The 72,089-nt window shown below is 37.2% G+C and overlaps 1 protein-coding gene and 2 long non-coding RNA genes across 4 annotated transcripts in view; 1 reads left to right on the forward strand and 2 right to left on the reverse strand.

Annotated features, from left to right (window-relative positions):
* Window positions 1-14,855: 14,855 nt before the first annotated feature.
* On the reverse strand, window positions 14,856-47,646 carry LOC125937937 (uncharacterized). The gene is made up of 3 exons (XR_007462555.1): window positions 47,545-47,646; window positions 15,449-15,570; window positions 14,856-14,994 (listed from the first exon to the last, which is right to left on the reverse strand). It is a non-coding gene; the product is annotated as an uncharacterized LOC125937937 (long non-coding RNA).
* Window positions 47,647-59,041: 11,395 nt separating this feature from the next.
* On the reverse strand, window positions 59,042-64,488 carry LOC125937938 (uncharacterized). Its single transcript, XR_007462556.1, has 3 exons — window positions 64,348-64,488; window positions 60,121-60,308; window positions 59,042-59,222 (listed from the first exon to the last, which is right to left on the reverse strand). It is a non-coding gene; the product is annotated as an uncharacterized LOC125937938 (long non-coding RNA).
* Window positions 64,489-70,946: 6,458 nt separating this feature from the next.
* The window catches only part of SENP6 (SUMO specific peptidase 6), a 115,082-nt gene continuing 113,939 nt past the window's right edge, over window positions 70,947-72,089 (forward strand). For both annotated transcript variants that reach the window (XM_049652893.1, XM_049652894.1), the window contains exon 1: window positions 70,947-71,099. In XM_049652893.1, coding sequence (XP_049508850.1) covers window positions 71,048-71,099 — 52 coding nt within the window. In that variant the 5' untranslated portion in view covers window positions 70,947-71,047. The remainder of the gene's footprint in view (window positions 71,100-72,089) is intronic.

Raw genomic sequence — 72,089 nt, forward strand, 5'->3', positions numbered from 1 at the left:
ACTGGTCAGAGTGGCTAAAATGAACAAATCAGGAGACTATAGATGCTGGAGAGGATGTGGAGAAACGGGAACCCTCTTGCACTGTTGGTGGGAATGCAAACTGGTGCAGCCGCTCTGGAAAACAGTGTGAAGTTTCCTCAAAAAATTAAAAATAGATCTACCCTATGACCCAGCAATAGCACTGCTAGGAATTTACCCAAGGGATACAGGAGTGCTGATGCATAGGGGCACTTGTACCCCAATGTTTATAGCAGCACTTTCAACAATAGCCAAATTTCAACAAGAGCCTAAATGTCCATCAACTGATGAAAGGATAAAGAAGATGTGGTTTATATACACAATGGAATACTACTTGGCAATGAGAAAGAATGAAATATGGCCTTTTGTAGCAATGTGGATGGAACTGGAGAGTGTGATTCTAAGTGAAATAAGTCATACAGAGAAAGACAGATACCATACGTTTTCACTCTTATGTGGATCCTGAGAAACTTAACAGAAGACCATGGGGGAGGAGAAGGAAAATAAAATAGAGGGAGGGAGCCAAAGCATAAGAGACTCTTAAAAACTGAGAATAAACTGAGGGTTGATGGGGGGATGGGAGAGAGGGGAAAGTGGGTGATGGGCATTAAGGAGGGCACCTGTTGGGATGAGCACTGGGTGTTGTATGGAAACCAATTTGACAATAAATTTCATATTAAAAATTTTTTCTAAATAAATAAAATGAAAAATTATCTTTTTTCGTGAAAAAATAAAAATAAAATAAAATAAAATAAAATAAAATAAAATAAAACAAAATAAAATAAAATCCCTCTGTAGGAAACATTCCTGCTTCAAACGTGTTAATCTCCCTCTTTAACCAGAAAAATGTAAACAATCTCTTACCAAACATTTTCTTGCATCTTACATTTTCTGGATCATAGCCTAATCCATCAAATGTATGGGTATGTAAGCTTGTTAAGAATGACATATCTGTGCTGCCAGCTTTGGGACTAGATCAACTCAAGGTCCCAAAGAAGTTCCCACTGAATATATTCCTTCTGCTAACTTAAACACGCAAGCTGCACCAAACTGCACTTCACTCCAATACCATGCTAATACCAGCATGGTTATATCTCATGTCTCAAAAGTTGACTTGTGCCCAGGTTTTTGTGTGTACTATCACAGGAACAGATGGCACTTTCCTCCTCCAACACTGCTAGATAATTCCTACTAAAGTCATTCCTTAGAATAAACTTCTACCAGCATAGAGCACAATTCCCGAACAATTAATTAAGACAAAAGAAACACTTTCTGGGTAAAGAGGATTGGGAGATATAGGCTTCCAGTTATGGAATGAATAAGTCATGGGAATAAAAGGTATAGCATAAGAAATACAGTCAATAATACTGTAATAGCATTATATGATAACAGATGGTAGCTACACTTGCAGAAAGCATAGCATGATGTATAAACTTATCAAATCACTATGCTGTACACCTGAAACTACTGTAACATGCATCAACTATGCTCAATAAAAAGAAAGAAAAAAAAAGATTTTCTAATTCATTGTCCCAGCACATTGTGACAAAGGTAAAATCATGACTCTTGTGCAAATATGTACAATAAATATGTATCAAATATTTCACTTAACATACTAATTAATGAGAGAATTATTAAGATGTTACAACCAGTTCAAAGGAGAAGCCAAAGAGCAGGCATCCATATAAGCAATCAAGAATGCTGAAATGGGGGCACCTGGCTGGCTCAGTTGGTGGAGCATGCGACTCTTGATCTCAGGGCTGTGGCTTCGAGCCCTATGTTGAATGTAGAGATTACTTAAAAATAAAGTCTTTTTTTAAAAAATGCTAAAATGAATTCACTAATAGATGCAAAATTGACCTCTACTAGAAAAAAAAAATTTTTTTAAGTTTATTTTAATCACCCAGTACTCACCACAAGTGCATTCCTTAATTCCTATCACCTATTTGACTTATCCCCTCACCCACCTTCCCTCTGATAATCATTAGTTTGTTCTCTTTAGTTAAGAGTCTGTTTCTTGGTTTTTCTCTCTCTCTGTCTCTTTTTCCCCTTTGCTCATTTGTTTTCTTTCTGAAATTCCACACCAGTGAAATCATATGATACTTGTCTTTAACTGACTTGTGTCAGCGTTATACTCTCTAGCTCCATCCATGTTGTTGAAAATGGCAAGATTTCATTCTTTTTTTATGGCTGAGTAATATCCCACTGTGTGTATAAACCACATCTTCTTTATGCATTCATCAGTTAACGGACACAGGGCCTGCTTCCATGTCTTGGCTATTGTAAATAATGCTGCTATAATGCTGCATCATAGGGATGCATGTATACCTTTAAATTAGTGTTACCCATCTTCTTTGGGTAAATACCCACTAGTGTGATTGCTGGATCATAGGGTAGTTCTATTTTTAACTTTTTGAGAAAACTCCATACAGTTTTCCAGAGTGCTTGCACCAGTGGGCATTCCCACCAACAGAGCAAGAGGGGTTTTTTTGTTTTGTTTTGTTTTTCTTCCACATCCTCACCAACATCTGTTGTTTCTTGTGTTTTTTATTTTAACCATTCTGACAGGGGTGAGGTGATAGCTCATTGTTGTTTTGATTTGCATTTCCCTGATGATAAGTGATGTTGAGCATCTTTTCATGTGTCAGCCATCTGTCATTTTTTTTAATTTTATTTTTTATTTTTTTAAATTTACATCCAAATTAGTTAGCATATAGTGCAACAATGATTTCAGGAGTAGATTCCTTGATGTCCCTTACCCATTTAGCCCATCCCCCCTCCCGCAACCCCTCCAGCAACCCTCAGTTTGTTCTCCATATTTATGAGTCTCTTCTGTTTTGTCCCCCTCCCTGTTTTTACATTATTTTTGTTTCCCTTCCCTTATGTTCATCTGTTTTGTCTCTTAAAGTCCTCATATGAGTGAAGTCATATGATTTGTGTCTTTCTCTGACTAATTTCACTTAGCATAATACCTTCCAGTTCCATCCACATAGTTGCAAATGGCAAGATTTCATTCTTTTTGATGGCCAAGTAATACTCCATTGTATATATATATACCACCACATCTTCCTTATCCATTCATCCATCAATGGACATTTGGGCTCTTTCCATATTTGGGCTATTGTTGATAGTGCTGCTATAAACATAGGGGTGCATGTGTCCCTTCAAAACAGCACACCTGTATCCCGTGGGTAAATGCCTAGTAGTGCAATTGCTGAGTTGTAGGGTAGTTCTATTTTTAGTTTTTTGAGGAACCTCCATACTGTTTTCCAGAGTGGCTGCACCAGCTTGCATTCCCACATCCGTATGTCTTCTTTGGAGAAACATCTGTTCATGTCTTCTTCCCATTTTTTAATTGGATTTTTTGGATTTTGGGTATTGGGTTTTATAAGTTCTTTATATTTTTTGGATACTAAACCCTTTATCGGATATGTCATTTAAAAATATCTTCTCCCATTCCACAGGTTGCTTTTTGGTTTTGTTGATCATTTCCTTCACTGTGCAAAAGCTTTTTATTTTGATGTAGTCCCAATAGTTTATTTTTGCTTTTGCTTCCCTTGTGTCAGGTGACTTATCTAGGAAAAAGTTGCTATGGCTAATGTCAGAGAAATTACTGCCTGTGCTCTTTTCTAGGATTTTCATGGTTTCAGGTCTCACAATTAGGTCTTTAATCCATTTTGAATTTATTTTTGTGTATGGTGTAATAAAGTGGTCCAGGTTCATTCTTTTGCATGTTGCAGTTTTCCAGACACCATTAGTTGAAGAGACTGTCTTTTTCCCATTGGATATTCTTTCCTGCTTTATCAAAGATTAATTGGCCATATAATTGTGAGTTTATTTCTGGGTTCTATACTCTGTTCTGTTGATCTATATGTCTATTTTCATGCCAATAGCATACTGTTTTGATTACTACAGCTTTGTAATATAACTTGAAGTCCAGAATTGTGATGCTTCCAGCTTTTTCTTTTTCAAAATTGCTTTGGCTATTCAGGATCTTTTGTGGTTCCATACAAATTTTAAGATTGTTTGTTCTGGTTGTGTGAAAAATGCTAGTGGTATGTTGGAAGGGATTGCATTAAATCTGTAGATTGCTTTGTGTAGTATAGACTTTTTAACAATATTTTTCTTCAAATCCATGAGCATGGGACATCTTGCTATGTCTTTGTATCATCTTCAGTTTCTTTCACCAGTGCTGTATAGTTTTCAGAATACAGGTCTTTCAACTCTTTAGTTAGGTTTATTCCTAAGTATCTTATTACTTTTGGTGCAATTGTAAATGGGATTATTTTCTTAATTTCTCTTTCTGATGCTTCATTATTGGTGTATAGAAATGCAACAGATTTTTTAACATTGATTTTGTATCCTGTGACTTTACTGAATTCATTTATCAATTCTAGCAGTTTTTGGGTAGAGTCTTTTGGGTTTGCTAGATATAGTACCATGACATCTGCAAAAAGTGAAAGTTTTACTTATTCCTTACCAATTTGGTTGCGTTTTGTTTCTTTTTATTGTCTGATTGCTGTGGCTAGGACTTCCAGTACTATGTTGAATAAAAGTGCTGAGAATGGACATCCTTGTCTTGTTCCTGACCTTAGGGGAAAGGGTCATGGTTTTTCCCTATTGAGGATGATGTTAGCTATAGGTTTTTCCTATATGGCCTTTGTTACATGGAGGGTTTTTATCAAGAATGGATGTTGTACTTTGTCAAATGCTTTTCTGAGTCTATTGAAATCATCATATGGTTCTTATCCTTTCTCTTATTGATGTAACATCTTGTTTGATTGACTTGAAACTATTGAACCACCTTTGCAACCCAGGAATAAATCCTACTTAATTGTGGTGAATAATTATTTTATTAATTATATTAAATTTTTAAATAGTTTTTTATTATTGGATTCAGTTTGCTAATATTTTGTGGAGGATTTTTGTTGTTTACATTCATCACAGATAATGGACTGTAGTTCCCTTTTTTTGTGGTGTCTTTATCTGGTTTTGGTATCGGGGTGATACTGGCCTCATAGGATGAATTTGGAAGTTTTCCTTCCCTTTCTACTATTTGGGATAGTATGAGGAGAATAGATATTAGCTCTTCTTTAAATGTTTTGTAGAATTCATATGTGAAGCCATCTGGTCCTGGGCTTTTGTTTGTTGGGAGTTTTTTGATTACTGATTCAATTTCTTTGCTGGTAATCAGTTTGTTCAAATTTTCTATTTCTTGCTGTCTCAGTTTTGGTAAGTTATACATTTCTAGGATTTTATCCATTTCTTCTAGTTGTCCAATTTGTTGGCATACAGGTTTTTTTGTAATATTCTCTTATAATTGTTTAGATTTCTGTGATGTTTGTTGTTACTTCTCCCCTCTTATTTGTGATTTAAAAAATATATTTGAATTGCTGTTTTCTACAATTGCAGAGTTGTGAAATCGCTCATTTAAAGAAAATAAAAGGTGGGGGTGCCTGGGTGGCTCAGTTGGTTAAGTATCCAACTCTTGATTTCAGCTCAGATCATGATCTCATGGTTTGTGGGTTCAAGCTATGCATGGGGCTCTGCACTGACAGCATGGAGCCTGCTTGGGATTCTCTCTCCCTCTCTCTCTCTCTCTCTCTCTCTGCCCCTCCCCTGTGCTCACTCTCTCCCTCTCTCTCAAAATAGATAAATAAACACTATTAAAAAAAGAAAAGGTGAAAAACCCTGTAGAAAAAGATAACTTGGGAAGGTACACTAGACAACACCTAGTATTTATTGAAAATAAACCCAGTAATCTCTTTTTTTTTTTGCCCAATTCAAAGATTTTCTCTAACGATCTCCCTTGCCCCCTTTATAATCATAATAATCTCAAAATTTATTTTTGTACACATAAAAAAGAGCTAGTCTCAGTAGTTTTGGCTTAATTATTTATAAAGATGCAACAAGTATTAATTAACCTTACAGGCCTCCTTGAGATTGCTTCACAAATCTGTAGTCATATGGTATTGAACAGTACTAAGACCACCACATTAACTTCTGCCTGGAAGTTTTCATAAGGAATCTTGAACTGAACTTCTAAAAGCCTCTCTTTTGCTATCCTGAAACTATGAAACAAAGCCCAGGAAATTTTTTTTTTACCACATTACACCTGCAGTATCTATGAGTTCGGTGAATCTCTTTCTTGAGGTCCCAAATATTATCTTAGGTTCCCGGCCTAAGTAACCTTCCTTATCAACTATGACTTAGGATACTATAAACTAGGCACAAAGCTAAGTTTCCTTGGAGGGTTTTGTAGGCATTTCTTCCATAAATAAAGTTAACTTATTTTCCTTAAAGTGGCTTATCATACTTGATTAAGTAAGCATCATTCTCAAAAATGACATTCTAGCTAGGGCCTTTGTTGCATAATTTGTCTAATTACATTCTGGTAAAGAAGAGGATGGGGGTGACTGGCTGGCTTATTTGGTAGAACATGTGGCTATTGAGCTCAGGGTCATAGGGTCAAGCCCCAAGTTGGGCATGCAGCCCACCTAAAAAAAAGAAAAAGAAGAGGATAGTCTTCTTCTTTTTTTTTCTAAGTATGGTCGTTTATTTATTTATTTATTTTTAAGTAATCTCTGTGCCCAATATGGGGCTCGAACTCATGACCCCAAGATCAAAAGTCACATATTCTACCAACTGAGCCAGCCATGCACTCCAAGAGAATAGATTCTTATCAAATACATGCAAACAATATTTTTCCATGAAAAGTAAGGAGATTCAGTAAAGTTTTTATTGCATTTTTTAACCTTATTTTATTTTTTTTGGGGGGGGGAGGATATAAGTCATATATATGCTATTTCAAAATATGCGATTCAGCAGCTCTGGATATTCACAAAGTTGTGCAACCATCACCACCATCTAATTCCATAATACTTTCATCACTCCAAAAAGAAACACCTTATCTATTAGTACTTGCTCTCCTTTTCCCTCACCTCCAGCCCCTGGCAACAACTAATCTGCTTCTGTTTCTAAATATTGCCTATTTTGTACATTTTATATAAATTGAATCATATAATATGTAGCTTGCTCTGTCTGACTTTACCACAATATTTACCATAATATTTTCAAAGTTCATCTTGTTGTAGCATGAATCCATATTTCCTTTTCATGTAGCTTTTCATGTACCATTGCATAGATATACTACATTTTGCTTATCCATTCATCAATTAATGGACATTTAGGCTGTTTCTACTTTTTCACTATTATGAATAACACTGTTATGAATACCTGTACCCAAGTGTTTGTATGTACAGTTGTCTTCATTTCTCTTGGGTATATACCTAGGGGTAGAATTTCTAGGTCATTTGATAACTCTATGTTTAGCTTTTCAAGGAATTTCCAAACTGTTTTCCAATGATGCACCATTTCACATTCCCACCAGCAGAGCATGATGGTTCCAATTCCTCTATATTATCACCAACACTTGTCATTATCTGTCTTTTTTATTATATCCAGTGAGTGTGAAGTGGTACCGTATAGTAAATCTGATTTGCATTTCCCCAATATTGATGTTGATCATATTGAACATCTTTAATAGCCATTTATATATCACATTTGGAGAAATATCTGTCTATTCAGATCTTTTGTCTATTTGTAATTGGGTTGACTTTTTATTGTTGAGTTGTAAGAAAATTTTTATACTCTGGATAATTAGACCTTTATCAGATGTATGATTTACAAATATTTTCTCCCTTTCTTTGGATTGTCTTTTCACTTTTTTGGGTCCTTGAAATCACAATCAGTTTTAATTTTGATAAACTCCAACTTAGGTATTTTTTCTTTTATTGCTTGTGTTTTTGATGTCATATCTAAGAAACCATTGCCTAATCCAAAGTCATAAAGATTTATACCTATGTTTTCTTCTACTAGTCTTATAGTTTTAGTTCTCACTAAGTTTTTAATTCAAATAGGGTGTCCATGAGGATCAGATATCATTTTTAAATATTTCATTTCATTTAACTCACAACAGCACAATCTAATAAATTATGAATTAGAGATAGGGCTAACCCTATCTTTAAGAAGAGAGATAAAGAGTTTCCTCCTATGTCCAATAAGTAGAACATGAAAACAATGATATTCTATTATTTCATTTAAAAATAAAATTTCTCGTTTGAGGGGAGGAAGATGGCGGCATAGGAGGACTCTGGGCTCACCGCATCCTGCTGACCACTTAGATTCCACCCACACCTGCCTAAATAACCCAGAAAACCACCAGAAGACTAGCAGAACAGATTCTCTGGAGCCAAGTGCAGATGAGAGGCCCACGGAAGAGGGTAGGAAGGGCGGAGACGTGGTGCGCGCTACACGGATTGGCGGGAGGGAGCCAGGGCAGAGGGGCAGCCCGCTGGCCAAGCAGAGACCCCGAGTCTGGCTGGCAAAAGTGGAGGGGTCGGACGGAGAGTGTTCGGACAGCAAGCGGGACTTAACATCTGGAAGGTTATAAGTTAACAGCTCTGCTCGGAGAGCAGGAGGTCTGGAGGACAACAGGAGGGAGAGCTGTTGAGCCCCGGATGACAGAGCTCAGCTTGGCGGGGAACAAAGGCGCTCGCCAGCGCCATCTCCCTTGCCCATCCCCCAGCCAAAATCCCAAAGGGAACCAGTTCCTGCCAGGGAACTTGCTTGCACCTCGCTAACACCCAACACCGTGCTTCTGCAGATCCATCCCTCCGGCAGGTCTGACTCACTCCCGGTGCCGCAGGGCCCCTCCTGAAGCGGATCACCAAAGGAAAAGCGAACTGAGCCTGCCCCTCCCGCCCCTGTGCACCTTGCCCATCCACCCCAGCTAATATGCCAGATCCTCAGCACCACAAGCCTAGCAGTGTGCAAGTAGCCCAGATGGGCCATGCCACCCCACAGTGAATCCCGCCCCTAGGAGAGGGGAAGAGAAGGCACACACCAGTCTGACTGTGGCTCCAGTGGTGGGCTGGGGGCAGACATCAGGTCTGACTGCGGCCCTGCACACCAACGCAAGTTATTCAAGAGGGCAGAGGGGAAGTGCCCTGCAGTTCTATCCAAAATGACGAAATGGGAGAATTCCCCTCAAAAGAATCTCCAGGAAATAACAACAGCTAACGAACTGATCAAAAAGGATTTAAACAATATAACAGAAAGTGAATTTAGAATAATAGTCATAAAATTAATTGCTAGGCTTGAAAACAGTATAGAGGACACCAGAGCATCTATTGCTACAGAGATCAAGGGACTAAGGAACAGTCAGGAGGAGCTAAAAAATGCTATAAATGAACTGCAAAATAAAATGGAGATGACCACAGCTCGGATTGAGAGGCAGAGGAGAAAATAGGTGAACTAGAAGATAAAATTATGGAAAAAGAGGAAGCTGAGAAAAAGAGAGAGAAAAAAATCCAGGAGTATGAGGGGAAAATTAGAGAACTAAGTGATGCACTAAAGAGAAATAATCTACGCATAATTGGTATTCCAGAGGAGGAAGAGAGAGGGAAAGGTGCTGAAGGTGTAGTTGAAGAAATAATAGCTGAGAACTTCCCTGATCTGGGGAAGGAAAAAGGCATTGAAATCCAAGAGGCACAGAGAACTCCCTTCAGACATAACTTGAATTGATCGTTTGCATGACATATCACAGTGAAACTGGCAAAATACAAGGATAAAGAGAAAATTCTGAAAGCAGCTAGGGATAAACGTGTTCTAACGTATAAAGGGAGACCTATAAGACTCGTGACCAATCTCTCTACTGAAACTTGGCAGGCCAGAAAGGAATGGCAGGAAATCTTCAATGTGGTGAACAGAAAAAATATGCAGCCGAGAATCCTTTATCCAGCAAGTCTGTCATTTAGAATAGAAGGAGAGATAAAGGTCTTCCCAAACAAACAAAAACTGAAGGAATTCGTCACCACTAAACCATCCCTATAGGAGATCCTAAGGGGGATCCTGTGAGACAAAGTACCAGAGACATCGCTACAAGCATGAAACCTACAGACATCACAATGACTCTAAACCCATATCTTTCTATAATAACACTGAATGTAAATGGACTAAATGTGCCAACCAAAAGACATAAGGTAACAGAATGGATAAAAAAACAAGACCCATCTATTTGCTGTCTACAAAAGACTCATTTTAGACCTGAGGACACCTTCAGATTGAAAGTGAGGGAATGGAGAACTATTTATCATGCTACTGGAAGTCAAAAGAAAGCTGGAGTAGCCATACTTATATCAGAAAAACTAGACTTTAAATTAAAGGCTGTAACAAGAGATGAAGAAGGGCATTATATAATAACTACAGGATCTATCCATCAAGAAGAACTAACAATTATAAATGTCTATGCACCAAATACAGGAGCAATTATAAATACATTATATATATATATATATATATATATATATATATATATATATAAAAAAATCAAACATATACAAACTTATTGATAAGAATGTGGTAATTGCAGGGGACTTTAACACTCCACTTAGAGAAATGGATAGATCATCTAAACACACGGTCAGTAAAGAAACAAGGGCCCTGAATGATACATTGGATCAGACGGACTTGACAGATATATTTAGAACTCTGCATCCCAAAGCAACAGAATATACTTTCTTCTCGAGTGTACATGGAACATTCTCCAAGATAGATCACATACTGGGTCACAAAACAGCCCTTCATAAGTATACAAGAATTGAGATCATACCATGCATACTTTCAGACCACAATGCTATGAAGCTTGAAATCAACCACAGGAAAAAGTCTGGAAAACCTCCAAAAGCATGGAAGTTAAAGAACACCCTACTAAAGAATTAATGGATCAACCAGGCAATTAGAGAAGATTAAAAAATATATGGAAACAAATGAAAATGAAAATACAACAATCCAAACGCTTTGGGATGCAGCGAAGGCAGTCCTGAGAGGAAAATACATCGCAATCCAGGCCTATCTCAAGAAACAAGAAAAATCCCAAATAGAAAATCTAACAGCACACCTAAAGGAAATAGAAGCAGAACAGCAAAGACACCCTAAACCCAGCAGAAGAGAAATAATAAAGATCAGAGCAGAAATAAACAATATAGAATCTATAAAAACTGTAGAGCATATCAATGAAACCAAGAGTTGGCTTTTTGAAAAAATAAACAAAATTGACAAACCTCTAGCCAGGCTTCTCAAAAAGAAAAGGGAGATGACCCAAATAGATAAAATCATGAATGAAAATGGAATTATTACAACCAATCCCTCAGAAATACAAGCAATTATCAGGGAATACTATGAAAAATTATATGCCAACAAATTGGACAACCTGGAAGAAACGGACAAATTCCTAAACACCCACACCCTTCCAAAACTCAATCAGGAGGAAATAGAAAGCTTGAACAGACCCATAACCAGTGAAGAAATTGAATCAGTTATCAAAAATCTCCCAACGAATAAGACTCCAGGACCAAATGGCTTCCCAGGGGAGTTCTACCAGACATTTAAAGCAGAGATAATACCTATCCTTCTCAAGCTATTCCAAAAAATAGAAAGGGAAGGAAAACTTCCAGACTCATTCTATGAAGCCAGTATTACTTTGATTCCTAAACCAGACAGAGACCCAGTAAAAAAAGAGAACTACAGGTCAAAAGCCCTGATGAATATGGATGCAAAAATTCTCAATAAGATACTAGCAAATTGAAGTCAACAGCATATAAAAAGAATTATTCACCATGATCAAGTGGGATTCATTCCTGGGATGCAGGGCTGGTTCAACATTTACAAATCAATCAACGTGATACATCACATTAATAAAAGAAAAGATAAGAACCATATGATCCTGTCAATCGATGCAGAAAAGGCATTTGACAAAATTCAGCAACTTTCTTAATAAAAACCCTTGAGAAAGTCGGGATAGAAGGAACATACTTAAACATCATAAAGCCATTTATGAAAAGCCCACAGCTAACATCATCCTCAGTGAGGAAAAACTGAGAGCTTTTTCCCTGAGATCAGGAACACGACAGGGATGCCCACTCTCACCGCTGTTGTTTAACATAGTGTTGGAAGTTCTAGCATCAGCAATCAGACAACAAAAGGAAATCAAAGGCATCAAAATTGGCAAAGATGACGTTAAGCTTTCACTTTTCGCAGATGGCATGATATTATACATGGAAAATCTGATAGACTCCACCAAAAGTCTGCTAGAACTGATACATGAATTCAGCAAAGTTGCAGGATACAAAATCAATGTACAGAAATCAGTTGCATTCTTATACACTAATAATGAAGCAACAGAAAGACAAATAAAGAAACTGATCCCATTCACAATTGCACCAAGAAGCATAAAATACCTAGGGATAAATCTAACCAAAGATGTAAAAGATCTGTATGCTGAAAACTATAGAAAGCTTATGAAGGAAATTGAAGAAGACATAAAGAAATGGAAAGACATTCCCTGCTCATGGATTGGAAGAATAAATATTGTTAAAATGTCAATACTACCCAAAGCTATCTACACATTCAATGCAATCCCAATCAAAATTGCACCAGCATTCTTCTCAAAACTAGAATAAGCAATCCTAAAATTCACATGGAACCACAAAAGGCCCCGAATAGCCAAAGTAATTTTGAAGAAGAAGACCAAAGCAGGAGGCATCACAATCCCCGACTTTAGCCTCTACTACAAAGCTGTAATCATCAAGACAGTATGGTATTGGCACAAAAACAGACACATAGATCAATGGAATAGAATAGAAACCCCAGAACTAGACCCACAAACGTATGGCCAACTCATCTTTGACAAAGCAGGAAAGAACATCCAATGGAAAAAAGACAGTCTCTTTAACAAATGGTGCTGGGAGAACTGGACAGCAACATGCAGAAGGTTGAAACTAGACCACTTTCTCACACCATTCACAAAAATAAACTCAAAATGGATAAAGGACCTGAATGTGAGACAGGAAACCATTAAACCCTAGAGGAGAAAGCAGGAAAAGACCTCTCTGACCTCAGTCATAGCAATTTCTTACTTGACACATCCCCAAAGGCAAGGGAATTAAAAGCAAAAATGAACTCCTGGGACCTTATGAAGATAAAAAGCTTCTGCACAGCAAAGGAAACAACCAACAAAACTAAAAGGCAACCGACAGAATGGGAGAAGATATTTGCAAATGACATATCAGACAATGGGCTAGTATCCAAAATCTATAAAGAACTCAGCAAACTCCACACCTGAAAAACAAATAATCCAGTGAAGAAATGGCCAGAACATGAATAGACACTTCTCTAAAGAAGACATCCAGATGGCCAACAGGCACACGAAAAGATGCTCAACGTCGCTCGTAATCAGGGAAATACAAATCAAAACCACACTGAAATACCACCTCACACCAGTCACAGTGGCTAAAATGAACAAATCAGGAGACTATAGATGCTGGAGAGGATGTGGAGAAACGGGAAACTTCTTGCACTGTTGGTGGGAATGCAAACTGGTGCAGCCGCTCTGGAAAACAGTGTGGAGGTGCCTCAAAAAATTAAAAATAGACCTACCCTATGACCCAGCAATAGCACTGCTAGGAATTTACCCAAGGGATACAGGAGTACTGATGCATAGGGGCACTTGTACCCCAATGTTTATAGCAGCACTTTCAATAATAGCAAGATTATGGAAAGAGCCTAAATGTCCATCAGCTGATGAATGGATAAAGAAATTGTGGTTTATATACACAATGGAGTACTACATGGCAATGGGAAAGAATGAAATATGGCCCTTTGTAGCAACGTGGATGGAACTGGAGAGTGTGATGCTAAGTGAAATAAGCCATATAGAGAAAGACAGATACCATATGGTTTCACTCTTATGTGGATCCTGAGAAACTTAACAGAAACCCATGGGGGAGGGGAAGGAAAAAAAAAAAAAAAGAGGTTAGAGTGGGAGAGAGCCAAAGCATAAGAGAGTGTTAAAAACTGAGAACAAACTGAGGGTTGATGGGGGGTGGGGGGGCAGGGAAAGTGGGTGATGGGTATTGAGGAGGGAACCTTTTGGGATGAGCACTGGGTGTTATATGGAAACCAATTTGAAAATAAATTTCATATATTGAAAAATAAATAAATAAATAAATAAATAAACATTTTAAAAAAATAATAATAAAATACAAATTTCTCATCAGTTCATTCAACCTATGTTCTTCTTCTGCTGAATCTTGAAGGTTAAAACATTTTATGGACAGCAAGGGCATTGAGAAATTATGTAACCCATGAGGTATGCTTATTTAGCAATGCAGTTTACCTGGCTTTGTAATTGGTCATCGCAGATCACCAAAACTGTTAAGGATTATTTTTTCAAAGGTAAACTTATGACTATTATACAAATAAAAATTAACACATATATCAAAGATTTAACTCAATGATTTATGAGGGAGCCATAAAGATGTTACAAATGGTTCAAAGAAGAATCTAAAGAACAGACATATATGTAGACCATCAAAAATGTTTAAACAATTTGTTAGTACATATAAAAATGGGCCTCTTGGGGCACCTGGGTGGCTTGGTCAGTTAAGCATCCAACTTTGGTTCAGGTCATGATCTCACAGTTTGCCAGTTCAAACCCCACATCAGCACAGAGCCTGCTTGGGATTCTCTCTCTCCCTCTCTCTCTACCTCTCCCCTGCTAGTATTTGCTCTCTCTCTCCCTCTCTCAAAATAAATAAATATAAACATTAAAAAAAAAGTTTGCTCATGTAAAAAAACCCCTCCATTTTCGTTAAAATTTCACAGCAAAACCCTTAAAACTAATAGTCAAATTTTAAGAATATCTTGATATCAAAAATAATAAATTTTATGTTATGTCTATGTTACCACAATTTTAGAAAAAGAAAAAAAATACCTGGAGTATTCTGAGCACCAAGATGATTATTTTCCCTGTAATAAGTCTGGACTGAGATTCTCTATAACAGGCAATTTTTTCCCTGTGTTTGTCAAATCCAGGATGTGTGAGGAACACTGGCATAGAAAGAAGCCAAGGGTGGGCTGGGAAGAGAAGTACATTATAACACATCAATAAATCTCTGTTGAATGAATTAATCAATTACTTCTGGTCATCATTTAGCACTGTCTTCATATTTTAAATGCTTGATTCTTTCATCCAGTATTTATCCCACCTCTCAGGGCAGCTGAGTGGCTCGGTCCATTAAGCGTCTACTCTTGATTTTGGCTCAAGTCATGATCTCACGGTTTGTGAAATCAAGCCCCATGTGAGGCATGCAGCCTGCTTGTGATTCTCTCTCTCTCTCTCTCTCTCTCTCTCTCTGCCCCCCCCTCAAAATAAATAAATAAACTTAAAAAAAATTATATCCTACTTCTCCCATCAATTAGAGATCTGTTTGTCATAAGCCTTGAGAGGTAAATGCTCTTGGATTCCACTAGGAAGGAGAAGTATTCAGCTTGTTCCTGTATAGCAGATTAATCTGAGAGACTAACTTACTCCCATCTCCTGGAAAGATTAGAAAAAGTTCCTTGAGCCTCCAGGACTTCTCTTAGAAAGTCTGTGTGCACTTCTCATGGCAGGAACCTTTTCTTCTGATTTGGTAGCAGATACAGTTTAACCTAAAAATATCAAAGAAAGACAAAGAGAAACATTTTCTCTCCCTCAGTGAATTCCAAAAACAAAAAACAAAAAAACAAAAAGCAAAAAACAAAAAAACAAAACACACACACACATATTTGTTTTTTAACAAATTCTTAAAAAAAACAGCAAAAAACTTAAAACACACAACTAAACCCCCAAAAGATTTCCAAATAAAACAATATGTTCAAGGGGTGCCCGGGTGGCTCAGTCGGTTGAGCATTCAACTTCAGCTCAGGTCATGATCTCACAGCTCATGAGTTCAAGCCCCATGTCCAGCTCCGTGCTGACAGCTCAGAGCCTGGAGCCTGCTTTGATTTCTGTGCCTCCCTCTCTCTATGTGTACCCCCCACCCCACCCATGCTCAGTCTCTCTCAGTCTCTCAAAAATAAACAAAACATTAAAAAAAAATTTTTTTAACAATATATTCAAATAGTACAACTCTGACACCAAGTGGTAAAATAAATAAATAAATAAATAAATAAATAAATAAATAAATAAAACAAACGCATAAGCTCTTTGACTAAAAAAATGCTGAGCTGGTACTTAGGGTATTTGGTAGACCAAATAATTTATATAATCATTGTTACGTTACTGCCTAAGATTCATTGTCAATACCATCTTCCATCTAATCATTTTTATTAAAAAAAAGAACATTAGCATTGCTCCCTAGAGTTGCTATGAGAAGTAAATAAGTTAATAAAAGAAAAAGCAGGAGCACTTGGGTGGCTCAGTCTGTTGGGCATCTGACTTTGACTTAGGTCATGATCTCACAGTTCGTAAGGCCCACATCAAGTTCTTTGCTGACAGCTCAGAGCCTGGAGCCTGCTTTGGATTCTGTGTTCCCCTCTCTCTGCACCTCCCCTGCTTGCACCCTGTCTCTGTCTCTCAAAAAAATAAAAAATAAATGTTAAAAAATTTTTTAAAATAATAAAAAGGGGGCACCTGAGTGACTCAGTCAGTTAGGCATCCGACTTCAGCCCAGGTCATGATCTCACCACTCCCGAGTTCAAGCCCCAGGTCAAGTTCTGTGCTAATAGCTCAAAGCCTGGAGCCTCAGAGCTGTGTCTCAGAGCTGCAGATTCTGTGTCTCCATCTCTCTCCCTCTGCCCCTCCCTGACTCGCGCTCTCTCTCTCTCTCTCTCTCTCAAAAATAAATATTTTAACAATTTTTTTAAAAATTAAAAGCATAGAAATGCTAAATAAATGTTAACTCTTGTTATTGCCTAATTTTATGTCTGCTAGATGACAAGGCCATTAAGCAAGCTGTCCTTGTGCACAAGGTGCAGAAGTGAAAAAGGAAAACGAAACAAACAAAAAAACTCAAAATGTTAACAGGTCTACAATAAATATGGTTAGTAGATATGGGGAAGGCACACAAAACAGAGACATCAATTCCTATTAAATGTTTTCTGTAAGAAATGCTCCTTCCCCAGATATAGACCTTTGACAACTGTATTAGTAGTCTATGACTCCAGTCACTCTGGGTGACACTCCGGGTCAATAATACATGACCCAGAGTTGGACACCTGTCTCAGGCAGGGCCCATCAACTCTTTTCTTCTAGAAATTTGCATTGGAAATTTTGATATATTCCTTAATCTGAGATGTCTACTTGAGCCAAGGATGTAAACTGTTGTGTGGCAAGGCGGCCATGCATACAGAGAAACAGGAAAAGCCTGCCTACAGAGGAAAAACAAAAACAAAAAAACAAGCAGAAAGAGGCAGAGATGAAAGAATCCATGTGTCTCCAGAGAAACAGAATTTTCTCTTGAGGAACAGGCTCCCCGGAGTCCTAATGGTTTTCCAACTCTTGGTTCAAGATATGAAAATGGTCAGAATTGTACCCTGCCCTTGACTTTTAAGTGCTATCTTTATAACAAATTTGCCCTCCTTGCTAAATCTTTCCCCAGCAAGTTTGATACTTTCCACTAAAATAATCTTAGGTTAGACACTGGGTAAAATCAAACATTAAATTCCCATCCAATATGTTATTGAATAATTCAAATTTTATTTGTTCAAATATTTGGGTGCTGCCGTTATATAATATAATTATACACTATAGGTCAGATTTTGTTTTTCACTAATGGAGTGGCTGTATTTTTGTAGGATTTAAAGTCTATCAATCTCGGTTCTTCGATTGTGAGGAAAATATTTATGTAAACGTACAGAGAAAAAAGTTTGTTTGAATTTAAAATTTTACAAACATTGTAATTATTTCCCAATATATACATGTATCAAATCATCACATTGTACACCTTAAACTAACACAACATTATATGTCAATTTTATCTTAATAAGCTGGAAAAAAATTTTCATGATAAAAAAACTAAAAATGATCAAACATAAATAAAATTTTGCAAATATTTAACTTGAACATTGGTTGATTAAATTAACATATAGGCAAAATATATGTTTCTGTCTCATAAGCACAAACATAGTAGGGTGAAACTGACAGGAAAAGAATTAATCTGGTGTAGAGTATAGGCCAAGTAAGGAATGTAATAACATTCCTGGTAACCAGCTCTCTACACTTTATGAATATGCATACCATGGTCATTAAATTTAAGAAGAAATATAAGCCAAATTTTGTAAGTAATCTTTAATATTTAGAATACACAGAAAGTTTTAAGAAATCATCTAATACCACCACCAACATTCTGCTCAAATATAATTTTTACACAGATCATAATAAATGTACAAGTTTTTACCTTTGCTCTTTTCCTAACAATTTGTGAACATTTTCCTCGTTAGTAAGCAAGCTCCAAAAATATCATTTTTGAGGACTGAAAGATGGAAAGTGGTAGGAAACAGAGAGAAGTTGACTATATAATCTGAGCCTTGTTCAACTGCCCCAAGCACCCCATTTTTAAGATGGTCTTATGCTGTCTAAAACCTTTTAGAGTCACAAGAATCTAGGCCAAGCATGATGTCTTTACGCGCGCGCGAACACACACACACACACGCACGCACGCATACACACGCACGCACGCACGCATACACACACACACGTTCTCATATGCCATGCATAAATAGGGAAAACATTTAAGGTCACAGTTCTGTTAACAGTTTGCTGGCTAAACAGGAGAAGAATGAAGGGAAACATATCAAACCTTTGTTCTGTTCTAAGCTTAGTTTACTTTTGAGTTCCTCAAATATAGGGCCATGTTTTTAATTATGTTTGCATCCCCCAAAAAACATCTATCCTAAAGTATGTGTGAATGGTAAAATAAATGCGTAGTCTCAATTCAGAATAAAAGGTATCTTCAAGATATCTACCCAGGTCCCTCAAACCCTTCACATCTAGGTATGATCAGCCCAAACCACTGTTCCACATTCTTTGTAAGCCCCTAACCTTCCTCAATTCTTCTATATATCTCTTAGGGGGAGTTTTGTTCATTTTCACCTCTACTTTGATGTTTGTTTCTGCACTGTTCCTGTCTTGCACCAAGAAGACTTGGGCATGAAACTCGGCCTTTTATCCAATTCAGAACTCAAACCACCACTTCCTACACCCAAACAGAGAAAAAGAGAGAGAAAACTTGCTTAGCAAACTTTTCCTGATTCCATTAGAGTTACTGAGGATTGAGAGATACATGTCTCAATAAGGATTTTCATAGTACAGTAGTCCCCCCTTATCCACAGAGGATACATTCCAAGACTCCCAGTGGATGCCTGAAACTACAGATAGTACTGAATTCTATATAAACTATGTTTTTTCCTATTCATACATACCTATAGTGAATTTTAACTTATAAATTATGCACAGTAAGAGATTAACAACTAATAATAAAATAGAACAATTATAATAATATACTATAATAAAAATCATGTGAATGTGGCCTCTCTCTCAAAATATTTTTTAAAGTTTTATTTATTTAAGTAATCTCTACACCTAACCTGGGGCTCAAACACATGACGCCACAGTCAATAGTCACATGCTCCTCCAACTGAGTCAGCCAAGCACCCCTCAAAATATCTTATTGTACTGAATTCATTGAGCTTCTTGCAATGATGTGAGATGATAAAATGCCTACATGATGAGACAAAGTGAGGTGAGTGTATTGTGATGCAATGTGATGTGGTCTCAGACTACTACTGACCTGGCTGTTCATCAGAAGCAGGATCACCTACTTCCAGACCAGAGCTGACCACAGAAAGCAAAACTGCAGATAAGAGGAAACTACTGTGCTAATACAAATTTAAATAGCATGGTCAGCATTAGTATTCATAAAAGTCCTTTTAAGGTTATACTGGAAACTTTTCACAGTTGTTTTATTCTTCTCATGCCCAGCCTCAAGCCATCCCCTTTCATATCTAATGTCCCAGTGATGTGAAGAAGAAAGGCAACAGAAATATAGAAAAAAAATAAATGTCCTTATAACGTACAGCTCATTGACACTTAAGTACTTGACAGGCATAGTGACCTCCCTCATGGAGCTTAGCTGCCCTCAAGGTTAATACTTTGCCAAAGGCAAAATGCAACCCTAGCTTGACTTTAGCCCACCCTCCAGGATCCTGTAAAAATCCCTTTGGAAAGTTCCTTTATCTCTATCCCCTTAAGATACATGTTAGCAATCACCCTCTAAACATGTGGCCCAATGATATACATCTGAAGGGTCTCATGATACTAGACAATAGTAAATGACCTTTTCCTAACAACAGCTAGCCCCTCAAGGTCCTGGAAACCTTGCTTCCAAATTCCTTAGAGACTTATGCTATCCCTAATCCCTTCTGAACTTGAAAGTATATAATCAGTCACTCCTCAAAACCCCAGGGCAGCTCTTCTTGCCCACAGGTCCTGTACCCATGCTTTAATAAAACCACCCTTTCTGCACCAAACACATCTCAAGAATTCTTTCTTGACCATTTGCTCCCAAACCTCAACATTTCACATCAACAAGAGCTCCAAGTTGTCTCCCTCTATTATGGACCATGAGTCAACAAATCCACAAAGGGATAAGCAGAATAGTAACACCTTTATTGTAACTGGATCTAAACTTCTGATTTAAAGAGCAAATAATAAAGTAGGTAATTCCCTCTTCTCTTCCCAGAAATCACTTTAAAAACCATGAAGAGGGGCGCCTGGGTGGCTCAGTCGGTTAAGCATCCGACTTCGGCTCAGGTCATGATCTCGCGGTCTGTGAGTTTGAGCCCCGTATCGGGCTCTGCTGACAGCTCAGAGCCTGGAGCCTGTTTCAGATTCTGTGTCTCTCTCTCTCTCTCTCTCTGACCCTCCCCCATTCATGCTCTGTCTCTCTCTGTCTCAAAAATAAATAAATGTTAAAAAAAAAATTTTTTTTTAAACCATGAAGATAACAGGAAAAGAAATGCATAACTCATCTTTGATGAGACACTGATATTCATACCACAATATAGTTGGAGAGGCTAAAAAGAGAAGATAAAATAAAGTCAAAAAGAAACAGAAAGAAGTTATCTATTGCTACAAATCTCAGAAATAACCAGCAATGTACATTTCTCATAGGTAGAGGACACTGTTTTAGAGTTCTCCACAGAAACAGAATCATTTGGATAGTATATAGTACATATATAATAAATATATTAATTATGACACATATATACTAAGAGATTTATTATAAGGAATTAACTCCTATAATTATGAAGACTGGCAAGTCTTTTTTTTCAGATTAATTTTTTAATTTAAATACAAGTTAGTATATAGTGCAACAATGATTTCAGGAGTAGATTCCTTAATGCCCCTTACCCATTTAGCCCCTTATCCCCCGCCCACAACCCCTCTAGCAACCCTCTGTTCTCTATATTTAAGAGTCTTTTATGTTTTGCCCCCCTCCCCGTTTTTACATTATTTTTGCTTCCCTTCCCTTATGTTCATCTGTTTTGTATATTAAAGTCCTTATATGAGTGAAGTCATATGATATTTGTCTTTCTCTAATTTTACTTAGCATGATACCCTCTAGTTCCATCCACATAGTTGTAAATGGCAAGATTTCATTCTTTTTGATTGCCGAGGAATACTCCATTGTATATATATACCACATCTTCTATATCCATTCATCCATTGGTGGACATCTGGGCTCTTTCCATACTTTGGCTATTGGCAATAGTGCTGCTATAAACATTGGGGTGCATGTGCCCTTTCGAAACAACACACCTGTATCCCTTGGATAAATACCTAGTAGTGCAATTGCTGGGTCATAGGGTAGTTCTATTTTTAATTTTTTGAGGAAGCTCCATATTGTTTTCCAGATTGGCTGCACCAGTTTGCATTCTCACCAGCAGTGCAAAAGAGATCCTCTTTCTCCGCATCCTCACCAACATCTGTTGTTGCCTGAATTGTTAGTGTTAGCCATTCTGACAGGTGTAAAGTAGGATCTCATTGTGGTTTTGATTTGTATCTCCCTGATGATGAGTGATGGTGAGCATTTTTTCATGTGTCAGCGGGCTGCATGGATGGTATAGTGGTGAGCACAGCTGCCTTCCATGTGTTTGTGGGCCATCTAATGTCTTCTTTGGAAATATGTCTATCATGTCTTTTGCCCATTTCTTCACTGGATTATTTGTTTTTTGGGTGTTGACTTTAATAAGTTCTTTATAGATTTTGGATACTAACACTCTATGTGATATGTCGTTTGCAAATATCTTCTCCCACTTCATCAGTTGCCTTTTAATTTTGCCGATTGTTTCCCTTGCCGTGCAGAAGCTTTTTGTTTTGATGAGGTGCCAATAGTTCATTTTTGCTTTTGTTTCCCTTGCTTCCGAGGATGTGTTCAGCAAGAAGTTGCTGTGGCCAAGGTCAAAGAGGTTTTTGCCTGCTTTCTCCTCTAGGATTTTGATGCCTACCTGTCTTATGTTTAGGTCTTTCATCCATTTTGAGTTTATTTTTGTGTATGGTATAAGAAAGTGGTCCAGGTTCATTTTTATGCATGTCACTGTCCAGTTTACCCAGCACCATTTGCTGAAGAGACTGTCTTTATTCCATTGGATATTCTTTCCCGCTTTGTCAAAGATTAGTTGGCCATACATTTGTGGGTCCATTTCTGGGTTCTCTATTCTGTTCCATTGATCTGAGTGTCTGTTTTTATGCCAGTACCATACTGTCTTGATGATTACAGCTTTGTAATACATCTTGAGGTCCGGGATTGTGATGCCTCCAGCTTTGGTTCTCTTTTTCAGGATTGCTTTGGCTATTTGGGGTCTTTTCTGGTTCCATACAAATTTTAGGACTGTTTCTTCTAGCTCTGTGGAGAATGCTGGCTTATTTTGATAGGGATTGCATCGAGTATGTAGAGTGTTTTGGGTAGTATTGACATTTTAACAATATTTGTTCTTCCTATCCAGGAGCAAGGAATATTTTTCCTTTTTTTTTTTTTTTTTTTTTTTTTTTTTTGTGAAGACTGGCAAGTCTTAAGACCTGCTGGGTGAATCGAGTTGGAGGCCCAAAGAGCTGGTGGTTTAGTCTCAGTCTAAGTCTAAAGACCCAAGAAACAGGAGAGGTGGTGTAATTGTTGCAGGATTTTTTACCACAATACCCAGGGTTTGTTGTCTTGCCGCTTTGAAGAATGAAGAGGTGGACACAGAATGAGCAGCAGGCAAAAGTTTTTATTAGAGTATAATATTAGAAAATAAGAATAGTAAGAAAGCTCTCTTTACAGAGAGGGGGCATTCAAAGGTGAATCCCCCAGGACTATAGGCAAGGGTCTTTGTTTTATAAGGTTCTGGTCAGTCCTCCCTCTTCTCTTCCCCCTTGTTCCTTCTCATGTTCTACCCTTATTGGCTGGATAGTTCTAGGTGCTGGGTTGTCCATTCCTGATTGGCTCATTTCCATTGTATGAGGGGTGATCTATGGCCATACTTAAGTCTTTTGTCAAATTCCAGAGGGGAAACCTGAAGGGGAATAGGTGGGGTCTGTTACATTCTTAAGAGGAACGTTACACCTGAGGGGGCTTGCTGTGGTCAGACATTCCAGCATTGTTCCAAAATAGGTGTTTTTCCCCACCCAGGCACCTCAGGCCCTAATCTTTCCCTCTCTGCCTACTGAATCCTATCTTTTCCTATCATATAATTCCTGTCCAAAGGCCTGCAGCCTCCAGACCCAAGAAAATGCTTTAGTTTGAGTCCAAAAGACAGTCAGACAGGAAAAATTCTCCTACTTGGATGGGGTCAGCCTTTTTGTTCAATTCAGATCTCCCACTGATTGGATGAGACCCACTTACAATAGGAAGGCAATCTACTTTAGGCAGAGTCTACCATTTAAATGTTAATTTCATCCAAAAAATATCCTCACAGAAACACCCAGAATAATGTTTGACCAAATATCTGGGCACCTCATGGCCCAGTCAAGTTGACACATAAAATTAACCATCATAGGTACACACTGAGGTATAAAACTGAAATCCTGTCAAAAACAAGAAACATAGCATGCATGGACTAGTAACAAGACCATTCCTCATGTTCCAAAAAGCAGAAAAGGAAGTGCTAAATGATGAGTATTACAGATAAACCAAATTTGTAGCAAGGAGTCTGCCCCTGTGCCAGTGGGACTAGGAAGAAGGCAGTGACGGGGTTTTGGGGTGTTATTGGTGGGGGTTTGGAGCTGACAGTCAAGAAAGAATTCTTGAAGAAGTCTTTGGTGCAAAAAGGTGAATTTATTAAAGCACAGGGACAGGACCTTTGGGCAGAAAGAGCTGCACTAGGGTTATGAAGAGTGACTGCTTATATACTGTGGTTGGGGGTGGTAAAGTCAAGAGGAAGTTTCTTAAAGGGATTTCCATATGCTAAAGAAGACTCACAGATTACTGGAGACCTAGCTATTGTCAAGCTAAGGTTGTTTTTCCCTCTAGCAAAGCATTATCTTTAAGTGAGTAGGGAGTTCCTGGAGATTAGGCTATTGATAAGATTGCCCTTTTCTTGTAATATTACTAAGATATTTGTAAACTGATGAGATTCTCTCAGTTTAACTGTTTGTTTTCTGTCCTTTCCTTTGTTCTTGGGCAGCCTGGAATGCATGAGAAATATCACACATAGCCGGGGGGGGGGGGGGGGGCGGGGGGGGGGGGGACACAGCTGTGCTAGCTTGTGCTTGGCCCTCAGCTTGCCTTATGGTCCCTCATCAGCAGGAAGGCAGGAAGGAAGGCAGGAAGAAAGGCAGGAAGGAAGGCAGGAAGGAAGGCAGGAAGGCAGGAAGGAAGGAAGGCAGGAAGGCAGGAAGGCAGGAAGGAAGGAAGGAAGGCAGGAAGGAAGGAAGAAAGAAAGATGCCTTTGATGCCTTTCCACACAGGCCTTGTTGTGGGCCATGTGTATGCTGCCCCAAGATGGGCCACTTTGGCATGAAGATTATTTTGAGTTAAAAAACAATCAAAACCCAGCAGGTTCAGTAAAAACTGTTGACCACCCCTACAACTGCCTAAAAGATTTTAGATAGAGGACTACTCCAGGAAGAGAGCTATCACCATAGATAAGTACAGTATGATATGAACTGGATAGGGTAGACAGAGAGGAACCTAGCAAGGCCTGTTTGATCAGTCTTCTCTTTGTCTCACTGTTTCTAAGTGGCACGGAAAACATTTGTTTACCAAACAGTTACTCTTTTTCATTTTCCCTGAATTTACCCAGAGCCCTAATGGCTTCTCCTTAGTTCATATAACATATATACCTCATTTTGCCTGTGTTTGGAACTTCTGTGTCTATATGGATTCCTCATAAATAGGTATTAAAATTTATTTTCTCCTGTTAATCTGTCTTATGTCACTTTGATTCTTAGTCCAGCTAGAAGGACCTTGAAGGGGATTGGAATTTTTGCTACCCAGCAGCCTCCAGAAAACCTTGACCTAGAAAATTTCATTTGTTTCACAGATGAAAAATCAAAAAAGAAGAACATAATTCATTCATGTGTATATCACAAAGAGAAATAGTGAGAAAATGAACAGTAAAGGGGGCAGATAAGGAGTGCCTGGGTGCCTGGGTGCCTGGGTGGCTCAGTCTGTTAAGTATCTGACTCTTTATTTCAGCTCAGGTCATGATCTGATGGTTCCTGAGATCATGCTGACAGCATGGGAGCCTGCTTGGGATTCTCTCTCTCCCTCTCTATCTGCCACCCCCCCATTTGTGTCTGCACAGGCTCACTCTCTCTCTAAATATATACATATTTTTTAGAAAAAAATAAATAAAATAAAAGGGGCAGATGAGGGGTATTTAGAAAACATTGCCAGGAGGGATATGAAAATTATGATAAAACATTTTACTAAAAATTTTATTTTATTTATTTTATTTTATTTTATTTTATTTTATTTTAAAGTAAGCTCTGTGCCCAATGTGAAGCTTGAACCCATGACCTTGAGATCAGGAGTCACATGATCTACCAAGAGCCAGTCAGGCACTCAGAAAGTGCAGATGAGGAATATTCAGAAAATATCCCATAAGGCATATGAAAATTATGATAAAATATTTTGCCCCAAATTTTAAAACATACTGAAATTTTTAGCTAGGATGCAACAGGAAGTTACTCAAATAAGAGGGCTGAAAACTGTCAGCAGAAGGAAGGAGGGGAAAGGACAAAAGCAAGGAAGGGTTTTATTTTGCAGAACCAACAGTTCCAACCAAGGACACACCCAACTAGGTGTTTTACCTAATAGTCCCTGTTAGATGTGTCTCACCTGATAGTCCCCTTCCAAGGGCCTGTTTAACCTGGATAAGAGCTAAGGACTTATGCAGAACCAACCCACCCCCAGTTGCCCTGAAGTTACCTTTAGTTCATTATAATACTGAGATCTCTTCCTATGGGTGGAATTTCCTGCCATTTTTTTGGACATATGATGTATGTGCTAGCACCTTAACATACTATACGTGTGCAATTGAACTAAGTCCCTGTGAAGCTCCCTGCCCCCTAATACACTGAATAAAAGCTTCCTGTACTAACCCCACAAGGAAACAATGCTTTGAGAGCCATATTCCTGTCTCCTTACTTTTAACAAGTAATTCTTTGCTTTCAACATTTCCTTGGGTTGTGTTCAATTTGATGCCTTTCCCCCCAAGCAACGAACCCTTTGAGTTGTTACAAAATAATTGCTTCTATTAGGCAAAAATACAAAATAAAGAAAAGAGAGCTCTAGAAAGAGATGAGATAATAATAAACCAAAAATTATTGACTAATAAACTATTGGCCAATTTAGTCAAGAAAAAAGATGGAAGAAAGCATAAATATAAAAAATATAATAGGAAAATATAATCACAGATAAAAAAGAAATTTAAGTAATCTTGAGACTAATTTGTTCATATCAAATGTTTTGAAAACTAGATAAAATGGATAATTTTCTAAGACAGTAAAATTTACCAAAACAGATTCCAGAAATTGCAGAAAATCTAAATAAACCAGTGATCATAGGGGGAAAAAATGAAAACTATTAAAGAGAACTCTCATCAAAAAGACAAAAATAAACACAAAAACAAACACAAAAAAAGCCCTGATGAATTCACAAGGAAATGTTACCAAATATTTAAAGAATAGATTATTCCAATACTATTAAATTGTTCCAGAGCTTATGTAACCAGGACAGAAGTGGACAAGAGCACCTGAGAGTTCCAAGTAGACCAGATTCAGCCACTTGCTGCTCACAAAATCCAAAGGCAGACAGTGGTGGCAAAACAAGAAAGGAACTTATTTCAGTGAGGCCAACAGCAGGAAGACAGCAGACTGACTCCAGAGTGCTGAAAATACTTCTGGGTTTATATAAAGGAAACGTGGGACAAAGGTGGGTGGGTGGACAGCTAGTTGGTAAAGGTCAGGTCCATCATTGTCTTGGGATCAATCAGGTGGGGTCTTTATTGCTTGAGGGGGTAGTTTCAGTTCCCATCAGGGATGATTTGCCCACAGGGTCTTTTGCCTAGGTTAAAAGATGAACTGGAAAGAACTTAATCAATTATAAATTACAGACTGAGGTCAGAATGGAGCTGAAGTCCTCTTTCACAGAGATATGGAAAACTTAACATTGTTTTTTATGAATCAAACACAATATTGGTATTAAAAGTTAACAAAGATCACACCAAAACGAAAACTAAAAGCCTGTATTATTTATGAATTCAATCCAAAAATGCTAAACATACAGTTAGCAAAGAGAACCCAGCAGCACATTAAAGGAAAAATACACTGCTATCAGGTGTGATTTACTCCAGGGATGTAAAGATAAATCAGTATTCCAGAAAGTCTTTCTAAACATGACACAAACCCAGAAACCAGAAAACAAAAGATTTATAAATTCAACCACTTTTTAAAAAATCTAAAGTATTGCACATTAAAGCCACCATAAACAAAGATACATTGGGGGGGAAATATTTGTAGTCCATATCACTGAAAAATGACTAACATATCTGAATTTGCATCTCTATTATAAGTCAGTAAGGAGCCTAACAGCCTTAGAGAAAAATAGGCAAATTGTATCAAGAAATATTCACTAAAACAAAAATACAAATCGTCCCTCTACTACTCTACCTCCCTCATGATAAGATAAAAGAATTCTCAGTTAATTTTTCACCTATAAATTGGCAAAGATAAAACAATTGATACACTTTGTTTCCCAGTGTAAATTGGCACAACCTCTATGGAAGGCTACTCAATATCTATCACAATTGTAAATGTATCTACTCTCTGGACTAGCAATTGCACTGTTGGAATTTATCCTCCAAATATATTTATTTATTTGCAGAATCATGGCTAAGGTTAATCACAGCAGTATTCCTAATGCTACTAAGAGATTTAAGGGCACCTAGGTGGCTCAGTGGGTTAAGCATCCAACTTCGGCTCAGGTCATGATCTCATGGCTTGCTTGTGAGTTCAAGCCCCTCATTGGACTCTGCGCCAACAGCTCAGAGCCTGAAGCCTGCTTTGGATTCTGTGTCTCCCTCTCTCTGTGCCCCTCCCCTACTAGTGTTTTGTCCCTCTAAAATGAATAAATGTTAAAATAATAATAATAATAAAAGGAAGTTTAAAATAACTTAAGTGCCCACTAACAGGTACTAGTTAATAGATTATGGTGCATCATACAAAGTAATGCTATGCAGCTGGAAAAATGTGGGATTCACCACAACACCAAGCAGAATACCTTGCATAAAACTGGTAAATGAATGAATCACTGAGTGAATGGAAGGAAGGAAAAACAAGTAAGGAAGGAAGGAAGGAAAGAGAGAAAGAAACAAGAGAGCTCTATGTACTGATATAAAGTAAATTTTAAGACATATTAAGTGAAAACACTTAGGTACAGAAAAGTATGTGTAGTATATTAAGAAGTGAAAAATGGTCAACATATTTATTAGGTGTACATCTTGGAAGGATACATAGGAAATATAAGAGTAATTGACTCCGAGGAGGGCACTCAAAAACTGGGAAAAAAGGGACACCTGGGTGGCTCAGCCAGTAAAGTGTCCAACTTCGGCTCAGGCCATGATCTCCCAGTTCTTGAGTTCAAGCCCCACGTCGAGCTCTGTGCTGACAGCTCAGAGCCTGGAGACTGCTTCAGATCCTGTGTCTCCTCTCTCTTTGCTCCCCCCCTGCTCTCTCTCTCTCTCTCTCTCAAAAATAAATAAGCATTAAAAAAATTAAAAATAAAAAAATAAAAATAAAAAGAATTGGGAAATAAAAGCAAACAAGACACCATTTTAATTTTGAACTTATAACCATAGAGTTGTATATCACTAAAAACCATAATCAAAAAATATTAAATAAGTTTTGAATATCCAAAAAATCGAGTTCATATTCATTGAAAAGTGGGTTTGGCTATAAATATATATTTAGCTGCAAAAGAAACTGCTAGGCAACTCCCCTTCACCCAGATCTAAGTCTAAGTCCATACAAAAGGAAATAGACAGATGCGATATTTCAGTTCTATTAAACTTTCCCACTACAGCCCCATCTTGGACGCTATCTGTGCCAGATACTTTTGCTTGCCCTTTCTGATCCATTCTCCATCTTTCCTTGGGTTCACCTGAAGACTTGAGGGAAAAATCACAGTGATATTTGGATATTATTTTCCTTGTTCCTATCCTTTCCAGTTACCCCAAGTACGGCTGTCTTTGTCTACCATAGGTCAAACCTCCTGTTATGGGCCCTTCTCCAACAGCTTCATTTGTGTTCCAGTGCCAGCCCCTTCATTCCCAGCTCACAATCCCATCACACTACACACATGACTACACAGGAATGGTAGCAGCCCCATGACACTCAGAACAAGATTACTGCTCTATTCTTTGTTGCTTCCTCATACCCCGACCACATCTTCATAAATAATTCCTCTTCAAAACTCTCCTCAAATTATGAATAGGTCATTTCACAGCAAATCCCAACTGGTAAATCATTTCAAGCCTTACCAGTAGTTCTCCAAATAATATTTACACTTTCTGTGTCTCAACTCCTCTCCTTTTTCTCTCAAGATGTAATTCAAGACTCATTTAACTTCACACTGATATTCTTCTTTCTTTATATTTCACAGAACAAAAATATGTGCAGAGCCCTTGTTTTCTTCACATCTCACTTCAGCATTCAAATCATTTTCAGTTTGGAGAATCATTTTTGAAAGAGGCTTTTCATCTCATCATAAGTCAGTCCAGATTTTCTAGCCCACAGTGATTGACAGCTTTGCCTGACTGAGTGACCAGGATGGAAAATTTAGGAGCCCTGTGCTAGGCAGCAGGGCCAGTTTTTATAGGCATGTGACCTGTGTAGTCAGACAGGAACCCATAGTTAGAAGGGCTCCATACTTGGTTTAATGCAGTGCTTACCATCTTGAAAATACCACATTTTTAATAATTAATTAATTAATTTTAGAAAAAGAGAGAGTGTACAAGCAGGGGAGGGGACAGAAGGAGAGGAAGAGAGAATCTTAAGCAGGCTCCACACTGAGTGTGGAGCCCAATGCAGGGCTTGATTTCATGATAATGAGATCGTGACCTGAGCCAAAATGGAGTCAGACACTTAACCGACTAAGCCACCCAAGTGCCCCAAAAATATCAAGTATTTTTTTTAACAAAGAGCTCTGCATCTTTATTTTTCACTGGGTCCCATGAATTAAGATGGCCCACAAAGATCCCTACTTTCTAGTAGAGATAGTCATACCCTGTGTTATCCCTTCCCTCTTAGCATGGGCTGGACCTAGTGCCTGACCTCCAACAAATAGAATACATAATAATAAATGTCACTTCCAAGATTCTTTTACAAAGACATTATGGCTTCCATTTTGTGATCTCCCTTTCTCTCGGTCTCTCTAACACGTTGACCCATATTAGTTCTCAAACCTAGATTCCAATATAGTTTTCCCAGGCTATTTTGGTGTGAATGGCTTAGCATGGTAAAGCAACCTATCCTTTTTTTAATTATTTTTTAATTTAAAAAAAAGTTTTTTTAATGTTTATTTATTTTTGACAGAGAGAGACAGACAGAGCATGAGTGGGGGAGGGGCAAAGAGAGAGGAGACACAGAATATGAAGCAGGCTCCAGGCTCTGAGTTGTCAGCACAGAGCCCCACACAGGGCTCCAACTCACAGACCGCAAGATCATGACCTGAGCCGAACTCAGACGCTCAACAACTGAGCCACCCAGGCGCCCCTTAATTTTTTTTTTTTTAATCTTTATTTATTTTGAGAGAGAGACCGAGTGTGAACAGGGGAGGAGCCAAGAGAGGGAGACACAGAATCCAAAGCAGGCTCCAGGCTCCGAGCTATTCAGCACAGAGCCCAACGTGGGGCTTGAGCCCACCAACCATGAGATCATGACCTGAGCCAAAGTCAGACGCTTAACCGACTGAGCCACACAGGCGCCCCTAATTTTTTTTTTAATGTTTATTTTTGAGAGAGAGCGAGAGAGCACGTGCGCGCGCATGAGTGGGGGAGGAGCAGAGAGAGAGGGAGACACAGAATCAGAAGTAGGCTCCAGGCTCTGAGCAGTCAGCATAGAGCCCCAGGAGGGACTCAAACTCACAAACTGAGGGATCATGATCTGAGCTGAAGTCAGATGCTTAACCCACTGAGCCACCCAGGCGCCCAGAGCAACCTATCCTTTTAAAAAATTTCAGCTAATTTGAAATATCAACACTGGCTAAATAAAGACAAACCATAAACACAAACATTATATCAAAAAATATACTTTATTCATCTTATTAACACTGGAGTATATTTTCAGCTTCTTGTTTTTAATCTCCTATAGCACCTAATTTAGTCCTAAAGGAAATACTTCTTTAGTGGTAAATAATTACAAGAGCAAAGAAGGTGAATGTGGGAGGATGGAAGAAAGATTTTATTGACTTGAAAGATAGGCATTATTCTTTTTTTTTTAAGTTCATTTATTTATTTTGAGAAAGAGTGACAGCATAGGCAGTGGAGGGGCCAAGAGAGAGGGAGAGAGAAACCCAAGCAGGCTCTGTGCGGTCAGTGCAGACCCCAATGTGGGGCTTGAACTCACGATCTGAGAGATCTTGACTTGAGCCAAAATCAAGAGTCTGATGCGCAATCAACTGAGCCACCTAGACGCCCCTAGATAGGCATTATTCTTAACATTTTGCTTACAATTTCCTAATAATTCTTATTATTTTATGCATTCTTGTTTAACCAGTTTTCATATGTCCAAAGGTTACTTAAAGCATAAACAGAAATTAGTAACATCTTTAAAGACATTATATAATTTTATGTGCTTGCATAGCAATGAGATTATTTGTACAAAATTATATATATTTGTGTGTATGTACACATATGTATATATACACATATATATCTTTTAATTTACATCCAAGTTAGTTAGCAATTAGTGCAATAATGATTTCAGGAGTAGAATCCAGTGAATCATCCCAGCAAGTGTCTTCCTTAATGCGCCTTGTCCATTTAGCCCAATCCTCCTTCCACAACCCCTCCAGCAACCCTGTTTGTTCTCTATATTTGGGTCTTTCATGTTTTGTCTCCCTCCATGTTTTTATATTATTTTTGCTTCCCTTCCCTTATGTTTATCTGTTTTGTATCTTAAATTCCACACATAAGTTAAGTCATATAATATTTGTCTTTCTCTGACTAATTTTGCTTAGCATAATACACTCTAGTTCCATCCATGTTGTTGCAAATGGCAAGATTTCATTCTTCTTGATTGCCTAGTAATACTCCATTGTGTATATATGTATATATGTATATATATATACATACATACACACACACCACATCTTCTTTATCCATTCATCGGTTGATGGACATTTGGGCTCTTTCCATACTTTGGCTATTGGTGATAGCACAGCTATAAACATCAGGGTGAATGTGCCTCTTTGAAACAGCACACCTGTATCCTTTGGATAAATACCTAGTAGTGCAATTGCTGGGTCATAGGGCAGTTCTATTTTTACTTTTTTGAGGATTTCTATACTGTTTTCCAGAGTGGCTGCACTAGTTTGCATTCCCCCCAGCAGTGCAAAAGAGTTTATCTTTCTCCACATCCTCATCAACATCTGTTGTTGCCTGAGTTATTAATTTTAGCCATTGTGACTGGTATGAAGTGGTATCTCATTGTGGTTTTGATTTGTATTTCCCTGATGATGAGTGATGTTGGGCATTTTTCATGTGTCTATTAGCCATCTTGATGTCTTCTTTGGAAACATGTCTATACATGTCCTTTGCCCATTTCTTCATTGGATTATTTGTTTTTTGGGTGTTGAGTTTGACAAGTTCTTTACAGATTTTGGATACTAATCCTTTATCTGATATGTTATTTGCAAATATTTTCTCCCATTCCATCGGTTGCCCTTTAGTTTTGCTTACTGTTTCCTTTGCCGTGCAGAAGGCTTTTATCTTGATGAGGTCCCAATAGTTCATTTTTACTTTTGTTTACCTTGCCTTCCCAGAGCAATCACTTCAAGATATGAAACATTTTATATCTTGTTGAGTAAATTGACGTGTTGAGTAAGAAGTTGCTGCCGCTGAGGCCAAAGAGGTTTTTGCCTGCTTTCTCCTCTAGGATTTTGATGCCTACCTGTCTTACATTTAGGTCTTTCATCCATTTTGAGTTTATTTTTGTGTATGGTCTAAGAAAGTGGTCCAAGTTCATTCTCCTGCATGTTGCTGTCCAGTTTTCTGAACACCATTTGCTGAAGAAACTGTCTTTTTTCCATTGAATATTCTTTCCCGTTTTGTCAGAGATTAGTTGGCCATAAACTTGTGGGTCCATTTCTGGGTTCTCTATTCTGTTCCATTGATCTGAGTGTCTGTTTTTATGCCAGTACCATACTGTCTTGATGATTACAGCTTTGTAATACATCTTGAAGTCCGGGATTGTGATGCCTCCAGCTTTGGTTCTCTTTTTCAGGATTGCTTTGGCTATTTGGGGTCTTTTCTGGTTCCATACAAATTTTAGGATTGTTTGTTCTAGCTCTGTGAAGAATGCTCATGTTATTTTGGTAGGGATTGCACTGAATATGTAGGTTGCTCTGGATAGTATTGACTACATAAAATTATTTTTTTAAAAAAAGATATGTAAGGTATTAATCCTAAAATAATTATTATTATTTACCATTCTCAAAACTGACCTTCCTAGTGACTTATACTCTGTGAAAGCAGTCTTAATGTTAACAATAAATAAAGCAAGAAATTCAGAAATCCATATTTCCTCTATTAAAATGTTTCATATCTTGAAGTGATTGCTCTGTGATATCAAAGAGTGTGTTTGTATATAAAAAAGAATTAATGCTTAGAACTTTGGGTCTGTGGATAGACTTTAAGGTGAGCCATGAGGCCTGTTTGTGTTTTTTAGTATCAAAAATATTTTCAGAGGCACCTGGATGGCTCAGTCAGTTAAATGTTGACTCTCGATTTTGGTTAAGGTCATGATCTCACAGTTCATGGGATTGGATCCCACATAGGGCTTGGCAGTGACACCAGGGAGCCTGCTCAGGATTCTCTCTCTCCTTCTCTCTTCTGTCTCTCCCCCACTCTCATTCTCTCTCTCTCTCTCTCAAAATAAATAACCTTAAAAAATCATATTTTCCTTATTTTTAAAATATCAACTCAAATTTAAGAAACCAATATTATATATATATATATTTTTTTTTTTTTCTTAAAGTAGGCTTCACGCCTAGCATGGAGCCCAGTGTGGGGCTTGAATTCATGATCCTGACATCAAGACCCAAGGTGAGATCAAGAGTTGGACACTTAATTAACTGAGCCACGCAGGCGCCCCATGAAATCAATGTTATATTTGATAAAAAGTCACAAAATCATCACAATATGGTAAAGTTTTGAAAAAAAAAAAAAAGACCTTGCTATAATGCAGATAGATTAAGGATTGAGTTGAGGCTGCCACAGAAATATTTAATCCTAACTGTGTGACATTTGTAGACTTAAAGTCTTGAATATAAGCATCCAATTAAATACAGCAGATTGAACATATACAATTTATTGTCTTTCCCTCCTGAAACCTCACTAAAATGACAGTAAGCAGATTTTTTTTTTTAACCATAAGGAGAGAGAGAGGATGTGTAAAAAAAAAAAAAATCATAGCAACAACATTTTGGAGGCTGGAAAGCAGATGGATGAATGATAATTAACTTCACAAACCTGAGAATACTAAAACCTAAGCCAACATAAGGGAAATATAGAAAGAGACTACAGGATCTCAGCAATGCTCAGAAAATTGACACATCAATAACATTTGAAAGTCAAAGTTGGTACAAATGGACCTTGAAAGATCAAAACACTATAGAAACCTCCTCATCCCCACCTCCAATACCTCTCTCAGCATCCAAGCTACTATCTTCTCCCCAACCCTGGAAGACAAACTGAAGATTTGCTCTCTGGAAAATTGAACCATAGAGACGATGAACTCAGGGACAAGACATTGAAACAAAATGATCAAGTGAAAGTTAACTTGATGAATAATGAGATCTTTGACCCCTATTACCAAGAGAATAGAGGATTTCTTCTAGCCCAAGAAAAATTAATTAAAGATCCTGATTATCAGGCCCTGCCAGATGATCCTGAAATAAAGTTCACCTGTTGACTAGTTCTCCATACATATCCAGAACTTCAAATAATCTTGCACTGCCTTATCACATAACATGAGCAGATGGCCAAAGATAAACAGATATTTAAAGAAAAGTCTCTAACATGAAGACAGTAATGAAAAAAGGAAAAAGAACTTGGGATAACAAGATATGCAGAAAGATATGCAGAAAGAAAAATATAGCATTCCATAATTTGTTTAATTTCTTAGAAATTAAAAATGCAAAAGCAACTTCCTCTTCTGCTCATAGCATTGTAACTGGTTCCAAACTAGCCCTCACAGCATTAAACAAACAAACAAACAAACAAAAAACTATGCAACTGGACAAAATGTACGAATTAGTTGTTGATATAAATCAGATGTTTGACAACTAGAGCACAGGATAGTGATCCCTAAGAAAAGAAAAACATACAAGGTGAATGAAACACACATTTGACTGACTTTCCCTTGGAAGCAAATCCCAGACTATGGCAGAGACAGATGGAGGCCAAGGTTGCACTGCTTCTGAGAAAACAGATTGGAGTTCATTCAAGTCTGCTGAGGCTGTAATTTGTGGAATAGGGTGCTAAAGAAGAAGGAGTTATGTAGAGAATGAGCCCTAGAAATATGCATCAAAGACTCATTAAGATTTGAGGCAAATACTAATAAAAGACGAGATAGTGCAAGGCCTGGCAGAAATCAACTACCAGAGAGCTGAGACCGGAATGGAAATTCTGGAGGCTTGCATGGTCAAGAGATGATAGAATTCCAACTGTCAGAGTGGAGAAACTTCACTAACAGCCTAGGCATTTAATTGTGATCACAACAAGTCCACACCTTACAAGTCCGGTTGCTTAAGGTGTAGAGCAAAGGCTACTCTGTATCTGCCCTAATCGCATTTAAAAATAAGATTCAAAAGTATCAAGTTTATTTGGCAAGTAAATTGAGTATAAAACCCAATGTTCTTGAAAGGAAGAAAATATCTCGGCTCACAATGATGTACAAGCCACAATGACTAATAAGAAATTTTAAATTCCTAGGCATACAAAGAAGCATGAAAATGTGATCATAGGCAGAAAACAAACAAACAAAAAACCAGAGACTGTAACAGACTCAGGAATGGCAAAATTTGGGTATCAGCAGACACGGATTTTAAAACAGCTTTTATAAATGTATTTATGGATTTAAAGGACAAGATGAGCTATGGGTGTAAAGACAGGGAAAATCTCAATAGAGAAATTGAAACTTTACAAAAAGAATAAAATTCGGGAAAAAATACAATATCTGTAACAAAAATTTTATTGGCTAGTTTTAGCAGCAGATTAGACATTGCAGAAGAAAAAAATCAGTGAACTTAAAAACAGGGCAAAGAACAGTAGAATATCCAAATTGAAGCACAGAAAGAAAAAATATTGAATATAATTATGAGCCCCTCTGTGACTTGTACGACAAATCAAAAGGTGTAAACATATTATAAGTGAATATGTTAACTATCTTGGATTTAAATAAAATGTAAAAAAAAATAAAATGTAAGTGAATTCCCAGAGGGGACAGAGATTGAAGCAGAAAACATATTTAAAGAAATAATGCCAAAAATACTTCCAAATTTAATAAAAACTGTCAACCTACAAATCCCAGAAGCTCAATATACTCTTAGCAATATAAGCTTTAAAAAAAACCAAAAAACCCACAACTATATATCCAAATGAAGTGAAATCACTATCTCAAAAAGGTATCTGTACTTCTATGTTCATTGCAGCATTATCCTTAATATCCTAGACATGGAAACAACCTAAATGCCCATTGATAAATGAATGGATAAAGAAAAATGTAATTATATACATATATATATATATATATATACATAAACACATAGGTATACATATTATGTATACATAAACACACATATATATAATATATATTCATTCAGTAATACTCTCATATATTAATATATTATATGAGTTATAATATATTATATATAATTATATTATGCTATTTGTGATATAATATATATGCATAAGCAAGAAATGGGATTTAATGGCCACACTTTGGGAGTACCCCAGGTCTGCCAGAATCCTATTTCCTGCTTACTGGAGGGAATGATGGGAAGATAATGTTATGGGATGTAAGCAGTAAAGTTAAAGAAAAAAGAAAAAAAAAAAAAAACCAGAAGAGGCCTGTAGGACATACCTACAGGAAAAAAACTGAAAGAGCAACTTATACCAAGCAGGGTGGAAACACTCATGCTCCAATAGGAGATGAAGAAGAACATGGTAAATTTTACCAAAGCTAAGTATTAAACATGGAGAAAAGGTGAATTGGCTCTTGAGTACAAAAATAAAGGGATACTAAAATACATTAGCAGCTGATCAAATTAGTTGTATATCTGTTTATTCCTTTAAGGATTTTTTTAATGTTTATTTATTTTTGAGAGAGAGAGAGAGAGAGAGAAAGAGGCAGACACAGAATTCAAAGCAGGCTCCAGGCTCCGAGCTGTCAGCAAGAGCCCAACGTGGGGCTTGAGCCCACAAACCGTTAGATTGTGACCTAAGCCAAAGTCAGACACTCAAATGACTGAGCCACCCAGGTGCCCCTATCCCTTTAAGGAATGTTGAATCCAATAAAAACATTTGAAAAATTGCATAGGTAAATAAATAAATAAATAAACAAACAAGATATGATTATATTATATATTATTACATATATTATATTCGTTCTTTAATATTCGCATGTATATGAATATTACTCAGCTATTAAAAAGAAGGAAATTCTTCCATTTGCAACAGCATGAATGGACCTTGGAGACATTATGCTAAGTGAGATAAGTTAGAAAAAGATAAATACTGTATGATCTCACTTATATGTAGAATCTAAAAAAGCTAAACTCAAAAAACAGAGAGTAGATGGTGGCTGCCATGGACTGACAGGGAGGAGAAATGGAGAGATGTTGGTCAAAGTATACAGACTTCCAGTTATAAGATGATCTGGGGATTTAATGTTCAGCATGGTGACTGTAGTTAACAATACTATAACATATACTTGAAAGTTGCTAAGAGAGTGGATATATATATTTTTAATACAACTTATTGTCAAGTTGGCTAACATACAGTGTATGCAGTGTGCTCTTGGTTTTGGGGGTAGATTCCTGTGGTTCATCGCTTACATACAACACCCAATGCTCATCCCAACAAGTGCCCTCCTCAATGCCCATCAGCCATTTTCCCCTCTCCTTGGACTGCCCGTCCCCCTCAATCAACCTTCAATTGATTTGTTCTCTGTATTTAAGAGTATCTTATGGTTTGCCTCCCTCCCTCTCTATTTGTAACTATTTTTCCCCTTTCCCTTCCCCCATGGTCTTCTGTTAAGTTTCTCAAGTTCCACATATGAGTGAAAACATATGATATCTCTCTTTCTTTGAGAGAGAAACTCATTTCTTATTTAAGACTTATTTAAGAGAATGGATCTTAAATATTCTCATCATCACAAACACAAAAAAAAGTAATTTTGTGAGGTGATGGAGGTGTTAACTAACCTTATTGTGATAATCATTTCACAATATATATGTATATCAAATCATTACATTATATATCTTAAATTTACAACAATGTTATATGTCAACTACATTTCAATAAAGCTGGAAAAAAATCTCAATAATAAAAAAGAGAACCACAGCAAAGCATAGTCAAATTATTGAAAACCAAGGATAAAACACAATCTTAAAAGCAGTCAGAGGAAAAAAAATACATTACATACAGGGGAAAAATGGCAACAATTATCATGACTTCTCATAAGGAACATTGCAAGCAGGAAGAAAATGAAATGACATCTTTAAATAGCTACAAGAAAAATAAAACTAGAATTGAGTCTACAATTCCATGTTCAGTAGACATAGAAAACATCCTTTAAAAATGATGGTAGCACTGAGTAGTGTATAGAATTGTTGAGTCATTATATTGTACACCTCAAATTAATATAACACTGTATGTTCATTATACTTGAATTTTTTTAATGGTATAAAAAAAGATGGTAGAATGGAGATATTTACAGATAAAACCTGAGTTTGCCACCAGAAAACCTATACTACAAGAAATGTTAAAGGAGGGGCGCCTGGGTGGCTCAGCTGGTTAAGCATCTGACTTTGGCTCAGGTCATGATCTCACATTTTTGTGAGTTGGAGCCCCACATCCAGCTCTGTGCTGGCAGCTCAGACCTGGAACCTGCTTCAGATTCTGTGTCTTCCTCTCTTTTTGCCTCTCCCCTGCTCGTGCTCTGTCTCTCTCTCAAAAATAAAATAAACATTAAAATAGAGAGTGAGAAATGTTAAAGGAAATTCTTCAGGCTGAAAGAAAATGATATCAAATGGAAACTCAGATCTGTATGAAGAAATGAAAAGGACCAAAAATAGTAAATGTATTGTAGAATAGCTGATACTTTCCCAGCTGCCTAAAATCTTACAGGACTTAACTGAGTTCATCACCCTCTCCCTATTTGTGTTAACAATTAGAAAAGCAACTTCATCCAGTGTTCAAACTCACGTAGCATGGTAGCCTTTGGTTTAACAGTAGTTATACGATTGGACTTGTAAAAAAAATAATAACAATGTAAATAATCTAATTAGAGCACTAAAGTCTATATATATCTGAAGCAGAAGTTTGATCTGTGCTATCCCAGATGGTAGGCATTTCCAAATTTGAGTAATGTTCATAGAATGATAAATAACTGTACCATCTTGACTACAGCCAATAAAAATATGCACCCTAGAATATTAATCCTATTCTGATCTATCTAATAAGGTTCTTATTGAAAGATTGTAGGGAAGGGAAAGATAGTAGACTTTTAAAATTCCATAGAAAAGTTGGAATATAAAGTTGAAGAAATCTACCAGAGCATGGAGGGAAAAAACAAGATGAGAAATCAAAAAGATTAAGAAAATTAGAGGATCAGTGCAGATGATTCAACAGCCTATGATTAAGAGTTTCAGAAAGAAAGAAAGAACAGAAAAAAAGAGAAAAGAATTTTTTCAAAGAAATAACTCCAGGAAACTTTACACAACTTTCTAAATTGAAAGAGGCTAATATATCCCATAGCATAATAAATGAAAAGATATGTCATCATAGAATTTCAGAACAGAGATTCTGAAGTGGGAGAAGAGAGGACATATAAAAAGAATGAAGAATCCAGATGACTGATAACTGTTCAGCTGCAAGTGTAACACTTCTGAAATTCTGTGGTAAATTCATTTCCACCCTAGAATTACATTCCCAGCCAAACTTCCAAATAGGTACAAGGATAAATCAAATACATTTTTACACCTTTAATATCTCAAAAAACTTATCTTCCATTCACCCTTTGTATTAGTTATCTATTGCCACATAGTAAATTCTCCTAAAGCATAACAGTTTAAAGTAACAAACATTTAATATCTCCCAATTTCTGTGGGTCAGCAATCTAGGAGTGGCTTAGCTGGAAGTTCTAGTTGAGGGTCTCTCCTATGATTGCAAGTCAACCTGTCAGCCAGAGATGCAGTTACCTTAAAGGCTCCACTTGGACTGAAGAATGTACTTCCAAGATTACTCATGTCATTGTTGGCAAATCTCAGTTCCTTGCTGGCTTTCGATGGGAGATTCTAGCTCTGCTGTACATGGACCTCTCTGTAAGACTGTTCAAAACAAAGCAGCTTATTTTCCACCAAGGAAATAATCTGAGACATAAAGGATAGTTTCCCAAGAGGGAAGATATAATCTTTTATAACCAATCTCAGAAGTCACTGGGGATCACTGAGAGCCGTTTTGGAGGCTAGCTACTACACTCTTTCCCTAGAAGCTACTGGAGGATGTATTCCACCAAACAAAAAAGTAAACCAAGAATGAGGAAGATTTGGGATCTAGGAAAAAAAGCAAGAAAAAGAAAGGGAATCCCTAAGAAAGAAGTGAAGTGAAAAACCCAGGTTGACAGTTGAGTCCAAGACCAGAAACAATCAATGGAGACTGGAACAGAAGATGGAGGTCTCCAGGAGGGCTGTTGCTAAGACCATGAACTAACAATTTGAGGACAGAGGTGGGGGGGAGGTATATGAATATATTACGCTGAGAATTCCACTTATAGCAAAATTATGGGTATATTTGTGAAAAACATATTAAAACTAAGCAACCCAAAACAATTGTTAAGTTAAACACACAAATTATAAAAGAAAGAAAGTATAATCCTGGCATTCCACATGAATAAAGTTACAGTAATTTAAACACTAAAAATTGAGCTAACAAAAATTACTGTATAATTAAAAATGGTGGGAGGGAAATAAAATATATTAAAGGGAAATAAATATCTGTCCGTGTGAGGGAGTATTTGGATAAAGGAGTTAATATCATCTTTTACAGTTGCAAGTCAACAGAAAATATCAACTTAAGTATTAATTTAAAAGCTTACATATGATTTTTAGATATAAGGAGGTAAATATCAGAGAAAAGACCTAGACAATTTGAAAGTACTTGCCTTCAGGCAGAGGAATTCTGACTGGAACTGATAAAACAGCAGGTGAGTATTGTTTCACCTCACAGAACTATTTGATTTTTTAAAACTACCATATACATCTCAGGGTGCCTGGGTGGCTCAGTCATTTAAGCATTCAATCCTTGATTTCAGCTTGGGTCACGATCTTTCACTTGGTGGGATCAAGCTCCTCATTGGGCTCTGCTGACAGCATGGAGTCTGCTTGGGATTCTCTCTCTCCCTCTCTCTCTCCCTTTCCCTCCCCTCCCCAGCTTGCAAGCACACATGCTCACTTTCTCTCTCTCTCAAAATAAATAAACTTAAATAAATAAATAAGTAAATAAACAAATAAAACTACCATATACATCTATAACTTAGATTTTTAAAATAATCTTATTTTTCTTCACTGAATATAATTTTAAACTCAACTTCAAATTCAGCACTAAGTTAGAAAAACATTTTTTCTGTTTACCCACAGTAAAATAAGTTTATTAAACTATATATATATATATATATTCTGAAAATAAAATTATACACATTGTAAAATATGGTAACAAATGGGAAATTATCTATGGAAACTGAATTATATTTTTTGTGGAAGTATCAAATGCAGTATTATTACATAGCACATACTATCTTTATTTTTAAAAAAAATTTTAGGGGTGCCTGGGTGGCTCAGTCAGTTAAGCGCCCAAATTCAACTCAGGTCATGATCTCACGGTTGCTGGGTTCGAGCCCCACATCAGTCTCTGCACTGACTGTGGGAGCCTGCTTGGGATTCTCTCTCTCTGTCTCTACACCTCCCCCACTCACACTGTCTCTCTCTCTCCCTCTCAAAAATAAATAAACATTAAAAATTTAAAAACATAAAACAAAAATTAAAAATTTTTTTAAATGTTTATTTATTTATTTTGAGAGAGAGAAAGACAGAGCATGAGTAGAGAGAGAGAGGGAGACACAGAATCCAAAGCAGGCTCCAAGCTCTGGAGTTGTCAGCACAGAGCCCAATGCAGGCCTCAAACTCACAAACCATGAAATCATGACCTGAGCTGAAGTCAGATGCTTAACCCACTGAGTCACCCAGGTGCCACTAGCACATGCTATCTTTATAGCTGGTGATTTTTTAAGGTGCCTGACTGGTTTATCTGGTAGAGCACACGACTCTTGATCTCAGGGTTTTAAGTTTGAGCCCCATGTGAGGTTTGGAGCCTACTTAAAAAAAAAAAAAAAGATTTTTCAAAATGCCATTACAAAAAAAAAGCAAAATGGGTATTGTTGTAGTTGTTTATATAGAAATTTAGACAAATGAATTTAGTTGACCCAAAAGAAGAATTATTCACTCTACTGTTAAATTGCAATTCAAGCTTTTCATAAAAAAACTCCTTCTCAAATGATAATTCACTAAAAAAACCCTGAAATATGTTTCCCTTTTTTATAATAGGTCAATTATATTGATTCTAATACTTTGGAATAGTCACACCTTTTGATCATCTTGTTGAATATAATCAAATCTTTTATTTATTTTGATATTTTAAAAATTTGTGTCAAGTAAGGTCTTTCTGCCTAAAAAACAAAAAAACAAATAAATGAAGAAAGGGAGGAAGGAAGGAAGGAAGGAAGGAAAGAAAGAAAGAAGAAAGGAAACAGGGAAGGAAGGAAGGAAGGAACATAGGAAGAAAAGGAAGAAAGGAGAGAGAAAGGAAGAGAAGGAAAACATTTCAGGGAGTACAAATTCTTGAGTGTAGTCAGTTCTTTGCAAAGCAGATTAGAGAGAAAAGACTGCCATCTCAGCTCAGCCTACTGTTCCCTTGCCTAACCTTAACAATAAAGCCTCAGTATATTAGAACTCAAGCAGAAACCACTAACCAAGAAGAACTAAAAGTGTGTTCCTTGCCCAAATGCAGCACTCAAACAACAAAATAAGGCTGTAAAAGACACAAAGTGTTACACAAGGTAAACTACAAGTACTGGAATTCCATTTATTGCCAGAACCTTTGGAGCGTTCGGGAGTTCTGTTTATTCATAGATCTAATTATAGCTTTCTTAAAAATCAAATGAAGACCTTGGGGCACCTGGGTGGCTCAGTCGGTTAACCGTCCAACTTTGGCTCAGGTCATGATCTCACATCATGCCCTGCATGGGTTCAAGCCCTGCATCAGGCTCTGTGTCAAAAGCTCAGAGCCTGGAGCCTGCTTTGGATTCTGTGTCTCTCCCTCACTCTGCTCCTCCCTCATTCATGCTCTGTCTCTCTCTGTCTCTCAAAAATAAGAAAAATTTAAAAAAATTAAAAAAAAATCAAATGAAGACCTTAAACTTTTCTCTTGACTTTCTCTTTCCCTTCTTTCTCACCCTATTTTCTTCCCTTCCTGTTTGCTTCCTTTCCGGTTCTTTTCCCTTCCCACTGCTTTCCTTTCTTTTCACTTCCCTTCTCCACACAGGGTAATGAATGATGAGGTTAAGGGGATGTTGTGCAGAGGCACATCAGCTGCCGGTGTCCAAGGAGACAGAGTGCAAAGCAGGAAGGTAAAGCCATGAGGAGGTTCATCAGTCATGTGTACACTTGCACCAAAAGATGCAGGATGGGGAGAGTGGGGGCTGCATGGAGATGGTAGCTGAAGGAGACAATGAGATTGGGAGAATGACACAATAGGAAAATAAATAAATCATTTGAGACAATCAATACTTATATTAAAAATAATGAAAGCCAGATTTCTCACTATTGGAGAAAGTACTTACATGGCAAGAGAGAAGACCGGAAAAAACCTTGATGTGTTCAATTGGAACTAGAGGTTTATCCAATCAGCATAAAGTCATAGTTTTAAGATTTTCTTATGTTCAGACTATTCCTTCCTAAGTGGGCAATGAGCCAGTTAGCACTGGCTGTAGAGATCTTAATCATGGTAGTAAAGGTGTTAAAAATATTTTTTTTCTTGCTTTGTCTTAAAGATCACTGACCAAAATCAAAGACTAAAATAATACCTTAATTAAAAACTTAATTAAAACTAAAAAAACATAATAAATAAATAAAATTAAAGGGAAAAAAACTTAATTAAAAAGAAAAACACAGGGCACCTGGGTAGGTCAGTTGGTTAAGCATTCCACTCTTGATTTCAATGCAGGTCATGATCTCACCATTCATGGGATCAAACCCCTCAATGGGCTCTGTGCTGACAACATGGGGACTGCTTGGGATTCTCTCTCCCCCTCTCTCTCTCTCTCTGTCCCTCTCCCACTCATGTGCTCCCTCCCTCTCATTCTCAAAATAAATAAGTAGACATTTTTTTAAATGATAAAACATTGTGTTTATTTACATTAACATTGTTCAGAGAATATATAATTTACTTAGTGTATATTATAATGCATGTAATAATTCAGTATATATGCCATATAAAATAAAATATCCTTCATTGTCATTTCACGCTGGCAAATACAATAGGAAGAACATACAAATTGAGTGCAAGGAAAAACCTCCAGGGGAAGTTGAAAACAACATTTTGGCTGGCAGTAAAACTGCACAGCTGGTGCCATTTGGGGAATAAAAAGGAAAAATATTTTTAAAGCTTAGTGATTTTTTTTTAAGAGGGCTCAAAAAAAAAAAAAAAAAAAAAAAAACCTCCAGTTTCTTAAAAACATTTTTTGTGAACTTAAAACCTTATGTTCTCTGTTTTCCCATAGTTTTAATAGTTCCAGTCAATATTCAAAAGATATTTTTCTTTCAGAACTTGAAAAAATATGATACTAAAAATCAGGTATTATGATTAGGTAAGAATAGAAAGCAATAGGGGGTGGTATAAGGATAGCCTTACCAATAATTCAAATATATTATAGAAAACAATAATCTTAAATGTATAGGAATAACATTGGAATAAAAGACCACTAATGGAATAAACAGGAGAGCACAGGAATAGACCTTGTTATAAGATCTAATATAAGGTGGAGCCTGACTGGTTTAGTCAATAGAGCATGTTACTCTCGATCTCAGGGTTGTGAATTCAAGCCCAAAGTTAGGCCTGGAGCTTACTTTAAAAAACAAACAAACAAACAAACAAACAAACAAACGGTTAATATAAGATATAGGAAGAATTACAAATCAATGAAAAAGGAGAAAAATATCAAAGAAATCATGGCAATTTGTGAATTTTGAAAAAAAAAAGTCAATTTGTGTTTACCTCACCCTGTATTCCCAAATAAAATTCAAAAAGATTAAATATTAGAGTCTTAAAAAAATCAATACCAAAGGAGAAAAAAAAAGAAGAGTAAGCATTTGTCAAATATCTGACATATAAACAACATAATATTGAAAATATAAAAACAATGTACCTAGGGGAACCTGGCTGGCTCAGTCAGTAGACCATGCAACTCAGGGTCATGAGTTTAAGTCCCACACTGGGTGTGGAGCCTACTCAAAAATAAATGCACCTAGAAAAGTAAACTGAAATATAAAAGAAAGTAACAAACTAGAAAAAAAAAATTTAATAGTAAAGATGACCAAAAAAGGGAGCTATTTCTTTACTTTGCAGGAAGTTCCTATAAATCAATAAGAAAACCACAAATGATATCAGCCAGTAATTGTCAAATGAAAAAAATAAAAATACCCAATTAAAAGGTAGAAAATGCCCTCATAACTAGTGAAAGAAATAATTTAAAAGCAACCTTTCTATATAAAAAACCAAGAAAGTATTTGTGATACACTCTTATCTTGGAAGCCCCCACTGAACATGACTGGCTATATTCATGCCCTTGTGGAGTCCTCTCCTCATTGACGCTGGCCTCAACCATATGACTTTCTTTGGCGAATGAGACATTAGCAAGAATGATACAAGCAAAGGTTTGATAAGGATTTGCATACTGGGACCACTCTTCTTGGAATACTCTTTCTTGGAGGTCATTTGCCATTCTGGAAACAAAATTGAGTTGGACCATTGAATGATTGGAGGCTGTATTGGGATCCTAAAGGATGAAAGGTCATCTTGGACATCCCATACTCTGCTGAGCTCCCAGATAAATAAAATCACATAAAGAATCTCAGCTATGCCATGTAAAACAGAACCTCACAGTCAACCCGTGGAATTATGAGAAATGAATCATTCTTGTTTTAAGTCACTAAGATTCATGGTAATTTGTTACAAAGCAGTAGATAATTGATATAATTTTTTCCCATATCACCAAAATAAAATTAACAAAAAGGTAACCATACATCAAACTAAAAACTTTTGCAAAATACAGGAAATCACCAACAAAATTAAAATGCAACCTACTGAATGAATGCAAATATTTGCAAATCCGAAATATATTTAAAAAACTCATATGATAGTAAAAAAACAAACAACTCAATTAAAACTGAGAAGATGATCTATATAGAAATTTTTTCAAAGACATACAGATAGACAACAGGTACATGAAAAGGTGCTCAGCACCACTAATCATTATGTAAATGCAAATTAAAACTATAGTGAAATACCACTTCACCCCTGTTAAAAAGGCTATCATCCAGGTACCTGGGTGGCTCAGTTGGTTAAGCATCTGACACATGATCTCAGCTCAGATCTTGATCTTGGGGGCTTGAGTTCAAGCCCTACACTGGGCTCCACGCTGGGCATAAAGCCTACTTAAAAAAAAAAAAAGGCTATCATCAAAAAGACAAGAAATAACAAGTGTTGGCAAAAATGAAAATAGGACCTTTATGCACTTTTGGTGGGAATATAAATTTGTTCAGCCACTGTGGAAAATAGCATGGAGTTTCCTCAAAAAAATTCAAAAAAAGAACTCTTATATGATCCAGCAATCCCACTTCTGGGTATTTACCAGAAAGAAACAAAAACACAGGAACTCAAAAAGATATCTGCACCCCCATGTTCACTGTAGCATTATTTACAATATCCACAACATAGAAAAACCCCAGTGTCCACCAACAGATGAACAGATAAAGAAGTTATAATATATATAATATTACTTAGCCATAAGAAAAGAAAATCCTGGATGGACCTTGAGGGTATTAGGCTAAGTGAAATAAATCAAACAGAAAAAGATAAATACCATATGATTCCACTTATATATGGTACCTAAAAAACAAATAAAACAAAACAAACAAGCTCATAGTTACAGAGAACATATTGATGGTTGTCTGGGTGGGGGGTGGGGGGGTGGGGAGGAGAAGGCAGTGGCAGTGGTGAGAAAATGAGTGAAAGGGAACAAAGGTACCAACTTTCAGTTATAAAATAAATAAGTTCTAAGGATGTAATTTACAGCATGGTGACTACAGTTGATACTGTATTGCATATTTCAAAGTTGCTAAAAGAGTATATCTTAAAAATTCTCATAAGGAAAAAAAAATTGTAATTATGTATAGTGACAAATGTTAACTAGACGTATGTGGTGATCATTTCACAATATATACATACATCGATTCATTATGTTGTACACCTGACCAACTAACATGGTGTTAGTACACCAACTAACACAATGTTATATGCCAATTATATCTCAATAAAAAGTGATGATAATAATACAGTAAATAGTGTACTTTTTTCCCATATAATTTGCTTGCCTATGATTTCCTATTTTGAGTCTGATTCTTAAAACAATGTAAATATACTAATAGTTTAAAAGATGTCAAATATGTATCATTAGTGTTCTAAATGTGTGTTTTGTTTTTTTTTAATATATCAAGGGCACTAGAGAATAACTTGGTAGTATAACACTGTCAGGAAATTATTCGGCAATAAATTTCAACAACTTAAAAAATGTTCATTGAGCACCCTGAACTCCCTAACTTTACTTCTAGAAATCTATTCAGAGGAAAAAACACTTGGTTACAAAAAAAAAAATTATAAATACGTTCATTGTATTATTATATATTGAGAAACAAAAACATCCATACCCACATGACTTTACTATTCAGTTGTCCTCACTAACATCACTTTATTATTCCACTGTCTTCATCAACATGACTTTACTATTCTAAGAAATTCTTGGAAGATAAGAATTGGAAATATCTTTATTGTTCATTTCTGGGATGTCCTGCAAGCACATTTACAGAAGCATCAGACTGTTCAACTTTTAAATAGGTGAGACCAAATAACTGTTTTCTCTTCCAGTCTCTAAAACTTTACCCTCAAAGTTTCACCTTGCCTATATTCTAATCAATCCTAAACTATCATATGATTCTTACCTTATCTTAGTCAAGCCCTTTTATTAAAGGATTCACTTTAAATCAGATCCCCAAAGGGCACCTCTTGATCTTGGCTCAGGTCATGATCTCACGGTTTGTGGGTTCGAGCCCCACATTGGGCTCTGCACTGATGGCATGGAGCTTCTTGGGACTCTGTCTCTCCTTCTCTCTCCCCACCCCCCTGCTTGTGCCCTCTCTCTCTCAAAATAAATAAATAAACTTTAAAAAAAAATCAGGTCCCCCCAAAGTCTTATAAATCTCCCAAACTGCTCTCATCTTTCTGAGATGCTAAGATTCTGTCAAGATAGTGGTCTCTTTCACTGAGTTAAGCAATAAATTCAAGTTTGCCTTATCACCAGATTATGTTGGTGCTGCTTTGGGGGAGCTGGCATTCAACATGAATGCAAAAGATGAAATAATATTCATACTAAATAATTAAAGGAAAGTTACTGTAGAGGTAGAAAACTTTTCCTTTTTTCCCTTCTATGGTTCTTTGGTCTAATAATTAAATTGTTGTTAAGATAGATTAACAGGAGAAAAACAAACAAAATTATGTATATATGGGAACCCCATAAAAATATGAAAACTCAAAGGGCAACTAGGTAATTGAGGTTTATACAACATCCTGCAAAAGGAAAGGGGTAGACAATTGGGGATACAAAGGGAAGGATGGTCATTCACAGCAAGGCAGAGGAGATGTTTAGAGAGCAAAGGTTGTCCTGTTATGCAGATAAGTTTCTTAGAGAAAAAGGTATCTGTGGAAATAGCTCTCTTAGTGGTATAGGACCCCTTTGCAATGTAAATTTAGGCAGTTGAGGGGGAAGTAAAAGCTTTTCCCTGAATCTGCTGGGTTTTGATTGCTGTTAGCTAAAATAATCCTCATATTTTGGGGAGGTAAATTCTGCTCCCCTTTATTACTAAATAAAATGAGGTATTTCTATTTTCTAATTTTTTTTTAACATTTACTTATTTTTGAGAGAGAGAGACAGAGTGCCAGTGGGGGAGAGGCACAGAGAAAGGAGGTCAGAGTATCTGAAGCGGGCTTCAGGCTCTGAGCTGATAGCTCAGAGCCTGATGCAGGGCTCGCACTCAGGAACCACAGGATCATGGCCTGAGACAAAGTCGGACGCTTAATCCCAGGTCCCCCAAATGAGGTATATCATTTCAAAGAAATAGAGAAATATGGAATAAGTGGAAAATGCTTAGGTTATAAGTTAAACATAACAAAATTATATTTATAGTATGATTCCAACTATGGGTTGTTTAGAAAGGAAAGGAAGGAAGGAAGGAAGGGTGAGAGAGAAAGAGGAAGGAAAGGAGAGTGAGTGGGAGAGAGCAGAACAGCTCAGTGTTTACCTTTGAGTGTTGAAATATAAATTTTTTCTGCATCTCTTATTTTCAAAATTCTTTAATGAAAAAAAATTGTAATAATGAAAATATTTTGAAAAAATATTAAGAAATAATTTTTAAACAATATTAAACATATAAACAAGATATAATTATCTTTCCCAGCCTTGTATCCAAAGGATACAATCATTATTATGGTATGTGAATGGGAGGGACGTAATTTGTGCAATGCTCTTTCTTCAGGCTATTGAAGCATACCAAGTTCCTCAGCAATCAAAATTAAAAGATACTGGTTAGAAGACCATTATCTAAGGAGAGACCCTAACTGGTAATTGAGGAAAATGATAGACTATTTAGTTCAGGCAGGTGCACTTCTATGAATATAAATAATCACATTACATATTCTAATATCAAGGTGGTTTCCATTATCCTCATAAATAAAGGGGGCTCTCTTATTGTCCTGTATATGACAAGATTAAAATTATTAACATAGGGAATACATAGCTTATTTCTTTCTTTTTCCCCCAACTGCTTCCACAAATCTTTCAGGTACTGCCTACTTAATTAAGCTTTGTACTTCCTTCTTTAAGAATGGAAAAGGCCTGAAAAGAACCACTGTTCTCAGGGTACTGCGTGTTTCTGGGAACACGTGGCATGGTGATCTAAAAGTAGGAAGGAAAGTAACAGTCAGAGACTGAAAACATTCTTTTAGAGTAGGAAGTGAGAGATTCCTAGGAATTTCAAAGCACTGAAAATAGGAGCGGACAACAAGAGATTTAATAAGTTTCCCTGAGCTAAGAAATTGGACCCCTTTAAACTTCTGAGAGAGACATGAATCAAGATTGGAATTTCCTTTGGAGCTGTGCTTTAAATGTAACCACTCCTACACTGAACCACATGGGTTTCCTATTGCTTCACTATTGTTATAAACATACATTAAATTCTGAATTAGTAAAGCAATGTCAGTGATTTTTTTTATTAGAATGCCTATCAAATATAGAAAGCAGAATTGAAAAGCAGCACTAGGGGTGCCTGGGTGGCTCCATTGGTTAAGTGTCCAGCTCTTGATTTCGGCTCAGGTCATGATCTCACAATTTGTGAGTTCAAGCCCCATGTCTGGCTCCACACTGACAGTGCAGAGAGACTGCCTGGGATCCTCTCTCTCTGCCCCTCCCTCACTCATGTTCTCTCTCAAAAATAAATAAATAAACTTTAAGGAGAAAAAAAAGAAAAAAAACCACAAAATTTTTACCTAGCAAAGGGAACTCTGTACATGGTAGATAAAAGTGCAGTGGCTGGAAAAGGTATGTTTGATAGTGAAGACAGGCTCCTTCAACTGTATTCACCACAGTGTGGATGAAAAATCTCTCCAAATCACCAAACTCCCTTTACTCTGCTCTCATACTTATCAAACAACATTGTGTGATTTCTTGGTTACTTGGGCCCAGCAAATGGATGCTAGATAACAGACACAAGTACTCCAGCTGATAGAAACACTGATGTTTTAAAAATAAAGTGATCTTTTAGTATGCACATATGTGTGTGCGCACACACACACACACACACACACACACAGAGAGAGAGAGAGAGAGACTGGTCTATTATATGCTTGACTAGAGTAAACCAGTTATTTTGAGAGCTGTGATTACTGAAGTTCAAGAACTCTAGAGAAGAGAGACCACCACATCCTAGTCTGCAGTAATTTATCAGAATTTAGTGCTAGTCAGTATGGGCCAAACATTGCTACAGAGGTATTGAAGCAAAGTATCACAAAGGAACAAATGTCTAATGCTGTTATGATCATCAAGAAATCACTGGATATTGATTTTAAATTCATAGATGTGGAATATTAGTCAATAATAATAACAGATCCCATTCACATGTTAGCAAATGGTAAGATTATTTCTTTAAAGAAATTTCATGTTTGGTGAGGTCATCCTGATGTCTCCCAACCAAAGCATATTCTTCATACATGGAAAGTTGATCATCTATTACTGTAATCAACCATAAATACATAAGAAAATGATCACAGTAACATTGATCACATTAACTACATTAGTAATAAACATCACACCAGTTACTATTAATAATCCAAACAGCCTTGTGTCTAAAGAATATTTGATGTTTGTTTATACATGTGTATGTGCATTGTGAATCATCTTAGCACGTGACACATTTCATCAGGGACTTAATCATATAAAGGCTTTAGTTTCAAGCCATCTAACTTTGGTATTTCAAAATACCAAAAGGCTTTGATTTACTACTACAAGCGTACCTCATTTTACTGCCCTTCACCTTATTGCACTTCACAGCTACTTCAGTTTTTTTACAATTTGAAGGTTTATGGCAACCCCCCATTAAGCAAATCTATTGGCAATGTTCTTATGATAGCATTTGCTCACTTCATGTCTCTGTGTCACATTTCAGTAATTCTCACAACATTTTGAACTTTGTCATTATTATTATATTTGTTATGGTGATCTGCGATCCATTATCTTTGATGTTACTATTTTAATTGATGGCAAGCCACAAACTGCAACCATATAAGACAGTGAGCTTAATTGATAACTGTATGTTCTGACTGCCCTACCAATTGGCTGTTCCCCCATCTCTCTCCCTATCCATGGGCCTCCCTATTCCCTGAGACACATATTGAAATTAGGTCAATTAATAACCCTACAATGGCCTCTAAGTGTTCAAGTGAAAGAAGAATCTCACATCTCTCACTTTAAGTCAAAAGCTAGAAATGATTACGCTTAGAGGGGAAGGCATGTCAAAAGCTAGGTCTCTTGTACCAATTAGCCAAGTAGTAAATGCAAAGGAAAAAATTCTTGAGGGAAATTAAAAGTGCTATTCCAGTGAACAAATGAATGATAAGAAAGCAAAACAGCAATATGACTGCTTATTGACAATGTACCTGGCCACCCAACAGCTCTAATGGAAAAGTACAGTGAGATTCATTTTGTTTTCATGCCTAACAAAACATCCACTCTGCAGCCCATGGATCAAGGAGTCATTCCAACTCTCAAGTTTTATTATTTAAGAAATACATTTCTTAAGACTGTAGCTACCATTGACAGTAATTCCTCTGATGGATATGGGCAAAGTAAACTGAAAAACTTCTGGATAAGATTCACCATTCTAAACCCCATTAAGAACCATTGTGAATACATTGAAGGAGGTCAAAGTATCAACAGTAACAGGGGTTTGGAAGAAGTTGATTCCAATCCTCATGGATGGCTTTGAGAGGTTAAAGACTTCAGTGGAGGAAGTAACTGTAGATGTGGTGGAAATAGTAAGAGAACTAGAATTTAATGTGGAGCCTGAGGATATGACTGAATTGCTGCAATCTCATGATCAAATTCAAATGGATGAGGAATTGCTTCATATGGATGAGCAAAGAAAGTAGATTCTTGAGATGGATGAAGGTTTGTCCAAAGAATTTAGAATATTACATAAACTTAGTTGATAAAGCAGCAGCAGGGTTTGAGAAGATTGACTCTAATTCTGAAAGAAATTCTACTGTGAGTAAAATGCTATCAAACAGCATTGCATGCTACAAAGAAAGTGTCCATGAAAGGAAAAGTTAATACATATGGCAAACTTTATTGATGTCTTATTTTAAGAAATCGCCACAGCTAACCCATTGTTCAACAATCAGCACCCTGATCATTCAGCAGCCATCAACATCAAGGCAAGACCCTCTACTAGCAAAAGATTGCAAGTAGCTCACTGAAAGCTCAGATGATGGTTAGCATTTTTTAGCTGTAAGGTATTTTTAATTAAGGTATGTATATATTGTTTTAGACATAATGCTGTTGCACATTTAATGGACTATATTATAAACATGACTTTTATATGTACTGGGAAACCAAAAATTTCATTTGACTTGCTTTATTGTAATGTTCACTTTACCATGGTGGTCTGGAACTAAAACCACAGTATCTCCAAGGTAAGCCTATATGTCATCTCTAATAGTCTGATATGGATAGAGGAAAGTTTCATAAGGGATTCTAGCATTTTTGTGTGTTTAAAGCTCATGAGTAGCACACATTAAGTAAGAAGTATGGCTGATTTAAAAAAAAAAACAACAACAAATATTGAATTATAATAAATACAACATAAACATAAATACAAATATACATACAAGAAGGCAGACAAACAAGGTAGTTAGTATTTGAAGTCAGAATAATATGCATCATGTTTTAGGATTCCTCTGAATTTGTTTCATGGACATACCACATATTTAAAATAATTTTGTGGAGGCACCTTGATAGCTCATGTGGTTGAGCATCTGACTCTTGATTTTAGCTCAGGTCATGAACCCAGGGTCATGGGGTTGAGCCCTGGTAGGGCTCCACGCTGAGCATGGAGCCTGCTTGAGATTCTCTCTCTCTCTTTTTCTCTCGCTATCTCTGCTCCTCTGCCCCACTTGTGTTCTCTCTCTCAGTCTCTCTCTGTTTAAATAAATAAATAAATAAATAAATAAATAAATACAAACAATTTTGTGATTAGGAGTTTAATTTTAGTGACTAAAGGTTAAAATTGCATTAAAAAGTTTAGAAATATCTGAAAAATATGACTATCTATTGAGTTGTTTGGGTCAGGCTGAGTAACAAAGGAAACATGATCTAAGTAGCTGCATATTAGATATAACTCTCATCTTTATTAACAGCAAGCTTAAAAGTAAAGTGGGTATTTAGAGTCTACTGGTATCTTAATGCTAGAATCTTTGGTTCATCAATTCAGATGAAAAAACTACTTATTAAATATCTTCTATGTTCAAGACACTACACTATGGGATACATAAAGAAATCTTTAAAAATATTTCATGTCCTTGAGGAATGTACTATTTGATCTAAAATTGCAGCAATTTGGTGTCAGTTGAGTATATCTCCTTTGCTTTTATTAAACTTTCAGAATAAAAGCTGGATTTTATTTTTTTTAAGTTTATTTATTTGTTTTGAGAGAGAGAGGGATAAAGAGCAAGTGGGGTAGGAGCAGAGAGAGAGAGAGAGAGAGAGAGAGAGAGAGAGAGAATTCCAAGCAGGCTCCATATTGCCAGTGCAAAGCCTGATGCGGGGCTTGAACTCACCAACCTGATCATGACCTGAGCCAAGATCACGAGTCAGATGCTTAACCAAACAAGCCATCCAGGTGCCCCTAAAAACTGGATTTTAAAATAGAATAGAATGTCTTTGCTTTAGCATCTACTGTGTCAATAGTTGAGATTGTGACAATCAAAAACTATTAAAGATAACTATTCTTGGAGATATTGTTCTACATATGGTAAAACTGACATATGAGATTTTTATTAAAATAGAGGTACATTAAAAAATTTTAATATAGACACAAATCTTTGGAATACAGTAAAAGCAGTACTAAGGGAAACTTATAGCAATATAGGCTTATTTTAAAAAATAAGAAAAATCTTAAACAATCTAACTTTACACCTAAAGGAACTAGAAGAAGAAGAACAAACAAAGCCCAAAGTTGGTAGAAGAAGGGAAATAATAAAGACCAAACCAGAAATAAATGAAATAGAGAGTAAAAAACAATAGAAGAGATCAATGAGGGGCACCTGGCTGGCTCAATTGGTAGGGCATGTGCTTCTTGATCTCAGAGCCATGAGTTCAAGCCCCACATTGGGCATGGAGCCTACTTTAAAAAATGAAATAAAATAAATATCAATGAAATCAAGAGCTGGTTCTTTGAAAAGATAAACAAAATTGGTAAACTTTTAGCCAGACTCATCAAGAAAAAAAGAGGGAACATAAAAAAAAAAGCAGAAGTGAACAAAAAGAAGTAACAACTGACCACAGAAATACAAAGGTTAGACTACCATGAAATGAATAAATTCCTAGAGATATACAATCTTCCAAGACTGAATCAGGAAAATAGAAAATATCTGAACTAACCAATTACTAGTAATAAAATTTAATCAGGTACCAAGAAACTCCCAACAAACAAAAGTCGAGGACCAGATGTATTCACAGATGAATTCTACCAAATATTTAAAGAAAAGTTAATGCCTATTCTCCTCAAACTATTCCAAAAAACACACACACACAAAAACCACAAACAACAAAGACAAAAACAAAGAGGGAAAGCTTCTAAACACAGTCTACAAGGCCAGCATTACCCCGATACCAAAACCAGACAAAAGCACTACAAAAAAGAAAACTATAGGCCAATATCTCTGGTGAACATAGATGCAAAAATCTGCAACAAAATATTAGCAAATCTCATTCAATAATACATTCATTACAAGGATTATTCACCATGATTAAGTGGGATTTTATGCAAGAACAGTTCAATATTCACAAATCAATCAATGTGATACATCACATCAACAAAATGAAGGACAAAAATATATGATTATCTCAATAGATGTAGAATAAGCATTTAACAAAATTCCACACCCATTTATGATAAAAAACGCTCAACAAAATGAATGTAGAGGATAAAAAATCTCAACATAATAAGGGGCATATATGACAAACTGATAGCTAACACCATAATCACTGGTGAAAAACTGAGAGCTTTTCCTCTAAGATCAGAAATAAGACAAAGATGTCCATTCTTGCCACTAATATTCAACATAGTACCAGAAATCCTGGCCACAGAAATCAGACAACAAAAAGAAATGAAAGGCATCCAAATTGGTAAGGAAGAAGTTAAACTGTCACTATTTGCAGATCACATGATACTATATATAGAAAACCCTAAAGATTCCATGAAAAAACTCTAAGAACAAACAAATTCAGTAAAGTTGCAGAGTACAAAATTAATACACAAAATTGATTGTGTTTTGATACACTAATAATGAAGTAGCAGAAAGAGAAATTAAGAAAACAATTCTAGGGGCGCCTGGGTGGCTTGGTCGGTTAAGCGTCCGACTTTGGCTCAGGTCATGATCTCACAGTCCGTGAGTTCGAGCCCTGCGTCAGGCTCTGTGCTGAACAGCTCAGAGCCTGGAGCCTGTTTCAGATTCTGTGTCTCCCTCTCTCTCTGCCCCTCCCCTGTTCATGCTCTGTCTCTCTCTGTCTCAAAAATAAATAAATGTTAAAAAAAAATAAAAAAAAAAAAAAAGAAAACAATTCTATTTACAATGGCACCAAAAAGAATAAAAGAGAGGAATAAACTTAACCAAGGAGATGAAAGACCTGTATTCTGAAAAGTATAAAATACTGCTGAAAGAAACTGAAGACTACACAAGCTATACTTTACATAAATGTTGAATTGTTGTGTTGTACACCTGAAATTCCTATAATATTGCATGTCAACTACACTTCAATTATAAAAATCCATATAAGTGAAATCATATGGTCTTTGTCTTTCTCTATTTCTAGGCATTATTAGCATAATGCACTCTAGGTCTATTCATGTTGCAAATGGCAAGATCTCATTTTTTTTATGGCTGAGTAATATTTCATTATATATAACATATACCTAATATATATATATATATATATATATATATATCACATTCTGTATCCATTCTTCTATCAATGGACACTTATGTTGCTTCCATGTCTTGACTATTATAAATAGTACTGCAATGAACATAGGGGTGAAGATATCTTTCCGAGTTAGTGTTTTTTCATATTCTTTGGATAAATATCCAGAGTGGAATTGCTGGATCATGTATTTCTATTATTGATTTTTTGAGGAACCTCCATACTATTTTCCACAGTGGTCATGACATTTTACATTCCCACCAACAATGCACAAGTGTTCCTTTGCTTCCACATCCTTGACAACACTTTTTATTTGTTGTCTTTTTGGTGATAGCCTTTCTAATAAGATTGAGGTGACATCTCATTATGCCATTGATTTGCATTTTCCTATTGATTAGTGATGTTGAGCGTATTTTCATGTGTCTGTTAGCCATCTGTATGTTTTTTTGTTTGTGTGTGTGTGTGTGTGTGTGTGTGTGCACGTGCATGTGTGTTTTGAGAAATGTTTATTCAGGTCCTCTGCCCATTTTAAAAAAAAATTTTTTTTTATTAATTTTTTTTTAACGTTTATTTATTTTTGAGACAGAGAGAAACACAGCATGAACGGGGGAGGGGCAGAGAGAGAGGGAGACACAGAATCGGAAGCAGGCTCCAGGCTCTGAGCCATCAGCCCAGAGCCCCGCATGGGGCTCGAACTCGCGAACCGCGAGATCGTGACCTGAACTGAAGTCGGACGCCCAACCGACTGAGCCACCCAGGCGCCCCTAAAAAAATTTTTAATGTTTATTTATTTCTGAGACAGAGAGACAGCATGAGTGGGGGAAGGGCAGAGAGAGAGGGAGATGCAGAATCAGAAGCAGGCTCCAGGCTCTGAGCTGTCAGCACAGAGCCTGACACAGAGCTCAAACTCACAAACCGTGAGATCAGACCTGAGCCGAAGTCAGTCGCTCAACTGACTGAGCCACCCAGGTGCCCTCTATGCACGTTCTTTAATTGGATTGTTTGGGTTGTTTTTATTGAGCTGTGTGAGTTCTTTATATATTTTGGATAGATAACCCTTATCAGTTATATCTTTTGCAAATATCTTCTTCCATTCAGCAAATTGCCTTTTTGTTTTGTTGATGGTTTTCTTCACTGTGCAAAAGCTTTTCAGTTTGATGTGGTCCCATTTTCTTATTTTTGCATTTGTTGCTCTTGCCTAGGAGGCAGATCCAAAAATATATATGTTAAGGCCACTACCCAAGTGCTTATTGCCTGTTTTCTTCAATTTTTTATGGTTTCTGGTCTGATATTTAAATCTTTAATGTATTTTAAGTTTATTTTTGTATATGGTATAAAAAAGTAGTCCAGTTTCATTATTTTGCACGTAGATGTTCAGTTTTCTCAGCACCATTTATTGAAGAGACTGTCTTTACCCCATTATATATTCTTGCTTCGTTTGTTGTAGATTAAATGACTATATAAGTGTCATTTTTTGGGACTATTACATTCCATTGATTTATGTGTCTATTTTTGCGCCAATACCATATTATCTTGATTACTACCACTTTATCATATATCTTAAAATCTGGGATTGTGATACCTCCAGCTTTGTTTTTCTTTCTCAAGACTCTTTGGCTATCTGGCGTCTTTTGTGGTACCCTACAACTTTTGGGATTATTTGCTCTAGTTCTGTGAAAAATGTTGTTGACATTTTACGATAGATTATATTAAATCTGTAGATTGCTTTGGTAGTATGGACATTTTAAAACATTAATTCTTCCAATCCATGAGCAAGGTATATCTTTCCACTTATTTGTGTCATCTTCAATTTCTTTTACCAATGTCTTACAGTTTTCAGAGTATAGGTTTTACACCTCTGTGATTAAATTTATTCTTCAGTGCTTTATTCTTTTTGGAAATGTTGTCTCAATTTCTATTTCTGATACTTTATTATTAGTACATAGAAATGCAACCATTTCTATATATTAATTTTGTACCTTGGAACTTAACTCAATTCATTTATTAGTTCTTAAGCTTTTTTGTGGAGTCCTTAGGGTGTTCCATATATAGTATCATGTCATCTACAAATAGTGATAGTTTAACTTCGTCCTTACCAATTTGGATGCCTTTCATTTCTTTTTGTTGTCTGATTGCTGTGGCGAAGGCTTCCAGTACTATGTTGAATAAAAGTGCATATTAGTAGTGAGAATGCATGTACTCTCCAGTACTCTTTGCTCACAGTTATGTCCCAGATCTGCCACTGGGGAGAAGCCAAGTCCATGTTCAAGGGCTGATCCTATTACTACAAGAGAAAAAAAAAAATTTTGCATCACAGTGCACTATTCCATACTAAAATTTCAGTCCAGTAGGTTTGGCTATACAAACCACCAAACCTATAAATATATCCAGACTCAAAAAGATAAAAAGTACATAAATTATAAAATACTTTAGCAAATATTTATTGAATACCTCTACAACACCATGCCAGATGCTGGAAAATGACAAATTTATTTTTGTATCTAACTTTTACATTTGGTTTGATTTCTCTGCCAGAGGTATACATATATACCCATTTTGAGGAAAGATTCCTATAATGTTTTATTTAAATGGGTCAACTATCTCAACAACATTAGAGAATTTATTTAATCAAGTACGCCAGGATTCTTTTTCTCCCATTATGGTATTGCAGAAGAGTTTACATTATCACAGCAATTAAAAAAAAAAAAGTCTTAGGAATGTTAGCCCGCATATTCTTAGTTGATTTAAGACCCTCATATTCCAGATAGTTTCTAAATCCATACTAAATGCTGCCTAACCTATATACATGACTTAAAGCAAATAGATCAGGTACTTAACGTTGTTTTCAAGTAGGCTAATTTAGTCATCACAGTAGGTAATAAGGAAATTGCATCAACTTCCTATTCCTCTTTTCTTTCATGCCTGGTCTCAGGATAGACTCTCACCCAGTCCAAATTGTCTCCCCTTCAGGTTAGATATGACTGGTAACTGACATGGTGTTAATGGCTCCCTAGGACCATGGCTTATTGGAAGTCATGCACAAAGTCCCCTCTGGGAAAAGGGACTGGAGGAGTAAGGTAGGGTCTCAGCACTAGTGTTTGCAGCTTTAGTTCTGATTTTACATAATGCTCCCTAGCCTATTCCTGTCTATCAGAAATGGGACTTGACCTACAGTGTCCAGTTTATTACATAAGAGGCAAGGGCCTTTGCACGGTGAAGACCCATTCATAGAACCAAATACCTAAATGGTTTATCTTGCTTAGGATTACAAAGTAATATGTAGAAAATAAAATACTTTCATGGGCATAAAATGCTGAACAATACAAAATGTTTTCTAATTCACTATATATTCTGATTTAAAACATTACTAAAGTATGACTTTTTCCCAAGAGGAAATAATCATAAACATTTTTTAAGTAATTCCTCATTAAAGGTCTGATATCTCTGGGGCACCTAGGTGGCTCAGTCGGTTAAGCCCAACTCTTGATTTTGGCTCAGGTCATGCTCTCATGGTTCATGAGATCAAGCCCTGCTTAGGATTCTCTCTCCCTCTCTCACTCTGCTGCTCCCCCCCTCTCAAAATAAATAAACTTTAAAGTCCTGACATCTCCTTCCATCTCCCCAAATGAGATGATTTCATAAGAACCTAAATCTGCGGGGCACCTGGGTGGTTCAGTTGGTTGGGCATCCGACTTTGGCTCAGGTCATGATCTCACGGTTTGTGAGTTCAGGCTCCGTGTCAGGTTCTGTACTGACAGAGCCTGCTTTGAATTCTGTGTGTGTCTCTCTCTCTGCCTCTCCCCACTCATGCTCTGTATCTCTCTCCTTCAGATATAAATGAACCTTAAAAACATTAAAAAAAAAGAACCTAAATCTCCAATTTATCACATTATGGATATTTGCTGGCATGTATTCTTAATAATATCATACTGTTTGCTCTTCTAATACATTGAAACCAAGGTTGTAGTACATGCCTGTATTATAGGTTTAATGTAGTCACCATGTAAACTATACCTTTAATAAACCAAGCTTTGTAATATTATGTTTTCATGTGTATATAATATAATATTAAGACAAATCTAAATTTTCCATAATTATTTTCTAGGTAAAGATATCATATGACTTAATTCAGGATAGCTATTGATTTTTAGGTAGAGCCATAAGAAAGTACCAACATCTAACCAATTATTTTTAAGTTTTTAAATTTATTTTGAGAGAGAGAGAAACAGAATGCACAAGTGGAGGAGAAGCAGAGAGAGAAGGAGAGACAGAGACAGAGAGAGAATCCCAAGCAGGCTCTGCACAGTCAGTGCACAGACTGATGTGGGGTTCAAATTCACAAACCATGAGATCATGACCTGAGCCAGATGCTTAACTGACTGAGCCACCCAAGTGCCCCAACATCTGACCATTTTTTACTTGAAAAATCCAGCAACTTCATTTGATTCCACCTAATTCCATGGTGGTTTCAAGACTAATGTATACAAACCAAATACTAGAAATAGAAAATAAAGGAATCAACTGTAATAATCTGGAACTGTCATAATTGATACATAAAATAGTCTTCCCACCTCCAAGATTATTGAATTTGTATTGTTTTCACACCTAAAATTTTAAACACTTTAAGGATGGGAAAAGGCCTGACAGATGAGGATAAATATACAAACTGGGAAAGTCCACCATGACCATATTTTTGTTTCAAGAAACAACATTTTAAAAAATGGTTAGATAATACTGTTAAACTTTTTTTTAATGTCTATTTATTTTTGAGAGAGAGAGAGAGAGCAAGTGGGGGAAGAGAAGAGAGAGAGGGAGACAGAGGATTTGAAGTGGGCTCTCTGCTATCAGATGGGGGACTTGAAATCAAGAACTGTGAGATCATGACCTGAGCTGAAGTCGAACTCTTAGCCAACTGAGTCACCCAAGTGCCCCAATACTGTTAAACTTTGAAGGTTCAAGAAATATCTAAAAAACATGGCTTTATTTATTAGCTTAAAATTATTTGAAAATACTGAAAAATGCTAAAAAAGTAAGTTACCTCATAATCCAAAACCTATAAAATTCCATAACAAAGAAGACAAAGTCCTCCACATCAATCCTCTAACCGCTTTCCTCTGAAATACCCCATGCTACACAGATTATTATATATATTCATAAATTTATTTTTATGAAAAGGAAATTGAACTATAATTTGCTTTTTCTTTTTAATTAATCATAGCTACTTTCCTGATCAGTACAAACAGATCTATTTCATGGGTTTAAATAGCTGCAAAGCATTTCATTAAATGAATGCTCCATGATGTATATGATCATTTCTTTATCCTTGTAATATATCTTTCAGTACTTATTATGTCTGTGTGATTGGTAAAAATCACTGTGCCCCTTTACACTAGGGTGGTGGGCAAAGGTTTGGTAAACTTTGAGGTCATCAAAGCATTTTCTTAAAAAATATAACTTAGAAAATAGCCTATATCTGTTTTAGACTGTGTTCTTGATGAATAAAAGAATCAGAGAAAGAAAAGCAGTAGGAAACACACACACACACACGCACACACACACGCACACACACACACACACACACACACACACAGATGTATAGACTGAGAAAGAGAAAGTGATTAGGTCATGTGTTTATAATGAGAGAATATTAAGAAAATGAATGAGGAAGCTACTTATAAAATGATATTTTTAACTTCATAAGGTGAAGGTGTTTAAATTTCAAACTCTGAGTGCAAGCTAACCCTTACTTTTTTGGTGCTTTAAGGATTTAAGTTTGTTGACTTGTTCAGCAGTTTAAATTGCAAAGTGAAGTTAATGAAAAATGAAAAATCCCAAACAACCTTAGTTGGAAGTTAGCATTACTGCACAGCACTTTCAGAAAGTTATGTTGCAAGCCATTACTATATTCCTTTTGCTGTTACTAACTGGAGATAAGAACTGAGGAATAGGGGCACCTGGATGGCTCAGTCAGTTGAGCGTCCGACTTCAGCTCAGGTCATGACCTCACGGTCCAAGAGTTTGAGCCCTGTGTCAGGCTCTGTGCTGACAGCTCAGAGCCTGGAGCCCACTTCGGATTCTGTGGCTCCCTCTCTCTCTCTGCCCCTCTGCCACTCGTGCTCTGTCTGTCTCTCTCAAAAACTAAATAAACATAAACAAAATTTTTTTTAAAGAACTGAGGAATAAAGAGCCGGAAAGAAGGCCATCAGCAAACTTTAATAAGGGCAAATACAACAGTGAAAGTCTAGATAAAGTCTAGTCTCTACCATTTTTATGCATTATTTCATGTTTAAGATTTTGCCTCTAGGCCAATGATTATATTTTACCTTTGAGATCACTGCCATATGATAATGAAAATAGGGGAGCATGAACGTTGGAGTCTAAATAGATGTGGGCTCAAGTTCCAGCTTTAGACTTTCCTAGCTGAGTCATCTTGGGAAAGTTTTCAAACTTTTGGGTCTGTTTCCACTTCTAAAACAAAAATAACGATATATGTTTTTGTTACTATGTGTCAAGAAATGCTGGTTAGGAGATGTAGATAATATACCTAGCAAATCATATTGAGAGCACTGCCTTTGTGTAAACGAAACATTTAGATACATACATTACTCCAAGCACTGGTTCCTGAAGTGTGGTTGTCAGATCAGCACACCCCCATTACCTTTGAGCTTATTAGAAATGCAAATTCATGGCCCCCACGGTGACCTACTGAATTAGATGGTTTGAGATGGGGCCCAGGAAACTGTTTTACAAGCTGTCCAGTTGATTTTTATGCATGTTAAAGTGTAAGCACCACTGCCTCAGAGTTCAGCTAGATATGATTTTCATGTGATAATTTCCAGTAATGAACATGAAAGGATCCAGCAGTCATCTACACAGCTGACATCCATTAGGCACAGGAAGCACAGTGCCTGTGGCCTATGATACTTTCAAAGCCTTGTGAAAAATGTTTTAATGTTCTTTTAAAATCAGAAGAAAGAATTAACATCATGATAACAAATATATAACAATCCAGCCTAGATTATCTCTTTAGACGAAAGCAGTTTTGGGGCAAAAAAAACCTACCTTAAACATTTTAATTGGAAATATAGTTTTGGGGTGCCTAAGTGGCTCAGTTGGTGGAGACTCTGACTCTTGATTTCTGCTCAGGTTATGATCTCATAATTCATGGGATCAAGACACACATTGGGCTCTGTGCCATTAGCACAGAGCCTGCTTGGGACTCTCTCTCTCCCCCTATTTCTCTCAGCCCCTCCCCCCTCAAATAAATAAATAAACTTAAAAAATTTTAAAAACATAGCTTCATATATAGTACTATAAACCTAGCCTAAATTTTTTTTAACGTGATTCTTGTGGAAGGGACCCACGAAAGCAAAAGTGCCAAGGGTCTAGGAAAGTCACTTGAAAACTTCACTGTCCATTTATAAATGTTGACACTAAAGATATCTGGTAGGAACCATTACAAGAAATTTGTGTTATTCTAAGGATATATTTATTGACATTTAAAAAAAATATTAGTTTCAGCTTCACTTAAGCCATGAAGCATGGTAGGATTATACAAGAGCAAAAATAAGACAATCAACAAGTTGAAAGTGAAGTGGAATATTATATTGTAGAAATTATGTTAAAAACAGAAACTTGCATCCTTATAACAAAAAATTATACATGACTTTCATTTCATTATATTCATTTTATCTGACACAAATGCACTTAGACCTTCAAAAACTATCAACCGGACATAATTTTCAGAACCTGCTATTGTCTTCTGAAACTTATATTTAGTCAAGGACTAACTATATGCTGTGCTTTTTTTAATGTTTATTTATTTTTGAAAGAGAGAGAGTGGGTGAGCAAATGAGGGGCAGAGAGAGAAGGTGACAGAGGATCCGAAGGAGCTCTGCACTGACAGCAAAGAGCCTGACTTGGGCTCCAACTCATGAACCGTAAGATCATGACTTGAGCCAAAGTTGGAGGCTTAACCAACTGAGCTACTCAGGCACCCCTATGCTGTACTTTGAAGTATAGTGTTTAAAAGAACAAGATTGATAATTGCGTTTTCAAAGAAATATATGTATTTAAACTGCATTATTTTATTAATAATTATTAAGCTCTACCAGCATAAAATATGAATCAGTTTATTCAAATACAGTTGACCCTTGAACAAGTCAGGGGTCCTTGGTCCCAAGGCACCAATCCCTCATGCAATAGGAAATCTGCATATAACTTTTAATTCCCCTAAAACTTATCTGTTGACCAAAGTCTTGCTGACAACATTGTCAATTAACACATATTTTGTATGTTATATGCATTACATACAATATTCTTATAATAAAATAAGCCAGAGACAAGGAAATGTTATTTATAAATCATAAAGAAGAGAAAATACATTTACAGTTCTATGTATTGAAAAAATTCCATGCATAAGTGGAAGCATGCAATTCAAACCCATGTTGGTCAAGGGTCAACTATAGTTTTATACGAGGAATTTTAAATCTGGCTAAAATGGAGGATACAACGGTGATACAAAAGAAGATTTTGTAGCCAAATACAGAGAGGAAGCTTTGTTATTATGTATCTATTACCAACACAAGTCCTCCTTCAGTCAGTTCCTGGCCTCCTGGAAAGAGCTCAAGTTGCTTCAGCATTGTAATCTTCAAACCCAGGCCCCAGGTTCACATCTGGATTGCTGATCCGTTTTAGGGCCTTTATCATAGCTTTTTACCACAATGTTACTTTGGGCAAAGACATTTTCTGGACTTCTGAGAAGACTGAATTAGATGGTAACTAAGGAATCCAGGTTCTAGAATTCTACAATTCTGAATTTTCCTTGACAAAGATTATTTTAAATATGTTGTTTTATTCAGCAGATATGTATTACCCTACTGGTGCAAGTCCCTATTTAGACAAAAAATGCATTGCAGATGGAGGATAAAACGTGTCCAAAGTCTTTAAAGTAGAAAAGAAGATGAAGCATTTGTGGAACTGAAAGAACAAAATGGTTGGAGCTTAACCGAGAGGGTGAAAATGCTGTTAAAGATGAGGCTGGTGAAGTAGGTAGGGAGGGCCCAGTAGACCGATTAAGGATTTAGGAGTTTATCCTAAGAGCAACAGGAAACCTTTGAATGGTTTTAGTGGGAAGGTGCTTTGATCTGATTTTTTTTATTTTTTAAGATCATTATAGCTTTTGTGTGAGAAATGGATTAGAGGGTGGGCAGAGAGACCATGGAATGGCCTGTTTGAAGCTGTTATTACAGTAGTATGGCTGAGCCACCCTGGCTAAGACTAGGATGGGCTCATTGGAATTGGAAAAAATGTGAATAGATTCAAGATATGTTCAAGGACATGGGGTGCCTGGGTGGCTCAGTCGGTTAAGTGTCCAGCTCTTGGTTTTGGCTCAGGTCATGATCTCATCGTTTCGTGGGTTCGAGCCGCACGTCAGGCTTCGTACTGGCAGTGCTGAGCCTGCTTGGGATTCTCTCTCTCTCCCTCTCTCTGTCCCTCCCCCCACTTGCACTGTCTGTCTCTCTCAAAATAAACAAATAAACTTAAAAAAATAAGCTAAAGATATATTCAAGGATGTAGATTTAATTAAAAAAAGCAAGTAAAAGATGATTCCTAGGTTTCTAGTTTGTGAAACTGGGTGGATGCCAATACTATGTACTGAGTAAAGAATCTCGGCAGAAGAGTAGCTTTGGAGAGGGTCTCATGCTCTTGGATCCTCCAAAAGATCCTGTCATCAGTCTCCACCCTGTTTTCCTCTGAATTCTGTTTGCATAGGATGATTGTGTTGCCTTGCAGACATGGGTCCTTTGGTCAATACCACTGACCATTGTGGTTGGAGATGAGATGTTTGCATTGTTGAGTATGGAAGACCAGGTTTAGAATTTAAACTTGGTACTGGATGACCAGACTAAGTAAGTAAAATGCTATTAGAAAAGAGAGGGCTTTAGAATTAGAATTAAAATTTTGGGTGGCAGATCTCTGCTTTGTTTTTCCTTTTTTCCCAAAAATTTTTAATGGAATAATTAGAAAAATAAAGTAGCTTTTTTTATCTACTGTAATTACACATCCATTCAAGCTTTAGTCTAACTTTTCTATTTATCTTTTATGCCAGAATTAAATTGTGTTAAATGTGACAGGTTAGCTTACATCTTAATAGAATTTGCTAAATTTAAGCAATAAAGACATGCTAAACTTGTAATAAAAATTGATTGTATAACTCAGAGAATTGGTTTTGTAATTCTAACATTTTGTATTTCTACCATTCAAAAGCATTCTTAGTACCACCCCTGGGTATCATTCAAAATGTACATATAAAAAAAGGCTACATTTGTAAATATATTAAACATATACATATATATATATATGCATATATAATAAATATAGCTATATTTCAAGGACATATCCTCAATCTTTTTCTAGGCCGGAGTACCTTAAGAGTCACATGATACTATCCGTTTTTAAATGATAATGTTCACAAGGAGGAGTAGTGATTTCTGAAATATCTTTAATCTTATACTTTAACATGGAAACTGATCATTTCACTTGTAATTGCAGACTCATGGAATTAAACTGAAAGGAAATTTAGAGATTGTTTAATGTAGTGGTTTTCATAATGTGGTCCCCTAATCAGCAGCATGTTGTAACACCTTGGGAACTTATTAAAAATGCAAATTTTCAGGTGTACTCCAGACCCGCTGAATCAGAAACTCTAGGGGTGGGGTAGAGCAACCTGTTTTAACAAGCCTTTCCAGGTGATTTTGATGCCACATTTTTAAAGTTGGAATTATGTGTTCCCATAGACATTAGCTGAAATTCGTAACACAAAACAATGGACTTTGTCTTAAAGATCCTACCTCAGGCTGCTCAAAAGACGTCTTTTATGTAACTCCACCTTGTTTCCCATTCCATGTATATTAGTTCTCTGCGGCTGCTGCAACAAAGGACCACTAATTTAGCAACTTAGCAAAAATTTATTATCTTACAGTTCTGTAAGGTCAGTGGTCCGGACGTTCTGTCTCACTGAGTTAAAATCAAGGTGTTGGCTTTGCTTTCTGGAAGCTCTAACAGAATCCATTTCCTTGCCTTTTCTGAAAGCTGGCTTCCAGAGGCCACCCACATTCCTTGACTTCCCACACCTTTTTCCATTTTCAAAGCCAGTATGCATCTATTTTTAAATGAGAGATTATTTTTTAAAACTGTATTTTGGAGTCTGTACAAATGAGTCCAGTCACCCACATCTGCCTGTTATTTACACACCTCAGTATTATACTGTCACTGGCACAGACTATGTCATAGAGCATCACAACTGGATCATTCAACATCCTCAAGCAACAAATTATAATAAATTACATTCATTATGTTACTTATACTAAATCAGGAAAGGTTATTCATGTTAGGATAAGATTTTAAAAGAAGTTTTAAAGGGAAAGATTTTCTGCCTATGCCTTGGCTAACAGGACAAACTAGAGCAGTTCATTCCTCAAAGACTGCACTTTAATCATACCTTTTCTGCATCAATTTAGTGGCTGTTGGATTTTCAATGAGATACATAGCAGAAATTTTCGTTTTTTAAAGAGGAATAGTGAGCGATTTAAGAAAAATGTTCGCTTAGAGGACTACACACCTAAAAGAATTGAGTTTTGGTGGTGGAGCCAGGCATCACTTCCCTTTCCTGTATTCCAGATTTTCGTTAATGAATGCCTTACTTTTGTAATTGTAAAAAGCCAAAGAAAAAAGGAAAAGAGAAAATAAACACGATATAATAAGCTGCAATTAATTATAAGGCCTGATTTGTAAGGCAGGGTATGGATTTTGAAGTCTCAGGCACGTATGACAGGATTTTTTTTTTTTTACACTGTCATCCAAAATGTACTGTAGACTCTTCCTTGATAAATTATTTTGAAAGCTTCTTTTAAAAATGAAGACCACAAATCATTTTCTTAACATGTGGTTGCCCTACTTCACTCTACCTACGCTCTTCAGTTGACTATGGTTTAAATTCTAAGGCCTGGTCAAAGAAAGGAACTTCTAACATTTTTTTTTAGGCAACTGTGGTGCCACAGAACCCAAGCTCATCACCAGCCTGGCTTAGAAGCGCTCACACACCAGGTCTGCCATGGGGCCCTCGGCGGTGGAGACTTTTTTCGGACGAAACGCGTCCAGGCCGAGTCGGCGCCGCGCAGGGCCCGCTCCACCGAGAGCCACGGCGTCTGGAGCCTCAAGTCGGTCTTCCGTGCGGCGCCGCAGACCGTTCTGCCCGCGAGCCGAGCCCGGGCTCCTGAGGGGGAGCGGCGCTGGGGGCGGCGGCGTCGCGGTGGGGGCGGGAGCCGGGCGGCAGCTCCAGCGCCCGTGGGGGAGGAGCGGCAGCGGCGGCGGCTGGAGCTGCTGTGGCGACGGACGCGAGGCGGTGGCAGAGGAGACCCACCCCTGTCCACATGGACAGTCGCAAAGGCCTCCGCTGATGCATTCACGCCTGGGCGGGGTGGGCGGACGGCCGTAGCGGCGGCGGCGGCGGCGGCGGCGGCAGAGGGAGCGAAGGGCCTGGGGGCGCCTGACGGTCGCCGAGACCTCGCCGCCCCGGCGCGGCGGCTGCGGCCATTTTACGGCCCGGGACGAAGGGAGGTGTGTTTGTGTGCTCGCCTTCAGCCTCTCTTCCTGGGTCCCGCGGCTGGGGAAAGCGTCTCAGGCGGCCTGGGTAGGCGGTGGATGGGGAGTCGTGGGCCGAGAGGAACCGGGCCCGGGAAGCGCCGTCGCCGTCGCCGCCGCTCGCGTTCCCCCGGAGGGGCCTGAGGAGAAGTCCAGGCCGCGGGCCTTGCCACCCGCCAGCCCGCGGATAGGCCCGGGAGCGCCTGGCCTGCTTTTGTGTAGGCCCATCTGGCCGTGGGAGCGCCGCCCCCCTGACGGCCGAGTTCTAGGCCCGCAACCCTGCGGCGGCTACCCTCCTGCGGCGCGGCCCCTCATCCCGGCAAGCGCGGCGGTGGTGTGGGCCATGGATTAAGAAGGAGGCGGCGTGGGAGGAGGAAGATGGCGGCTGGCAAGAGCGGCGGCAGCGCAGGGGAGATTACTTTTCTGGAAGGTATACCTATTTCTGCCCTTGCAGGGGATAGGGTGGGGGAAATACAGGGAAGTGTGGCCCTGGTCTCCGGATATTCAGTTATTCGCACAGGGTGGGTTTGGGGGCGGCAGAGGTACTGGGGGGGGGGGGGCGGGGGCTGCCCGGGCGATGGCTGGGAGGGAATGTGCTGCGAGCGCGCTGGGTTCGAGTCCACCGGTGCGAGGAGCTTGGCTGGGGGCGGACATGGCCGAGAGGGCGCGGGTGGATACCGCTGCGAGCTGGAGTTGGTGGGTGTCCCTTGAGAGTGCACGCGTTAAGTCTTTGACATTTTAAATTTTTTGGTGGTGGCCTAAAGATGAGAGCGGATGGCAGTCGCATCTTGTTTGGTGTTGATGGAAAGTTTCAGATTGCTAAGGTTGGGTGAAATTGGGGGCCAATCCTAAGTAGGGAGGGGAGAGGTAGTTTTACTTGGGTATGTTTCATGTACGCTCTCTGCTCTTTCTGTTTCGCAGAGCTTCGGGCTTCCTTTTGCATCCAGTATTCAGATTAAGTCTGGCCATGTCTGATGTTCTTACGAAGTGTTTTGCTAAAGATATTTTATAACATAATTTATCTGAAAATATAGAACGAGATTCACAATGTCAATTTGGGGACGGTCACCAAAGCTAATAGACAAAGTTTGGGTGGTTCCATTTTTATTCACTTGTGAGGGAAAGCGAAACATTTGTTGTAGGTGGACTAAGTCTTAAGAAAAGCTGCATGTTATTGTTGGGAATGGTGGTAATGGGTAACAATATTGGTTCCTTGCCCATATAAATACGGACTCTCAAATACTGATAAATCTGTTGTGACTGTGGACCAGGAACTTGAGTGTTTGCATTGCTCAATTTGAGTATGGGTTCAGTGTTTATTCCAAATTAAATATAAATTGTTTATAAACATGTTTAGAAAAATGAGCTTACTGTGCAGTGATTGTTAAAAAGGATTAGCTGGATACTTTGACAAAGTTGA

Source organism: Panthera uncia, assembly GCF_023721935.1.
Source record: "Panthera uncia isolate 11264 chromosome B2 unlocalized genomic scaffold, Puncia_PCG_1.0 HiC_scaffold_24, whole genome shotgun sequence".
NCBI classification, from domain to species: domain Eukaryota; kingdom Metazoa; phylum Chordata; class Mammalia; order Carnivora; family Felidae; genus Panthera; species Panthera uncia.